Below are 56,500 nucleotides of genomic sequence, written 5' to 3'. Positions count from 1 at the left end.
AAACAATATTTTGAAGGTTAAAATTTGTTATCATTTTTATAACGACTTTTGGTTTTTTATATAAAAAAAAATTGTTACAAAATATTACCTTGAATTGTAATAGTTCTATTTTTTGTTATACATACGGCTCCTTTTGTTGTTACAAAATCTTTTTGTTTTAAAATTTCGATTTTTTATAACAATTTTTTTTATTATAAATATTGTTTTTTCTTGTAGATCTATAGATCTCAAAAAAAAAAAAATCTAAAATAATAAACGAAACCAATTAATTAAGTTTTGTAGGGTATAACGAAATATCAACGATCACGAGTGATGTATGCACCTAACATTAATACATGTGAAAGTGAAGTATCAAAGCCACGTTTTCCACCACAACCACCGTTTATTTTACCTACCCGATCTTCTCACAAGGAATGCCCCTACTTCACCATTTTTTTTTTCCAGTTTTTCTCTGTTAATAATAGAATCATCAACTTATTATACGTACCAACGTAAGTTTATTCAACCTATATTTTCTGTCACTAAACTTTTCCTTTTGTTATAAGATTATATATATGCACACATTATTATTATTATTATTATTATTATTATTATTATTATTATTATTATTATTATTATTTTAAGTTCATGTTATAAAAATGTGGGGTTGAAGGTAAAAATGGATACCAAAGTAGTACATATTATCTATAAGAGTAAAATATATTTTTTATCTTTGAAGTTTGATAAAAATTTTAAAAATATCTTTAAATTTTATTTTATTTCAATTTTATTTCAAAAAGTTCGATTTATATTAAATATATCTTCGATAGTTAAATTTTTAAAAATTTAAGACCAATTCAATAATAATGCATAATTTGTTCTTATATAATTGTTGTTGAATTTGTTCTAAATTTTATAAAAAAAAATTAATTTTGAGACAAAATTAAAATAAAATAAAATTTAAGAATATTTTTGATACTTTTACTAAAGTTCAAGAATAAAAAATATACTTTACCCTAAATATAAAATTAATCAAAGCAGTACATATTTTATATTTTAGTTAAAAGATCTTAAATTTAAATATTAGGAATAACAATATATATACTGTGTTATTATTGTTATTATTATTTTAAAAGAAAAATTATAACAAGATTATAACGTGTCTACTTGTCACCTCCACTCACCAGCTGAAAATATTTTTTATCCACCAAAATTTCTTTTGTCAATAAGATTGGAAGAAAAACCGATTAGCTAGCCTTAACTAACCTCCCTTCTCTTTTGGGACTTTATCCCCTAATTTTTTTCCTCACTTATTCTAATATTCTTTATTGTGATTAACTCGATCGTTACGAATGGCTCTTGTGGCATGTCACTCCCACTCCACCACTTTTTAATTTTTATTGCATGAGATTTCATCTATTTATAAAATAATTCTGGAAATAACTAAGATCCATTGAATAAAATAATTCTGGAAATAAATTCGTTTTAGTGAAAAATTACCTCTTTTTTTTTAATTCAATTTATAATTTAAAAAAATATAACTAAGAAAAAATCAGTTACTTATATCGAATCAATCATATTCTACGTCCACAAAATATTAATGATCAAACCAATACTTATTAATATTAAATACATATTAAAATATAAAAATATATAAAAATAAATTATATACTATATATATTTATATATAAATATATAGTAAATAATTTTTTAGTTAATGTTTTGTGTATATATAGTATTTTAATATAAAATATATTTTAAAACATAAAATACACATTAAAATAAGTTAAATAATACTTATATTTATATATAAATATATAATAGTTAATTTAGTATAAAAATATTGTTTGGACATACACTAAAATCGATCACTAATAAAAATATATGTATAATTTAATTTATTTTTAATATGTTTTTATATTTTAATATATATTTTATACTTGTAACTGACTTTAATGACTGATTTTGATGTACATATAGCATAATCGAATTTTGTAACTACTTTTTTAGGTACGTCTTTGACAAGATCAAGTTAAGTCTACGTCTAACATTAATCATAGATGTCAAGAAATTTTAAAAGGAATAAAAAGGAAAATGGAAGTTTCCCTATATATATCACCAAGGGTGAGACATTTTGAGAAACAAATCATCATCTTCTTGATCCAAACCCAAAACCATGGTGTCTTCATGGAGTATTGGCTTTGCCACAATCGCTTTGGCAATCCTCATATACCGTATCGTCAAGTTTGTTACCCGGCCGTCGTTACCACTACCCCCGGGCCCAAAGCCCTGGCCAGTAATAGGAAACTTACCACACTTGGGCCCGGTGCCCCACCACGCTATTGCAGCCCTAGCCAAAGTGCATGGTCCTCTCATGCATCTTAGACTAGGGATGGTAGACGTGGTGGTGGCCGCATCCGCGAAAGTAGCGGAGCAGTTCTTGAAGGTGCACGACGCCAATTTCAGTAGCAGGCCCCCAAATGCAGGGGCAAAGTACATAGCATATAACTATCAAGATCTTGTGTTTGCACCGTACGGACCAAGGTGGAGGATGCTCAGGAAAATTAGCTCTCTTCATCTTTTCTCTGCCAAGGCTTTGGATGATTTCAAACACTTGCGTCAGGTTAATTAACCACCTTTTCTTGCTGCACATATGTCATAATTGTTACAATGAAACCAAATAATATTGCAATATTGATTATTTTTAAACTAAAAAATATATATTAGGATCAAATGATATTGAATTAAAAGCTTAGACATTATAAAAAATATGTTTATGAAATTTTATGGCAGTTCAAAATGATTTGATATAATTTTTATCAAAGTAATTAACGTACAGTATGTAAAGTTTAAAATGAACCCGAGAATGAGGTTGCTAGATTATGCCTCTATTGATGTTCAATTTTCAGAAACTTGGTATAAATAATCCTTATGATAGATGCTTTTAATTTGATTGTTAGAATCGAAAAAAAAATATTTTTATAAAATATATATGACATACTTGACGACTAATAAAAGTATAAAACAATTATTTTACGTGTTTAACATGCATGTAATTAGCTTTACAAAAATATTTTTTTTATAAAATTAACCATTAAAATTAATTACTAATATATTTATATTATATATAAATATATATAGTTTAATTTATTTTTAATATATATTTTATATTGATAGTTAATTTACATAGTATGATAGTTAGATTTATTATGTACTATTAATATATATAAATAATTTATTCTTGAATGATTAAAACAATTTTATTGTAAAAACTGAGAATAACAAATTTAAATCTAACTATTTAATTTAGGAAAAAATATAAGTATTATAGATCGTATTTCAGAAAAATAAATATCCTGTGTGCTTATGTGGGATTGGAATGAATTAATCATACAAAGAAGCTAGCTGTGGCACTGTCTAGAAATTTCGTACATTGAATTCGAAACTTCTGTAATAAGGGAGAAGTGGACAACTGCCGTAGGCCACACATTGAATTCTTTACTAATTCTACTTTTTTTTTCTGAAATAAAAATAATTTGCCTAATATATTTTTGTTGAATTATCATATTCACGTGATATATTTGGATACTCATCGAGTATTTTCTTCAAATTGTATTTAACACACTTAAATATAATTACATATATTGATATATTTAATTTTATTTTGTTGTTTATTTTAAAAATAAATTTGAAATAATATTATTATTAATTATTAATAAAAAATTATCTAAAATATTTATATAATTAAAAACACTAAAATTAATAAAAAATTAATTTATATTTTAATATTAATAAAATATTCAAATATTACTATAACATAACTAATTTTTTTTATATTATTGTTCATGATTTATATTAGACACTTTTACCATTGGTTATATCTAGAGCAAAATAGAAGTTAAAGATTTCGCCACAGGTGAACCCAATCATGACCTTATATTGAGAAATATTATTGTATGCCTTTGTAAAAAGGTAAAAACTGGAAATATAATTTATTTGCTTTTAATCTTTTTATATACAAACTTCTAAAAAGGAAATTATACTTGTGAAAGAGAAGGTTATATATAAAACCGAAACAAGAATAAAAAAAATTAACTATTAAATTAATCATACACATATAATATTAAGAAATTTAATTTTAATTTTATCAGTTAAATTTTAATAATTATAAGAGTAAAAAAAATTAACTATTAAATTAATCATATATATATAATATTAAGAAATTTAATTTTAATTTTATCAGTTAGATTTTAATAATTATAAAAATAGGTAGGGTACCCACAAAAACGGGTTAAAGTTTAACCTTTTACTATTTATGAGTAAAAATATAACGGATTCTATGCAAATTATTGTAAGACTAGACGAGATCAGGTAAGACAAAAATCTATCCCTACTCGTCCCATTGTCACCCCTATATATACATATTGAAATACAAAATATATATTAAAAATAAATAAACAGTACATGTGAATGACTTTTTTCGTAATTAATTTATGATTACTTCTATAAATACTCCTTGAATTATTTGAAAGCTTACTCTAATTTTTGTAGACTACAAAATAATCAAATATCTAACCTGTCTAAACTTTTGAAAATCTACAAAAAAAAAAAAAAAAAATTGGGACATGTCTACTTGGTGGACATAGAGTACAATCCACCTAAAGAACATGTCATTTTTTTTTTTAATCAAAGTCATATATCTATAAATAAACTGGCTCTGATCTACCTATGTAATAATGCATAGCATACTCTTGAGCCATAAAGTTAGGTTTGGCTTTGCAACTTGCAAGACATTAGTCCTTGTACACAATAAATGTAGCAAAAAATTCAAAACTACTAATTAATAATATTGTTACGTGGAGCATTAATATTATACTGAAATAAGAGAATTACTAATATATATATATATAATTAAAAAAATTATTTAGCAGGTTTCCGTAATATATATTTCATTCTCAAACAATGGCATTAATTAAAAATAATGTTATATGACCAATAAATATTATCAATTTTTGTCAATACTTAATCAACAATAATTTACATTTATATTGGTAGAAATTTTATATATAAAAAGTATATATTTTGAACTTATATTTATTAGAATTCACAGACATAAATCAATACAATTTACACTTATATTTTTCAGAATTTAAATACATAAATTAATAAAATTTATTTACTAAAAATAATTTAATATTTGTACTGATCAAATGATAGCCAAAAACACTAAAAATTACTACCCAATAATTTCTCATTCATTAATGCTAATGAACCTCATAATAAATTTGTAGGGAGAGGTTGCAAGATTGACCAAGAACATAGCAAGTAGCACAAACACATCAAAAGCTGTGAACTTAGGACAACTGTTAAACGTATGCACCACAAATGCATTGGCCAGGGTAATGATAGGAAGGAGAGTGTTCAATGATGGAAATGGTGGGTGTGATCCAAGAGCTGATGAGTTCAAATCAATGGTGGTGGAGGTTATGGTTTTGGCTGGAGTCTTCAACATTGGTGACTTTATTCCTTGTTTGGAGTGGCTAGACCTTCAAGGGGTCCAAGCCAAGATGAAGAGATTGCATAAGAGGTTTGATTCATTCTTAACAAGCATTGTTGAGGAGCACAAGAAGAATCCCAACAAAAGTGAGAACCATAAGGATATGTTGAGTACTTTGTTGTCACTTCAAGAGGCTTCCGACGATAATGATGGCACCAAACTCACAGACACCGAGATCAAAGCTTTGCTTCTGGTATTTACTCTCTTCATTTTTTCAACATAAATATTTTTATCATAAATGGAAATTATTTTCATATACTTGTAAAGAAAAGAATTTTAAATATATTACTTAGAAATATGATTGTAATATTAGTGTACTAAAAATTAACTCATAATAAATTGGTACGTTGAAAGGTTAGCTCATTATGAATTTATTGAAATTTCTTGAAAGCAACCTGGTCGACATTTGCAGGCACTTAGATTGCCCACATTTATTGAAAAATCAATGATGTTTCTAGCTTAAGTGATGATTATTGACACCTTTGAAAGGAACCACAAACAACCAACCTAATTTATTAGGAGCTTGAATTTTTCCACGTAATCGGTTTATGAATTTCTTAGCCAAGATGTACATTGGACTTGTGTTATTGTTTGTTGTCAACCTTATCAATAAGTAAAACAATTTTTAAAAAAAATATTTGCTAATAAATATCTCTAGAACACTTATTTTTATTTATTTATTTGTTTATCTACAGTATCCTCTAAACCGATAGATCAAAAACTAATTCATTGCAAATGTGAAGTTCATTTTTTTTTATTTATTTTGCAGAATATGTTTACTGCGGGAACAGACACATCATCAAGCACTACAGAATGGGCCATTGCAGAACTAATAAGGAACCCAAGAATCATGGGCCAAGTCCAGAAAGAATTAGACAGTGTTGTAGGAAGGGAAAGGCACGTGACAGAAGAGGACTTGCCCAATTTGCCATACCTTCAAGCAGTGATCAAAGAAACCTTCCGTTTGCACCCATCAACCCCACTTTCCCTCCCAAGAGTGGCAGCAAAGAGCTGTGAGATCTTCGGGTACCACATCCCAGAGGGTGCAACGCTCTTGGTCAATGTTTGGGCCATAGCCCGTGATCCAAAGGAATGGGCTGAACCATTGGAGTTCAGGCCCGAGAGGTTCCTAAAGGGTGGTGAGAAGGCTGATGTTGATGTTAGGGGGAATGACTTTGAGGTCATTCCCTTTGGTGCTGGCAGAAGGATATGTGCTGGGATGACTCTTGGGCTTAGAATGGTTCAACTCTTGACAGCAACCTTGGCCCACTCGTTTGATTGGGAGCTTGAGGGTGGGCTTAAACAGGAGGACCTCAACATGGATGAAGCATATGGGCTTACCCTTCAAAGAGCTTTGCCTCTTTCGGTTCATCCAAAGCCCAGGCTTTCTTCACATGTGTACTCATCATCTGAATAATTCATTAAGATTCAAAGACGTTCAGGCCCAAAATATTCACAAAATAAAGCTTTTGAGTATAATAGTTTGGAAATTCTATGGTAAAGATTATAAAAACTATACCGTAGAATTAAGAGAGTGGAAATTAAGGTTCACACATAACTATAAGGAGAGAAATAGTGTGTTGATTGTTTAGTAGTAAAGGAGAGATACATTGTGAATAATGATTATAGAGGGATAGTTTTACCCTGTACTGTTATTGATGATGTGTAATTTTGGGCGTATAAATATAGTGTGGTTATGTTTCCTCTCCAACGCATCACGCATGGCAATTTGTTTAGAATCATTTAGGTGGAAAAATACAGAAACGAGAGAATATTAAACAATGTAAAAAATTGAATAAAAAAAATTAAAATTAAAATTATAAATTAGATTATTAATTAATTATTTTTAATTTTAGATTCTGAAATTTAAAAAAAAATAAAGATTTATTATTAAACCAAATTATAATTGACATAGTTATTCTTAATATCACATTAGCCTTTCATTCTCCATTTGTAATCTTCGGTCTACAGAGTTATCTCGGTGTCGTTGCACTTTTTCATTGTCTGGTCTGACACCACCTAGCCGACGCCCATCCTCTCGCCGACACCGTCCAATCTCCCGCCGACGACGCCCAGCCTCTTCACGTTTCACTTGCGCACCGTAGCAACGGGAGATCATACCGCAGCAGCCCCGTACGTCCTTGTTACCACTGCCCACCCGCCACCGGCCGTGCAGGCCTCCGCCTTCTGTCGCGCCATTTGAGACGCACGTTATCCTTGTCATCTGTCCTCTCCCTCGCGCTGTTGTTGCTGTTGTGCCGCACTTCATCGACATCGCCCTTCCTCCCACCGATTTGACTCCTTCTCCTCTTCTATCTCTGGTTGCTGCGCGTTCGGGTTGGAAGCCCACAGAGTAGATTCGCAATCTCACCTAGTCGAAGTTGTCATTGCGTGGCTACTCTATCGCCGGATCTCCTCTCCTGCCTCCATGCGTCGCCGTCGAATCTCTCCACCTCGCAAAAGTGCTGGATGTTCAATTCATTAGTAATGTAGATTGTTATTAATTCTTAATTGGATGGCTATTTTGTTCGATTCAGTTTGAGTATATACAATTAACAATGTTGGATGGTCATTTCACTGGGTAGCCGAATGATTATTTTAATAATTACATGGTTGTTTGATGACGATCCCGCAATGGTGATAGAGGAGGAGTCTACAGGAATAGACAATAATGACCGATAAAGAATTGTTTAGATTCTTCGTTATTTGATTTCTCATTGTCTCTCTAACAGAATTATTTTCATATATAACAAGAAGGGCATCGAGGCATGTAGAAAATTTCAATGCTTCTACAGCTTTTATCTCCTTTAAATTAGATTAGTGGCCATGATTAGTATTGATAAAGGTTTTTTTTTTGTTTGTCAGAGATATAATTGCCAAATTTTTGGATTGGACTGAATGGCATACCTTTTATATTAGTTTAAATTTTCGTTAATAATGAACTTTTTTGAGTTTTTAATGTTTAAAAATTATTATTTAAAATAAAAATTTTTATAAATAATTTTTATTCAAATAAAAATTTATTATATATTTTTTTTCTATTTTTCATATAATATTTATAGAATATTTAAAAATACAATCACACTCACACTTAAAGAATTCTCGGAACAAAAATTCCTAATAATTATATAAAATTAATAAAATTAGAATCATTTGTTATTGACAATTTTTTATCAATTTGAAATAATAGAATTTCATATTCATAATTTATTAAATTTTATTAATTAGAAATTTTTGTATATGCTAAATAATTAGTGGAACAACCATACAAGTTTGATTTCCTTTGTTCTTTTTAAAACTAATACGAAAGCTTTTTCACAAAATACAAACTGGACAAAGTAATTTTATAATATAAAAACTAATTTCTGTGCTTTCACAAAATACAACGATGATGGTTGTTTCAAAAGCTTTTTTACAAATGTCAAATAAGCGCCACATAAACAATTTTTGTTACGTTTCAGGAAACACTTTATACGAGAAGACCCACCCATCATGCGTTTTGAATAGTGAGGGACGATTTTATATTTTCTAATTCTAAGAAATGAAATTGTCCACAAAATAAAAGTTCAGCGACTAATTTATCTTTTTCTCTTATTATTATTATTATTTCTGAATAACTAAATTTGTTCAAGCAGTAAATTAAATAAAATTAAAACAGCAAGTACTATTCTTCACTAAATTCTGTTACAATTAGAACCACACAAAGTAATATAATGTTTCTAGTCTCAACCAGGAGTCTTCGGCAATGATCTTGTACAGCTCCCAAGTGATAAGAAAAAAAGGAAGAAAGTAACTCTAAATATTCTAGTATAAAATGCACTCAAGGCTATTTAGCGAGAGTATTTTAATGAATCGTAGAGATAGTTACAAACGCCGGAAAACCTTCAAATTTTTACTATTTTAAAATTGTATCTCTTAAAAGATATTTAAATCTCAAAGTGATTTCTGAACTTGCAGTCGAGTCTCGATTTCGTCTATAAACTTAAAATTGCTCCAAATTTATTCCTAAACTTAACAACAGTCGTCCCTAGAGTATTTTCCAACGATAAATTGATAACATAGTTGGACAAAAGCCACACAAACTTGTAAATGTCATCACTTTCTTTTTAGCGCCTAAATACAACTGAAGGTTTTAGATCTATACGAAAACTCATAATACGCCTCCTCTCATCCTCCCCCAACAATGACAGCTCTATCACCACCAACTCCAAGCCAACCTTAACTCTCCTCACTTCATCAACTCCTTCTGCTATGCCCAATGCATCCTTTGCAACCGGCTCACCCCCTCTGTCGCCCCTGACGCTGCTGCATCGCTGACGCGTGCCGCCTCGCCTACCACGGAAGCTCCTCTCTCGCTCTCTCCTTTGCCAAGTTCTCCTCCAAGACGGGCTTGGCAGCATCAACAACAAGTGGACGGTCATCTACCTTATCAAGATCATCTCCAAAGATCACAAAGGTGCAAAATTTCAGAATCTTTCTAACCTCTTGTCCAATTTGTTCCTCTAAGACAATGCCAATTTCGACAAGGGTAAAAGCCTATGGGGGATAATAACAAAAATGATTAGGTTAATGAGGTTCTATTAGTTTCAAAGGATTCCGAGAATAAGCGCAAGCTTGCATTTAGACATTTTGTCAATTTGGTTAGGGAAGAGAATGATGTTTTCAAAGAGGTTTTGGTTAGGGATGTGTTGTATGCTTGCCAAGGGGTTAATGGGAAGTATGTTAAATGTAACACCTTCACTATCAGAATATTACGCTTCCGGTTGCGTTACTCTGATAGTTAGAGTATTACGACGACTTTTATACTTATTAACAATAAAATATGAGCCTTTAACTCGAATACCGGATCACTATTTCTTTGAGAAATCGAAAATTCTTTTTTTTATATATGTCCTTAGCTGTATTGTTTCTGTTTGTATATGTATTCGTCATAGTTTTTCCTCGCCTTTGTCATTATAATTTTGTAAGAGCGGTTGTATGATATGTATGTATCTAACATTTGTAAGTTACTTGTATAAAAAATTTTGTGTATATGTATATGCATATCTGTTATCAAATAAAAAGAATTTTCGATTTCTCAAAGAAATAGCAATCCGGTATTCGAGTTAAAGGCTCATGTTTTATTGTTAATAAGTATAGAAGTCGTCGTAATATCCTAACTATCATAGTGGCGCAGCTGGAAGCGTGACATTCTGATAATGAGAGTATTACATTAAATTCGATGGTGGTAGTGATAGAGGTGGATATGTGTTGTTAGATTCGATTAGGATACCTGAAACTACTAGGATTATGGTACAAAAGCTTTGTGAATTGGGGAGGAAGAAAAGACTTCATGAGAGACAGAGGCACAATAATACTAACACATTAAATCTCTCTCAATACTCAAAACGACATCGTTTTAGTTATATTTAGAGACTAAAAAGAAAACGAACTACGTTTACAAGTTCAGCGTGGTCTCCATCCAATCACTAAGACCATTAAATTTAAGGACAAATTTAAGTTCGAGAACAATTTTGAGGCTCAATTGCAAGTTTAAGGACCAGTTTGAGATTTAACTCCTTAAAAGAATTTGCCCAAACTCAAAATAAAATATCAATAGGTTGTTAGTTGTTACCCTTTTTTTAATTAGTTGTTAGTTGTTACCCTTGTAGTCTTGTACTCATGGTAATGTGAGTTAAACCCCCAAAATGGTCCCTGAAATTCCAATTGCACTAATTACGTTCTTGAGATTGACAAAAGTGCACCACGTTAGGCCCTGTCTATTTCCATTAACGACGTGATGATGTGGGCTGTTAGTGACACGTCTCACTCCATGATTTGGCCACGTGTAATGGTATGATGATATGGTGACCAGTGACACGTGGCATGCTAATGTGGATGGTTGTGTCATGCGTCACAATGCTATTTGGTCACGTGTCCGTTTGTGCCACGTGTCGCAACAATATTTGTCCACATGTTGTATTATGTCATCATTGTATTTGTCCACCAAATTAGTCTCTCGCTTTGTATTAAATGACTCATTTTAGTCCCTGAAATTAAATGTCGTGCAGACGTGCACCAAACTAGTCCCTTCACCATTTTTTTCTCATTTTTTTTATAATTCAAAATTCTCAATATCTTTGAATGCATTAATTTCAATTCTATTTTTTCACGTTATTCAAATACAAGTGCTTTTATAAAATATTTTTTCTCTTACAGATATCCTTAACTGTCATCTTAGAGTTGACGTGAAAGCATTTCAAGCAATGTCACTATCATCCCCCACCCCTTTCGTCTAGACTGAAGAGGTCGAAGATGATAGTGAGAGTGTTTGAAGTGCCTTCAGTCTGACCCATTTACACACAATAAAAATGTATATTTCACAAAAACAAAAAAATATTTATTTTAATTATTAATTTCTTGTTAAAAATATTTTTTGATAAAAAAATATATCTAATCAATCATATAATTCTTTTTTTATAATAACATACTTATATGTTACAAAATTTAACAATGTTAAATTATTATAGAAAAAAATTATAAAATTAAAACTAAAATTTTAAAATTTTTTATGAAAGTACTTGTATTTAAACAATGTATGAAAAAATAAAATTGAAATTAATGCATCCAAAATATTGAAAATTTTAAATTTTAAAAAAATGAGAAAAAAATTGGTGAAAAAACTAGTTTGCTGCACGACATGCAATTTCAAAGACTAAAATGAGTTACTTAATACAAAGCAAGGGACTAATTTGATACATCTACAATGATAACATAATAAACAACACGTGGACAAATACTATTGCAACACGTGACCAAATAGCATTGTGACACATGGTACAACCAGCTACATCAACATGCTACGTTACTAGTTACCACATCATTATACCATTACACATGGCTAAACTATAGATTGACACGTGTCACTAACATCCCACGTCATCAAACTATGTTATTACGTCGTCAATGGAAAATGGGTCAGGAACTAACATGGTACACTTTTGACAATCTCACGAACATAATTAGTACAATTGGAATCTCATGGACGATTTTAGTACACGATGCCAATCTCAAGAACCATTTTAGAGTTTAATTCAACAAAATCAATCATTGAAAAAAAAAAAGGAGGACTGCAAACAGAATAAGCATTAAGCAAAGTTACTCCATCATGCTATTATTGAAGGTAATGAAACTGCAAAAACCTTCTGCTATGGATATTGCAGATTGATTAGCAGGATGCGAAAAATAGAATAATTCTATGTTGAAGTTTTTGTTTTTGTGTTACGAGAATGGAGTATATAAATTTACTTCAAAAAATTAATTAAAATAAAATGGCACATTCTCATAGATAAGTATCTATCTATCTATCAAAATAAATCTGTATCTACTATTTTTCCTCTTCACCATAGCTGCACCAAAAAAATATCCCATTATCGTAACAAAAACATTTACCTTTTACAATTACCTAACTACCCTCACCCCTACAACAAGGACACTGTATATTTGAACAATAACATATACCATAATTCAAAGCTAGTGGACAGTGATGACTCAACTACTAATGTTTTGCTAATGCCGGCCTCCAATAAGTCCTTCAATGGAGTGTTCTTGTTCAAATCCAATGTAACAATCTGAGACTAATATGAGTTTCATACCCTGCAAGACAGTGTGTATCTAGGAATAAATACCACTATAAAGGTATTGACTGCAATGAAATAGAGTAATAGTAAGTCAATAAATTTACTATAACAAATGTTTACTTTTATCTATGATACACGGACACTGACACTGACACGGACACAGGATATGACACGGGGACACCCATACATATAAAATATAAAGTATTTTTTTAGATAAACCATAATGATATTTTCATATTTTATTGATATTAAAATATAAATTAATTTTTTAAATTATTTTTAATGTCTTATTTTAATTATATCAAGTATTTAAAATATTTTTTGTTTTAATAAATAATACTATATACTATATCTAAAATTATTTTAAGAATATATATTAAAAATAAGGCCGGACACGCTGACATGTGATGGTATTTAGGTGTGTCCAAATGTGTCTGGAGAAGAATTTTTTATTTTTTATTGAGACACGGTTTGGACACAGCAAACACGCATGTCGGACGAGTGTCGGTGAGTGTCGTGTCCGAAATGTGTCCGACACGCAGACATGGCAACTCAACAAAGTGTCCGTGTTTCATAGACTTTTATACATTATCACATCATTACTCCATGTTGCATACCTGATAGTCTCTTCAAAGTGAAATAAATTCATAAAATGATCTACAAATTTGCTAACTTTTGTAAATATTTAAAGGCTAAACATCCAATGCAATAAGCATTAAGGCGTAGATCTCTTTCAATAGTTTAACCTGAGGATTTTTCACGTCTATTTCTTAGGAGTTAATTACAAGTATAAGGAATATAAATAACGAGAGAAGGGGTTTAGTTAGGGTGCATTGCCATTAGTTGAGGAGTTCAAAGCTTTCCTTAGATGAGTATTCTTTACAGGGTTCATGGCACTTCTCCAATAATCCTACAATAATAGTTAAGATTCTTTCTCTTCTAATTCCAGTTCTAACAGTCTCTATCTACCCTTAGCTTCGACTACCTTCTATGATCTACTCTTCTTTCCAGGACTTCTCAACTCATGTTCAAACGCTTAATACAAGATTTTACCATCTTTATTCATATCAGACAGTAGCCTAATTTTTTCTTTCATGCATTCATTTCTAATCCTATCTTAACAAGTGTATTCACCCATTCACTAGGGACATACCCCCGCAATCTGATACTACAAGAAATTATCAGGTAGAAGGAGAAGGGCCAAGATGGCACAAAGCAAGGATAGCAATAGCATGCAGCAAAGCTCACCACCTTGATTGCTGGTATTTCACTATCTTTTTTTGCATGGTACACTTGGTAAGTGGTGGAAAATGAACAGGGTGAAAAAATAAGAGTACAAAGGTATTCATATTAAGTTATTAGAGTATGGTAGAAAATGGAGATGGAGGAAACTTTTTCCTTAACTTCTTATATTATCCCTTTTCCCATTTCCATCAACATTCGGTCTAATATATTGGAAGGAGCCAAGGACGAAGAATAACTGGTGGGGACTGCACCATGTCCATCTTATGTATATTATTGAGTGCATCCATCGCATACAAGAGCAGATGGTGGAATCACAGTTTGAATGAAGGAAAAACGTTTTACCTTAAGGTTGGATGGTGTATGAGGCAGCTTCATCAAGGTAACCAACTGATCAGAAAAAGACACTCGCTTCAATGCATATAACTCAGCAGATGTAGAGGTATTACCAAGAACCAACCACCACTGCTCTTCTTTTATCTGCAACCAAGGAAGTAGAAGATTATATTTACAGAAGACTGACTACAAAACATCATAGAAAATTAAATGGATGACAGACCTTTGGAAATCGAGGTACAAAGGCTTGAGAGGAGTGTCGTCTAGAATTCGACTTCTCCAATCTGATGTACAATGCATCGGAGCTCTCACCATTAGTTTCCTTCTTCTGAAGCTTTAACTTCATTTTAACACGAGGGAAGTGCTGTAGGTCCTGATTGTAAAAAATAAATAAATAAATAAATAAAATGGAAGCAAAAAAAGGTATGACATGCCTGCCAAACAAAATAAAGTATGATTACAGGAAAGAACAACTCTATCAGGCGTAGTTATGACACAATGTAAAATCCAAAACATGGACTTCGAAATGTGGGCATACATAACTCGCTCCAGCATCAAACACCCTTGTGCCACTAATAGGATAGTTGCATGATAGCAGGATTAACAATCATCAAAGCCAAAGCCCAGTTTTAAAAGGTTTTGTGCTTACGCTGGGTAAACTCCATCGGTCATGCAAGCTACAAGTTGTAACAACTTCTATTTGGAAATGGATAACGCTATTAGCAAAACAAAATCATTGAAACGTATCCCAAAAAAGAAAAAAAAAACACTCATTGACAATGATAACATCTCAATCACACATTTTATCCCAAAAGTAAAAGCAACTCAATCACACATAACACCCACATTTTTTTTTCCACAAGATTATACATGTGCAAAATTGACAAGTTTTCATTCATCTTTCTTCAAAATTCCCTCTCCAAAAGAACAAAGTTATACATCAGTACATATTACAATATAGATAAAGCACAAAAATAAAACTCATTCAGACTTTTCACCTGGTACAATCTTGAAGCCGGGAAACTTCCTGTTACATTTTGCAAGGATGCCTTGGGAATATCTAGTAATTCCTGTACACTGGAAATTCCACTTCTGCTAAGGGATTGCATTAGATCAGCATTCATGCATGGCAGCATCCATAAAGAAGAGTCCTTTTCAAACCACAGCCCCTAAAAAAAGGTCCCAAAGTATGAGAAAAGTGCTATTTTTTCTGTCTTGATAAGCGACAGGGCATAACCATCGAAGGAACCACTCTAGGAAAGCAAGTACCAATGAGAAAAGTGCAATTATAAAGCATATTCTGGATAGGGAGAAAAATTATACTCCGCCCCAAAACACACACACAAACACAAAAAGAGGAAAAAAAAAAGGGGGGGGGGGGGGACAGAGAGAGAGAGAAACAAAGACCCATTGTGAAAACTATAGAGTAGGTCTAAGTTATATATGCACAATTTTATTAAAAACATAATGTATGCCCTGAGATGATGTTCAATGTTATGATTGAAATATATGTAGCTGCACCATGAAAGGATGACAAGCATTTGAAGATACAATGGACTGAATGGAGAGTACCATATGATGCATGTAAAGTAATCTCTCTTTGATACAAACAAATATCAATGGAATTCTTATAAAGGTTATGTTGCTTGCAGCAAAAATCTTTCTCCCCTCACAATTAGGAAAAGGGACCACAAAAATATGCAGAAAATAATGTTATAAAACCAAAGAACATTTCTATCGATTCTAACATAAAATCAAATATTCATCAGTCTCTTCACTGATTAAGCAAAGTATCATGCTCTATTGCTGTAAACTTGTATGATTTTTTAGTACAATACAACTTTCAATGTAAATGATGGAAAGGGGAATGCTGCATGCAATACTTTTCTCATTCCTCAACCCCACTTAATCAGGATGAGAGTAGAAAATTAAACAGCATTAGCAATAACATTAACACCAGAACATTCTACTTTCACTTCAAATTTAAAGTTAATCACCCATTATTCTCTTCCATTAACCACAGAAAGCAATATGAAAATAATCTGAAGCTTTACAATTGTATAATTTGTGGATGATGGACCTCATTTTTCCAGTGGATAGTAAAATGATTCATGAACTCATACCATCTGTAATAAACATATATCATGAAAGTTAAGTAGCAGTTATTGCTTGGTGTGCCTACAATCGTAAGTGAGGATGTACACTACCACATTGTTTGCTTTTAGAGATGTTTATGATCAAAATATTCTAGAAAAAGCTGGAGTAGGAAGTATACGCAGACATGCGTTTAGCTAGTTGAATTCAATTTATCCAACTGAAGAGGAAAAATAAAGGTCAATCTGAAGAACGAAATAGAATGAACACCTGCATGACCATTTGCAGAAGATGCATGCAAGTGAGTGAGCTTGAAAGCCAACCACTGTTTGCACATATATCAATCATGGCCTGAATTATGCGTATACTCTGATCTAATACTGACTTCAAGTCCGTGACATAATCACTAATTGGTAAGTCCAACTGAGAGAAATGAGCCTGTGTCACAGACCAAAAGGATATGATGAGTGCCAAAACAAGAAGGCTAAAAAATTATCAAGATAAAATTTGAATGACATGACTAACCTGAAATAGAAGATTTGCTTTGACATGGGGGTCATCCAAACGGTTGTTATCCACTGGATATTTAACTTTCTGAGACAGTCCTTCATTGTATTTTTCCTATGACATAATTTGATTGAATGACTTTGATTTACGAGCAAGATCAATTTTGGCTTAACATGAAATGGATCAAGTTATATAAGAGGAAAGGCAATAGTTCAGTCTACAGAGATATTCAAATCTCTAAAGTGCAAGGCATAGTGAATGTATGCTTCAGCATTTATTATTTTGGAATATGTTGACTTTGAGTGTAATACGAAGGGTAAAGCAATTACCTCATTATGACGCACAGGGAGTTCATCAAATTCGGAAGCAGCAGATAAGACGTGCAAAAACACCTACAAAATAAAAAAAATTATTTGACTTACAATGATACAGTTGATACCATATGTGATAGGAATTGGACATAAATTACTCAATTCTACAAATATCAATACCAATCCCTAAAATTGAGGAATTTGTTCTTGTAGTATTCAATATCAGGTTGAGAAACTGTTCTTTGTACACACAAATTAGTCTCAGATTAAAGGTTATTTCAAATAACAAAAAAAGGATAATTCAAATGATGAAGACATAAAAAAGACAAGAGAAACTAAAGAAAAATTAATTCTTACTTCAAGTGATGTATCAGGACCTATGTTTGAACCAAACATTGATACTGTCATGTAGCTTAGGTAATACTGAGATGCTATTGAACCCAACATCATTGATTCTACAGTGTCTTCATTCATTTTTATGCATCCACTGTCTTCCAAGTCCTCAAATGTACTCTGTACTAGACTGCCAAAATGACACCACTGGTCAAAATTGCTACAAACAGCAACATCATTCTTTAAAAAATTCAGAAATGTTTGGCATTCCAGGACATTACCTAGACAGATATGAACTAATAAATTCAGGGTCGGCATTCTCCAATCCATAGTAAGCAGGATTAACCATCTGTTAACAATGGTTACTAAGATTAGTCATAGTTGAGATCAATGTATTCTTTGTAATATTTATACACGGAGAACCAAAAGTGTTCTAGACAAATTGGCTGCAAAACGGAAAATCTATGACATGAATGTCATGAACTATCTTTGCTAAAAGTTTCAACTGTTAGGTAGAAGCACATGAATGGTTCTATATCTAACACATCCCTTGACACAAAGGGCCCCCTTTTGGACTTGAAGCATTTGCACAGGTTCATTTCTGTGCCTCGTGCTGAAATTTTACTCTCTTCTTTATTTATTTATTTATTTATTATTATTTAGTGAAATGGTAGAACGTTTAAGCTTGTTATATAGAGGCATATGAATAGTTCTGGATCTAAAAATCAAACACTCAGCCATGAAATAGTGACTTAGACCAACGACCATGGCAGCCCAAAGTTAAGGAAATAATCGATGTGTACACATGATTAAGCTATCAGGTACGAGCCATACAAATGGTTTTATATCTAATATAATAATATAAAAGTCTCCACAGTGGACTTTCTATAGATGACCACCACATAACCAAACCACCTACCAGCTTTTCCACATCTGGTGCCTTCCCAACTTTCTATTTAATGCATTCATTTCTAATCCTATCTTACCTAAACAACATTCTCGCCTCCACAACATGTAACAATTCTTTTGCTGGATTTGCTCAAATATAAAGTGTTGCAATTGTGATTCGTGAAATAAAACAAAATAATGACATATATGACACACGATTAATAATTAAATCAAATATGCAAACACATCACACGTTGTTCACTGGCCATTCTCTTTTCCAGTAAGCTTCTTTACCACTCAGTTTCCGTGCCGGTTCAGATGAGACATAATTTTCATTTTCTCATGATATGCAGAACTTTTAATAATAATAAGGAAACAAATTTTATTTTCATGATGGATGATGGCTGTGCAAGATGCTTATATATTTAAGAATCAAGTATCCATAATGGAAGCTGAAAAAAACACTATTTTATGCTTTTCCCTATTTTCTATTTTACTATTACTGATGCATTAAAAACACTAACCAGTCTACGGAATAAGTAAGTCCAGGTAAGGTAGTGCACTGCATCTTGTTTATTGCAAATGGTTCCAGAAATAATTTCAGCATTGAGGTGATCATGCAGGTGCTCCCTCAGACTACTTTCAACTGGAAAAGGTTCATACAAGAACTGCAACAATGAAGAGAAAACAACATAATTCTCAGCATAGTAGGCTCAGGCTATTCAGTTATAAGACAATCGTAATCATCAATCACGATTTTGACCTTTTTATAGAAGCTCTTCTTTGGTTCATGAACAAGAATCACTGCTTTCCCATGCTGATCAAACTGAGGCCTTCCAGCACGACCCATCATTTGCAAGATATCAGTGATTGGAAAATCTACATACCTCTTTGATTTTCCATCATAGTATTCTGTACCCTGTGAAAGAAATAAAGTACTAATAAATTAACAAATAAATATTTGACGATAATGTCTGTTTGATTCACCTTTTGTTCCATTTACTAGTCTGCCCCAAATAAGAAAGATGGATATTTTCTCAGCCTTTTAAAGGAAAAAAGAAGGGACCAAAATTTTATTCCTTCTTGTTGACCCAACACACAGAGAGCAGATATCAAATGTATTGAACTTGGCTATTAAATTCACCAAGGTATAAAAGGACAGCAGAGATAATGCAAGATATGGTCAAAACAAGAAAGGAAGTTCCTTTCTACTTGCTATGTTCCTGCTCTTGAAATAAATGACTGCCACCAAAATGTAACAGACTCGAACTACATCACCTTGATAATCACTAGATGAGCTGGAAGATTCACACCCCAAGCCAATGTGCTGGTACAAACCAGTATCTGCATTGACGTTATACAACTAATCAGTTAGGGGATAATTTTTACTTTTCATTTTTTATCTTATTTTTTTCCATTAAGATCAAGAAAGTGCCAAATTCAAGTCATAAAGTAAGAAATAAGTGCCTGAATCTTGTTGTTTGCAAAAAGTTCCTCAACCAATGATCTGTCTTTGTCATTCAGGCCTGCATGGTGTAACCCAATACCAAATTGTAAAGTATGCCTCAGGTTTTGGTCAGAGACTTGAGACAGAACCATCTGCAGTGCATCTTCTGGCATATCAAGGAACTGCCTTGGATGCTCGTCTGAGGCAGCAAACTTTATCCATGGAGAGGACAGATCAGTAACAGAAAACCATAATGTAATAAATACAATTTCCTGAAAAAAGATTCAATCTGAACCTGAATTAGGTCCAGTGCAGTCAGCCTTGTCTGGCGTCGTGAAGAGACAAATATAAGAACAGGTTTAGCAGGTGAATGTGTGCATATTGCTGCATACGCTGGTTTATTCATACTGTTCATCCTTGGGCAATAATACTTTCCAGGATAGCCCTACAATGAGAACACCAAAAATTTTATTGCAAGGATATCATGGTATGGCAGCTAGAAAAAAACAGGTAGGATTGATTTGCATTCTTCCTTCAGTGCCAAATCTTCTACTACCAGCCACACCCTTAATATAATGGAAACAACTAAAAACAAACAGACACAGAAGTGGACATGAAAAGCCACCATCATCATGAAAAACCTATCCACTTGCCTGGATATGAACCTCCAGAGGTACAGGTCTCACACTTGGCTTGAAATTGAAGAGGCCAGTCTCCTCAACGCCTAACCAATCAGCTAGATCACTACATACAGAGGGAAAAGGGATTATAAATTGATTGAACAAACGGATGTAGTTTTTCAAAATATGGAGAAGCATAATGAACTTAAAAAAACTAACCATTTCTACGGAAGGTTAACGTACATTTATGGTTTAATAAATCACTTGTGTATATAAGTAATGGTTCAGTTCATCCATGCTTGCCGTGAAGCTCTCAAGAAGTAAAGGGACCAAATAAAAAACATGTAACATGGATTGGGACCAAAAGTACATCTAGAAAATGTTTGTACAACTGAAAAGTAAAATGAAAACCATTTTTCTAAATAGTATAAATTTAAAAATAAATTTTCAAGTAACATGGGGATAAAGCTTCATACATCTATACGCCCCAAATCTTGCGAGGTTGGGGTCTCATACTTAGCCAAATAATTTCTTTTTATGGAGGGGAAATTCATAAATGTGGAGAAAAATGCAAGTAAACTTACCCAGCATTTGCTAGAGCTGTAGAGAGGCCAACAAATCTTATTGCTCGCTCTGTTTGTGATGATATGTATCTCATCCTAGAAACAATAACCTAGAAACAGAAATAACAAAGGTGAGCTACAATATGGGGGAATTAGCTATAATATTAATATTCAGGGAAAGTCAATAATAGTAAAATGTAAGTTGTTGTGCGGGTATAGCAAATGATAAAATATCCAGGTAAATGAGATCAAAACTTGTCAATCCCGACGCTTAACAAGGCAATCATCAGCAGAACACCATATAACTCATTCTGCATTCCGTATACAACTCCAAGCATATGCATTAAATAATAGCATTGATTGCACACTTGAAGAGTTTAAAACTTGACAATTCAAGGTATGCAAAAAAAAAAAAATGATAGTAGACATATCTCCTTTCTCCATCACTCCACATATGACATCAAACTAGTTGCTATTCTCCGTTATCCTTTGCTAACTTTTTACCCATTCCTTTGTTCTAAAAATTTGAGTGACACATCTTAAGAAAAAATAATGATCTCGCACTATCTTTTAGCAGAAAATCCAGCATGCAAGGACTTCTACATCAATATTGAATATAAATTTAACAAGCAAGTGAAACATGACAAGAAACATGAAAGCTGAAGAAAGTTTATAACTCTTATTCAAAATAGAATACAGAAAATGCTTTACGTATCATATACTTAAAAGTGCATGATTACAGCAACAAGTTACAATATGAATGCAATAAATTAATTTCTCCAAGATAGTGCAATTTATGGATATTCGTAATCAATGGTTATGGCTGTCAAAGTATCAGCCAACCGTTTGAGCCTCAAGGGAGCTACATCAGCACCCTACAGGAGTTCTATCTAGAAACCAAATGAACAAGTGAGGCACAGTCAGTAGGATATCCTAGTTTATAAGAAAATACCTCAAGTATGGGTCCACGATCAGCTCCCAATAAGTGAATCTCATCCAATATCATGAGTCCAACCTATTGATCAGTGCACTCAGATTCAACAATGAAGTAGAAAACCTCACTATTTGACTGGTAAAAACATATAATATTAAACACACCCATGCATACACTGACATTATGAATGTACCTTTGTGACATAGCTGCGTGTATGCCAATTACGACTGATACCATCCCATTTTTCAGGGGTAGATATGATGATATCTGCAGACAAAAGGGCCATCAAATCTGGTGTATAGTCTCCCGTCATTTCAACCTGAGAACAAGTTTGACATCATTACCACCAACCCATACATTAAGCTTTATATCTAATTAAATCAACAAATAATACCATCTTTTTCCCTAGCTGAGAGACAAGACGCCTTTGCCAATCACCCATTCTTTCCCTGACAATAGCCTTCAAAGGTGCTATATAAATAACCTGAAATAAGTTCAAAGCATGCTTTAGCATATTGTTACCAAGAGAGGACAGAAAGAAGAATGACGGAAAAATAATTTAGTTAGAGAAAAGATGGGCGAAACAACTCCTTTCCCCTTTATTTACTGTAGAAGGATGAAAAAAAAAAACGATAGTTGAAATGAAAAGAAAGTGGGACCAGCTGATGCAACAAATATGACAGCCAGAAAAGTTAGCGGGGAGGGCATGAGTGAGGGATGAATTCTGTTATAGGAGAGAGAATTGAGAATGAATTAAAGGGGGTGAAGGGAATCAATAGGAGGAGGAAGGTTTTAGGCAGGACAGGACCTTAGGAGAGTGGTAGCGTCTCTAATGCTACCTTGTTCTCTACTTTTCAGTATTTGGCTCTTCCATTAATACATCAGAGACCGGAGAGTATCACCCTGATACCTTCCAGCCCCTCTGTTTCTTATCATTCACTCTTTTACTCTCTTCGACTCTCTCTTCCAAAATTCTATATTTCCATTCTTACACACACAGTTTATTATGCTGTTGTGACTACCTAATCCTAATATTGGTGGTCCCTAGCTCTTACACACACACTTCATAAAATATTTCCGGGTGGGCAAAAGATTAAGATATAGTTACGTATGTAAGAAATAATGCAAGAGAAAAGGGGGGGGGGGGGGGGGGGAGAGTAGCCCCATGCATACAGAGAGTTACATCATTTATCCACATAAGTAAAGAATGTGAATTTATTCTATTTTAACACAGTTCATCAGCATAATTAAGTACTACCTCTGACTTTGCATAACTGCCCACTTGACAAAATCTTTATATCCTCAAATTAAAGTACCTTATATCCAAATACATTTTTTTTTTAGTTAATAATGTAACCCATTTGTCAAGTAGAAAATTATATATATACAGAATCCAAGAGGTAAAATCTAGGTTCCCAGCCTGTATAAGAGCTAGCATTACTAACTTCAAATAAAATGCAAAATATACATCTTATTTTCCTTCCATAATTTTTGTTCCCTAGGCATACTATATTGCACACTGCATTAGCAAATTCATGTACAAACCTTCATATCAGGCTGCGTGTTGAAAAGATGAAGCATAGCAAGCTCAGCAGATATAGTTTTACCACTTCCAGTTGGAGCTCCTAACAGAACATTATTGTCCGTGTGATACAAGACATGAAAAATCTGCACAAGGCCAGTAAAGTCACTATAAAATTATTCATAACTTGCTTACACTTTAAACATATAAACCCACAGTCAGTCACCCAAAAAAAATTATAAACCCACAGTGCAAAAGCTAAAAAGAATTGTAGGAAAGCAGATGAACCAACCTGTGTCTGTATAGGATTAAAATGTGAAAATCTATATAACGCTTCATAAGCAACATTGCCTAGGGAAGACACGGGAAGAGGTTTTAAATCAAGGAGTTCAGTGTGAGAAGTCCTAGCCTGAGAAAAATATAAGATTAATTGTGAGATACAGCTTGACCAATGGCCAGGAGCCAGATGCCATACAATAGCAATTGAAATCTAAAAGAAAAAAAGGGTGAAGCATCATACCTCTGGCAATGGTAAATTATGAAAAGTAATAGTGTAGAATGTTTCTGCTTGAAGCCAAGAATCAGAAATAGCATGAATGTAATACTGTGGCGGGTGTGGTTCAAATATGGGCACAGTGAAGGAAAGTTTATAAGGTTCCCCTTTAGCCATCCGCTTTGTCAGAGTAAAGAGTTCTGAGTGGTAAATGTGATCATTCTCAGAGTCCTGTACAAAATAGTTGATGATATGCATCCAACTGGGAGTTCTCATCATCAAGTAATCACAAATAAAACATCTAGTTCTGTATAATGATATCCAGGAATTTTTTTTATATTCTTTTGGTTTTTTTTTTTTTTTTGTGGGGGGGGGGGGGGGAGAAGAAATAAAAGGGGGCTACTTGGCATGCTACAACATGTGGGGCAGACACACATTTCACATCTCCTATACCATAATCTAAATGCTTATGCTATCAATCTAGTTAGAATAAAAACCAATGAGAGATGGCTCAAATATGTGGCTTTTGGGCAACTCCAGGATTTAAAATAAATAATTCTAACCGTTCTAAAAATCTGATAAAAAGCTGAATGCATACTAATATATAAAAAATTACAAAAAACAGCTAACCCTTATTCTGCTAGGAAGAGTGGACTATACAGAACAACCAATGCAATTAAGACACTATCAAAAGCAAAAATTCCAGTAGGAGTATTTGCAGGAACTCAATAAATACCTAGCCTAGTTAATGGACACCATTTTGACATGGCATAACCATGTTTGCAACTTGTGCAGTTTCTTAGTCTCTGAACAAAGATAAAAATAACACTATGCATTGGCTTACATATGGCATAAAAAATGCGGTCATTATATCAAGATTCTGGGATGAGAAATTTTTGCAATTATGCCCCATTAATATCTTCTCTTTCCCACTTTTTGTTATCATTATTAAATAACTGGGATCTTTATCCTCTAGAAGTCCAATTTCCTTGTACTTATTTCTATTTACTTCAATAAATTTACCCTTGACATGATATGTGAAGTCTTTCATAGCACAAACGAGTCACATTTATGCACTTAAACAACTCATTTATGTACTTTTACAAATCAAGATGAATTCCACAAAGAATCATGCAATTAAAAGTGGTCAGATTATAACAAAAACCAAGCAATTTGTAAAATGATTTATTCATATGAAAATTAATTCACCTCTACCAAAATCCACCAGCGTTGAGCAGTACCATGAAAACGATCTTTCCAAATGAAAACAGGCATTATCACCAAATCAACCTGTGTATAATGAGATATCAAAGCTATATCATGTAATGAAGAAATTTGCAATCTGAATAGCCTGGAAAATTGAGTTCATTCTGTAAATACCTTCAGAACAGTTCTAGTTATCGGACTGACTGTCGCTGATAACTGAATTGATGGAAAATACCCCAGGTATTGCTTGACCAACTAAAATGGACAGGGTTACAAAAAAAATAATCGACATTTATTGAACATCTTAACCCACATTTAAAAGAAATACTCAGAACGCAATCCATATTGAAAGTTACATACTTTTCCTCCAGGTGCATAACGAATTAACGCCCCAATGTCTTTTTCCTCCATCTCCAACAGGCGATCTAGGTCAGCCCCACGTTCTTCGAGCTTCCGCAATATCTAGAGAAAAAAAAGAAAGAAAGAAAGAAAAGAATACCCTGCATCACACACCAGTATGAAATACAGCTAACAGATATGGTGAAGATAATAATTAATAATAATCAAGGGAAAAAACCTCTCCAGAAATGTCCTTATCAAACTGTCTAAGAGGATGTTGGTGTGGCCAAACTTGGCGATCCACAGCTTTGCAATATTCCAACATAAACAAAGACATTTCACACCAGCCCCTTCGCAGACAAATCTCAAATAAAGCCCGCATTATACGAGCTAAGCTTGCACTTATGTATGCAGCATCAGATACCAAAGAAAAAGAATCTATAGACCCTCGAGATATATACAACTGCAAAAAAAAAATGGGGGTGAGAAAAAAACATATAATATTCAAGCAATCACTGGGTTTATCCCAACAGAATTACGAAGGCAAAAGCTTAAGACCAACCTGAATCAAAATGGATATCTTTCCATGTTTATTGGAAGGACCACCCCTAACTTCTAATGGACATTGTGAGCGAACCAACATCTCTAGCTCATTCTGTTCTTCTTCTCGAACAACAATATTCTCAAATTCAGATGAATGTGCAACCATGTTAATCACCTAGAGTGAGAATAGGTCAAAAGAACATGAGAAGACAAAATCACATAACTATTTGAAGAGAATAAAAAGAGAAAAGAAGGGGGGAATGCTATTTGGACCCGAAATGTCTAGACAGGCTTGAAAGAAAGCATCGAAAATTAAACCAAAAAAATATTAGAATTTTATCAAAACTAAGAATGCAGCAAGGCTGCCAAATTTCTCCACATATGGAAGCTGTTGGAACAGCCATGGGCAGAACACAGAAAAAACTAAAATCATAGCACTTTCAAAAGCAAAATTAAGGGCAAAGAAAACCCTTCAAAATAGGATATAAAAAAAATGAGCAGAAATCTTTAACAGAGACTAAGACTTTGTGTGAAACTGGATCAAAATCAATAAAACTAACCTCACTGTCACTCATGTGGCGTCTCAACATTTCGTTATATGTTTCAACACTGGAATATTGTATGTAAAAATGGCTTGCAATGCGACCAAGCTCAGTACAGTAAAAATTGCCACTTTTCTCATCAAACCGCATCATTTTAGCTTTATCGAGTGCACGTGCAGCATCAATTACAAAAGATCTTTGCTTAGACGTTAAGCCAGGATCTGCCATCACCTAAAGCATAGAAGACCAAGAAACCGAATGAGTTATAGACAACATATACAGATTATCACAAAAAATAAAGAAAGAAACCCTCTGAATGTATGGAGACAATCAACAAAATATTTTCTCAGAATGGTAAGCGAGAGAGCACAAATGAAATACTTGGGAAAATGTAGAACACAATTTAACCCTCATCTACCTCTTAATGTTATATCTACCCTATCTGATCTATAATCAAACATACTGTAGAAAAGTGGTTCAATAAAAGGTAAGTTTGTGGTTAGGTACCTCATCCCATCCTATACCATATGCCAAAGGATTCATCCTCATCCGTATGAAGAGATAGGTATAGCCAAGCCATGCACAGGCTTCTTTGACATTAGTTACAGTACCCAATGCCACCTCTGCATTCAAATTATCTTTCAAGGAGCTAATGAACTGCAAATGATCAAACAAGTCACTCAACAGTCAACACGATCCCAAATATATTAATATTGTGCTGATCCTGAATATAACTTCCCCATCGTTTTCCTTATTATTACCTGGCTTTCTATAGGGAGTTGACTTGTCAGCAGTCGCAGATAATAAGCTAGTTTATCATGAGATGTAATTATGATACCTTCACCACTTTTGTCAAACTGAGGTCTGCCAGCTCGGCCAAATATCTAAAAGCAACATGTCATGAAAATATAACTTTATCTAATTATAAAGCAAAAGTCGTGAAAAAAGCACCTATATGTCCTTAAAACTGACAGGTCCATGTCCTACCTGCATAACATCAAGCATACCCAGATCTCGCCACCCACCAGCTTTTGGATCATACAATTGGGTACCCTGGAGAACATTATTCAAATCATTTACAAGACCATAATAACATCAGACCACCGATACCCTTGTAGAACATGCTAATTTGATACTGAAGCCCTTGAATATAAAGAAGGTAAAAAAAGGGGGGAAAAACTAAGCTTTGGGTGCACAGTACAGTGGGTACGGTCCATATCTAACCACAAACTTGTTAGCAAAATAAAATTATTTAATATGATATATCAGCACTAAGATTTTGTCCCAAAACCTCATCCTAGGGCAAAGGCATACTAAAAATAGAAATAATGCTACCGGATATATTTATTATTAAAAAAAAAAAAAAAACTATAGATTGAAACTGAAAACACTTTATTGGAAATTAGTATAGTTGGAAAACAAAGATAGTATCAAGGTATTGGATCCATAGTTGGAGGGATAAGAGTGATAGGAAAGAATTTAATTATCCTTGTAATATTTATATAAACAAAACAAATAAGAGACATGGTAATCAGCACGGCAAACCTTAATGACAACTGTGTGAGCAGGAAGATTGACACCCCATGCCAATGTTGCTGTACAGACAAGTACCTAAAGCAGCATATTGCATACTTAACATTAAAATACATGCAACTTATAAAAGACTAATCAGGAGAGAGAGAGAGAGAGAGAGAGAGAGAGAGAGAGAGGGGAATAATATATACCTTCAGGAGACCCTCAGAGAAAAGCCGTTCAGTAAGCCCTCTATCTGCACGTAACATCCCAGCATGATGAACACCCATGCCATATTCAAAAAGTTCAACAAGATTTCTGTTTCTGGATTTAATTACTTCCTTCTGAAATGCATAAGAAGAAAAAACTATCAGCTTAGAAGAAGCATAGAATTCACTGAAAATAGAGATATATTCATTCTTATCACCTTCATTAAGTTAAACTGTGGATGAGTATCATTTCCAAAGAGTTCCAAATCCTCACTCCTCCGAGCAAGCTCAACCTGCCAAAGATATGATGAAACCAGAAGCAAAGCATGGGACAGATAAAAATACAATAATAAGTACAAAAGTAAATAGCCATAAGCATTCACAAAGTCCAAATGGAAGTAATGAAGAGAACCACAAAAGATATGCTCATACTCAAATAATAAGAAATAACTAGTCCACTTTCTCGAGTAATATGTTTTTTTTCATAGTAGAGACAAACTATAATCCGATAGTTATCTCTATTCTCTATCATATTTAGTTGTACATTCTGAAAAAACTAAAAGAAAGGTGTGTAAAAGAAGACACCATCAGAATCAGAATCTAAATCTTCTAACAAAATTGGGTTGGAAAAGAAGTCTTGAAGATAACCGAAAAGGATTGCAGATCACCAGCTTCACACACACACACACACACACACACACACATAAAAGTAAAAGATAAAACACCAAACTGAGGACTACCAAAGGAACATAAAAGTAAAAGATAAAACACCAAACTGAGGACTACCAAAGGATCTCTATCTCTTTATAAGAGCCAAAACCTAGTAATGTGGTGAGAAATAAAAGATGGTTACACAAGGGTAACCTTTAACCATTTCTCAGCTCATCTCAACAACTTATATCAAACCCCAATTTATGAGTGACCAGTTCCTGACAAATAATAAATCAGCGAATTTCGTCGAATAACAACGTTCTCAACAAACACTACAATACTAGGACAGGACATCAAATATAGAAGCATAAATATATAAACTTCCAAAATGACAAACCAGCTTCTCAGCAGTCTTTGTAGTGTCTTTCCGTGAATGGACAAATACCATTGCCTGATGACCTTGCCTGATAGAATCAACAACCTTTAGCAAAGAACAGAGCCAGAACTAGGAAATTAGTATCAATGAAAGATTTATTACATTATGAAAATAACAGAAATGGAAAGATACCTTCTTATAACATATATCATTCAACAATTCATTTCGAGCTGTGAAATTTGGCTCACTAATTCCAATATACTGTTGTGCAAGAGGCACTGGACGATAACTAGAATCAAAGAAGAAAAGACCTGTATCTGCATTTACTCTAAGAAATTGAGCAACCTGCCAAGAATGAGTAGTCAAGACATGCAGGTAAGGTTGCAAATACTTTAATATGCAGAATGTAAAGGTCAATGGAGGTAATAAAAACAACTATATAACTATATATTGTTTGGACCTCCAGGTAATTGGGAAGAGTGGCAGAAAGGCCCACAATGCGTATCATTGTTTGAGTTGACTCCACCTGATATCACAAGGATAGAAGAAAGTATACAGTTAGAACATAAATTATCATCAGGACAAAACAAAAAAACAGATTTATCTTAAAAACATAGCTTCCAAATCTCTCAACATATCTGAGAAGGGAAGTTCCCTATAAAGATAATGAGCTTTACACTAAACAGATGCTAGCCTTCGAATCCTATCACATAAAACATGCTTGTCAGAAAATCTATCATTGAAAGTGTGTGCACTACGATCCAACCAAATAGTGGTAAGAACTGCATAGTGCCACAAAAACTTTGCCTCTTTTCTACTACCAAACCCAACAAACCTAGTCATAAAATTTGGTCTAGAGTTGCAAGGCACATCCAACAATCATCAAAGACGCCAAAAATATATATATATATATATATATATATATATATATATAGAGAGAGAGAGAGAGAGAGAGAGAGAGAGAGACATATAACAGTTACAGTGGCAGCACCAAGTAATGCAAATAGCACCACACACAGATTGGCATATCATATAAATACACAGCTTCCCTCATTTTTCTGCCCTTCAGCTTGCATACTCAATTACATTTTTCCCTTAACCAGCACAACAAAGGGAGGGGGGAAATCTTTGATCAAAACTTGATAAAAAATTTAAATTAGGGCCATAAAAATCCAAGTGGATGCAGTGAGAGACGTCAACGTATTTGTTCAATGTCCGCTTAACCAAAACCAATACTTAAATGTCTAATCATAAAAGATTTACCTGCCGTAGGGTCCTAGCAACTAGGGCCTCTATTACAGGACCTCTATCATCATTGAGTAGGTGCACTTCATCGATGATCAAGAGCTTTGCCAGCATAGAGAGTGACATGTCACTACTCTTGCGAGTAATGACATCCCATTTCTCAGGGGTTGTCACTATCATCTGAATCAAACAACGCAGAAAACTTTAGTTTGCAAGCTAGAAAGAAAATGCTAATTTTGTAATTTTCATATAAAGAAACCTGAGTTTCTTCAAGTTCATTCTTAGAAAGCTGCATATCTCCAGTTAGCTCCCTGACAACCATATTCAAAGGAGATAGACGTTGGCTAAATGCTGATGTGACTTCCGCAGCCAAAGCCTAGAAGGACAATAATATGAACTTAGAAACCTTACAAAAGGCAGGGAATAAAAGAAAAAAAATATTTATAAGAAAAACAGAAAAGCAGAGGAACACAAACATCAAAATACCTTCATTGGAGCCACATAAACTATCTTAAATTCATCTTTGTGCAAGTAACCATCCCTAAAATGCTGTCCGATCTGCATACAAGTCATTCATAATGGAAAATGGTTCTTAGTAAATAAGTTCTTATTTTAGATAGAAAATGAAGACTATTTTTAGTCCTAACATTCTAAAGTTGTCATTAATTTTTTGTCTTTCTATTTTTTACATTAATAAAGGTCCTAATACCTTGAATTTTGACATCTATTCCATCCTTAAGCAAAATTATTAGTAGTAACTTCTATTATAATTAATCTTAATTAGCATGTTAGTTCACTGTTATATTGCTTATCTGAATGTGACCTATTTTCAAAGCCAAATTGATGTCAACTTCAAAATGTTAAAATATAAATCTTCTCAAAAAGAAAAAGCACAATCAATCATAGATGAGCACTCAGTTTAAATGAAAAAAAAAAAAAAAAAAGACTTTTGTATCTAACATCTACCCCAGAAAAAATTACTAGAAAGGTGTATCATAATAGAAAAATAAACTACATCTATACAAGTTTAGGACAAAGAAAGTTGGAATCTACAAATTAACAGCTAGTACATCCACATCATTCTTTGTCTCATGAAGCAATAGAGGGGGAGAAATAAATATAAAACATCAATTTCATATGAAATGAATAAATCATATTCAGCAAAAGAGCAAATAAAAATATGCTTATTCACCTCATGTAGAATGGAAATCATGGCTATGTTAGTTTTCCCAGCTCCTGTGGGAGCACACACCTGCAAGTACATGAAAATCACTTCATTATATAAGTGACAGTTTTTCTTTAGTATTAATGAAACCCCTCTCCAATCAATATCAATTATGTCTGAAAACCAGAATAGAAATAACCCACCAGTATATTCTCATTAGTGCCATAAACAGTTTGAAATATTCTGCTCTGGATACGGTTTAGCGTTTTGTAACCACGGAATGCAGCTTGAGCAAAGTCATCTAACTCCCTTATCTCAATCTGGAAAACGCATAATTATAAAAGATAGGTTTAAACATAACCCCTATTCAAAAAACCATTACTTACTATCTTAGGGGATGGCAGAGACAATAGTCATGCATTTTGCCAATATTTCAGTTAGAGACTTATAGAAGATAGATGATGTGCAAAGGATATAAAATATGCAAACTATATGTTTTAATGTTCAAAATGTGGCATGGTATCAATTTCCAGTATCCAAACCTAAAAAAGTGGCAACACGTCAATCATGTCACCCATTTCAAATATCAATTAAGCACCAATGCTCTCATCCTCTAATGCCCATATCATCATCTCACATTAAATGATGGTATCCACAGGTAATAATTTAAGAGAATTACCAGCTTTTCTCCAGGTTTCATTGGCGCTGTTGGTTTAGGAGGAATGGTAACCTCTTCATACCCTTTAAAATGCTTTCTCGCAGTTCCTTCAGGAAGAGCAGTTACGGCTATTGACTGGGACTTATCCCCAGAACCAATCAAATCATCAAATAAATTCTTCCTCTCAGTTGCTTGTAGTAAAGACGAGAAGTCAGATGCAGACAAGTCACCATCACCGCCATATTCTATTCCCCTTCTGTTTCGCTTTTCCTCCTTGCGCCGAAGCTTGTCAATTTGCTTTTCTGACTCTGTTTGAACGATAACCTAGAAAACAGGCAGTAGCTTATATATTGACAGCATATATGTGCGCATTTCGTAATATGAAAGTGAAAAGTATAGATCAATCATAGAGAATACAGAAATACCTGTGTCCCATAACTAGGCATACGAGACTGAGAATTTGGAGCATTTTTATCAGACTTCAATACTGACAAGCCATGATTAATTGAATCAACAATCTCCTTTCGATGCTGCAAATTGTTGGATGAATGACACATGATTAAAATAAAAATCCATTAAAATAGATATATAAATCTCAAAGTGAAATAAATATAAAATAAAAAAGTAGCTAGACTGTCATGAGGTAGCCAATCGTGAAATAAATCATAAAGTGAAGCTCAACAACCAACACAAAAGTGTAACTCAAAACAACAACAAAAAAAAGGGATGTAGAATATTCAAAGCCAAACTTGGCACATAATATAAATCAATAATTCTTTGACAATAAGCAGAGAAGGCAAAGTTCACAAAAAGTTACTATTAACTTTTTATGGAATAAGAGGGGTGGATAGGAAATCCTCACCAATAGAAGATTTTGCACAGTTTCAAATGCACTATCACCAACCAGATCTAACAGATCTCCTGCTATCTGCAAAGCACGGAAAAAGAGTAAATTTCAAAGTTGCAGCGAACTTTTTTGTTGGAATTATATACCTATTAAAGAACATTGAAAACAAGAAATACCTCTTCACCAGGCTTTTCTGAATTAAGAACCCTACAGATGGCCATTGCTAATTCATCTCGGGATATCTGAGAATTAGAATTCCTAGCTATTTTATCACATGCTTCTCTTAACCAAGTCAAGTTGAACTTTTCTGCATCAACAGACTGATCTGTTGGAATAGTAAGAGCATATTGTTCTTCATGAAATGATACAGGAAGTGTGCTCCTGAAATCCATCATATCTACATTGTCAAATGATACATCAACCAAAAAACGCGTTGGTGCTTGGAAAACAAAATCAGCCCCGAATTCCAAATCCTCATTATCATCCAGATTTCTTTCCGAAGACAAGGCAGGGCATTTATTGCTAGGCTGCAAGTTCAGAAGATTCTGTGCTAGAGACGCAACATGCCTCAACTTTGTATCGGCAATAGCATGACCAACAAGCTTTTGCAATTCTAACCTGCCAAAAAGGCAAAAACAAATGCCACGCACCGACAATTTAAAGTTCTTGCACAAATGCTCCATGTTCTCCACATTCAAAACTTAACTAATAATCAATCAAATACATAGAAGTCAGACTAATATGTGGCCTCTGCATTCTATAATATCATTCAAACCTTCAAAAGGCAATCGATACTCACTTCTTATAGGTTACTAAAACAAATACTCACTTCTTATCCGCAATAATTCTATCAAGATAATCCTCATCCTCCATCGGCCTGCCGAAATGGCGGTACACAGTCAGCGCCACTTCCTGGAACTCCTCGGAGCGCATTTCGCCATCAGTCAGCTCCACCACTGCTCCTATAAACTGCTTGTACGCCTGCCTCACTTCCCACGAAGCTGCTTCACCAATTCACCAAAACGAGAAACATGTTAACACTAACTACACAATTTTATTTTATTTTTCCTACAATTGGATTACAACCATTCATTACCTTCTTCCCATCCAACCACGATCTTCCGTGCAAGTACCGATTCATCAAGCGAGTTCGCAGAACTACATGAGAACAAAACAAACGGAAAAAATAAAAGTAATCAAAATCACAGAAATGCACTACAGTTTTTAATTTTCTCTTTATTGTGCTTACTTTCTCAGCAACCAAACACAAAGTAGGAAAAAAATTGAAAATAAAAATAAAAAAATGATGGATGATGATGATGATGATGATTACTTGCGAGGATTTTGATTGTGGAGTAGGGTTTTGCGATGGAGGTAGGCTTGGTCGACATCGAAGGGGTTTCTGAGGGAGTTTGTGAAGCGAGGAATCTGAATCAACATCTTAATTGTTATTGTTATTTGCAGCGATAGCGGTTGACGAGAGCGAAGATTAAAATACTTTTATATAGTGTGAATAAAAAGATTCCTCTTGCTTGCTATGAGGAAGAACGAAGGAGGAGGAAGAAACCAGTTTGTAAGAGCTACTGTCTTGCAGCTTCGCTTTTTCCCACTCCCGCTGCTGCTTCTCGGTTTATTTTATTTTACTTTTTATGCAAGTAATACCCAAAATCATTCTCGAATATAATTTTCATACATGAAAAGTATAAGTAGACAATAAGAATACTAAACAATCTGAACAATAAATATGTTAGATATTTAATTTAATAGATATGTAGATGATTATATTCATTATTTTTAATTAGATGGTTATTTCTTTTGATTCGATTTACTCACGAATAGTTAACAATGGCTGGATGTTCAATTCACTGGATGTGTACAGATAGTTATCCTAATGTTAAGGTTTAGAAGGTAATTTAGGACTAAATCCCCGTTTTGGTCCCTGACGTGATTACTCATTTTGGTTTTTAAAATTCAAAATTACCTATATTGGTCCTCCAGATTCTAGTCCGGACACCAATATGGTCCCTCAATTCTTTCCGACGATGACTAGGCAAACGAAGTGCTGAGATTGCACCTTCCCTGCCACGCTGGATGATGAGTAAATGACATCGTTTATCTTTGGTGTCCAAATAAGTTAGAAATGAAGAATAGTAGAGGTAGAAAAGAAGACGAATACTTTATTTTGGGTCTCAATCGTTTCTTCCCCCTTTATATACAAAACGACGATATTTCTAACTTGTTTGGGTGCCAAGGATAAACGACGTCGTTTACCCGATCATCCAACGTGGCCATTCTGAGCACTCTGTTTGCCTCGTCATTACCGGAAAGAGTCGAGGGACCACATTGGTGCCTAAACTTGAATCTGAAAGACCAGTATAGGTAATTTTAAATTTTAAGAACCAAAATGAGGATTTAGTCGTAATTTAGAGGTGGAGTATTTTTTTACTTTTTTAGATCAATTATAGAGTCCATTATTTACATTGTTTAAAAAAGCCGTCTACCTAACAAAATCGTTTCAGAAAATAGGAGTAGTGAGAAATTGTTTTAATTTTATATACAACTAGCATATTTTTTAACTAATTGATTATATTCCAAATTAGTTCTCTAGAAAAATTCTTTTTCATAAATATCAGTATAATTACAGTTTTATATGTACACTTAATTAAGTAAGACTAAGTTAGTAAAAATAATTGTCAATGAGTTATAATTCAAATAGTATAATCTCTCATTTCTCAAATAAAAATCTCATATTCGAGTCTCACTTTTAACTTTAAAAAAAATTAGTAAAAATAATTAGGGTTAAGTACGAAAATCATCCCTAAGGTCTGGGGCAAAAATCAAATTCGTCCCCGACTTTTTTTGTTATTAAAATCATCCCGAACGCTCAAAAACACTTTAAAATCATCCTCCCCTCCTTAAAACAAAATTTTTGGACACTTTTGTCCTTTTAGCTGTTACTATCTGTTTGAGCTTTTAATGAATAAAGTTAATTTATTTATTTATTTATTTATTTTTATAAATTATTGGTTTGGGGAGGGTTGGGATTAAATCAGAGCACTCATCCCTAACTAACGAAGCAGAGCAGGAGCTAGGACTTGCGAAGGTGAGTGGAGCTATGGCTGCCGAGAGCTCACGTTCGTGTCGGAGTCGGTCGTCTACACAAAAGAGGGAGCTTCTGTGTGGACATGGAGAGAGACCCGTACTTAGAATTTCGGGAATGAGGAACAACCCTGGGCGACGATTTTGGGAGTGTGTCTACTATAAGATTAGTGTTTTAAGTTTTTGTAGGTGGGTGATGGCAATGTATTGTTTGTTTTGGGCACTGACTCTGGTGGATTGCTGCAGATCAAAGAGGAGTGTGATTTCTTCCGATGGACAGACCTAGAAGCAGAGAATGAGGATCCTCATGTTGCAAGGATGAAGAGGAAAGTTGCGGCCCTGAAAGCAAAATTGATGGACATTGAGTGGAAGTTCAAGGTTGCTGCAGTGCTGGGGACGGTTGGATGGGTTGTTTTGCTTCTGGTCGCAAATTTGGTTCAATCAGAGGCAGAGGATAGGATGTGTGATGCCGTTGAAGTATGGTTGATGAAATTAGGGGAGAATTTAGGGTTCAGTTTGGATTTGTTTGAGTGTGTCTGAGTTTTGTAAATTGAGTTGTACTGGGTCTTGAGTGAACATGTGGGTTTGGTTTAGGGTTTTGGTGATTAATTATGTGAGTGAGATGCTGTCCTTGTAATTTGACAATTAATTGGAAAGGAAAATTTATCTGTTAGCCTGGAAATTGTGAATGAAGAGTTGTGTTAATCAACTTTACAGCATATCAACTAAAAGATGGAAATTCATTAAACAGAACCAGAATAATATTAGGCAGAACACAACTATGTGTAATTCATTAATAAGCATAGAAAAATAACACCAAAAGGTGGAAACTTCAGTCATCATCAATTCCATTACATGGACACAGAACAAAATATAGTCTTTAGGCTTAGGAAAACAACAACAAAAGCTAGATACCTAGGACATCCAGAAACCTAGAGCAACTCTGTTGCTCACCAAGAAAGATGAATCATAAACCATGTTGTGTAAGTTTCAAACAAACCAAAAACAATGTCACAAACATTGTGTCTACTCAAGTCAACAGTACATTAATAACAGCACAAAACTCAAATTTTTACAATAGTCTAAAGTTTTCCCCAAAGTCTTGGTGGAAGTTTTGCCATGAGTCTCAGCTTTCTTGGAGATACATGAAGTGGAATTCTGTGACTGAAGGAGACAGTCCTGGCTGGTTGGCTCGAGTTGGATGCACCCTTCTCCTTTGGTGCTGGTGGTTGTTGTGTGGTGTTTCTGATGGGCTTTCTCTTGGCCCTTCCGTGGAGAGTACCTGCTGGTAGACTGTTGGGCCTAGTTGAGGGTGATGTAGGCTTGGACCTGGAATAGGTTGAAATGGGTTTAGATGAGGTGGTGGCTGATTGGGGCTGAGATGATGCTTTAGACCTGGTGGACCTCCTCCTACCTCCACTTGCAGATTGTATAGCAGGTTGTGATGAAGTCTTAGAACTGGTTATGAGTCTGCTAGATGAAGGCTTCCTCCCTCTTTTGGTTCTCTTGATAGCAGCTTGCCTAGGTTGTTGGGCCTGAAACACATTAAAGAATGCAGTTGATGAAAAAATCAAATTGTAACCCTAACATACATGATGTACACACACTTACATCCAGGGATGGCTTCTTGCATCCTCCCCTCTTGTGTCTGGATTCACCACAGTTTGAGCACCTCTGGATTTGTCCCCTCCTAGACAAGTGGGACTGGCTGGATTCCGGAGCTTTATCTGGTCCTCTCTTCCTCTTTTTGACTGGTCTGTGGCTAGGCTTTCGATAAGGAGGGGGCATGACATCATCAAAGTTGGTCTTCTCCCACAAATCTGGGCAATTTAGAGAATTGATCACTGAATCATAGCACTTGACATATGCAGGCTTCTTGTAGCAGTCATCAACAAATGCATCTATGTCAAGGCCCTTAAAATTGATGCAGCTTATGGCATGTGTGCAGGGAATACCACTAAGCTGCCACTTCCTACAAGAACACTCATGAGCAGAAAGATCAACAGTAAATTTATTCAATCCATTAACAACCTCATATGTTTGTACAGTAGACCAGTAAGGCCTCCACTCACCAGCCAATCTACCTCTCCTCTCTAGCTTTATTCTAATGCGAGGTAAAACTGTACCATTAAAATTTTTAATTCTTTCTCTATTAACAGCCCATCTACTCATCAAATAAACCCTGATGTCCTCTAACATTTGTAACTATAGGCTTCTTCCTATACTTTACTATTGCACCATTATAGCTCTCACACGTGTTGTTTACAAGAGTGTCACATTTAAAATGAAAATAAAACCTGGACCTGCTCCAAAACCTTGGAAGAATAGCATTCAGAAGTCTATGCGCCTCCACATTGATCTGCCTGATGATTTGCATCTCTTTCTCCCATTCCTTCCAGTGTGTAGCCTTTGCACACCTCCACATTAGTTGCTTCAAGTGTAGTCCAAAAAATTTCTTCCTGAAGTTGCTGTAAAAATGGCGGACACAGAACCTATGGTCTACTCCTGGGATGACTTCATCGAAAGCAGGCAGGAGACCCTAATAGAGCAGGTAAAATTATGTGACATAACAATAATTGTTTCAATAAAGGATAAAAGCTTCAACATCCAGAAATTAAATTTATCAACAAATAGATTTTAATTGATTGGATAACCATTTACCTTCTGCTGATCAGACATGAAGGTTGATTTCCCAATTATCTTAGCTCCAAAATCATCAATTAGCAACCGAAGAAACCACTTCCAGGTGTCTTTAGTCTCTACCTCCACAACAACATACGTGATTGAAAGCATTTGATCATTAGGATCCCACCCTATCGGTGTCAACAACTGCCCTCCTTGAGATGTCTTTAGAAAACACCCATCCAACCCAACAAACTTTCTACACTGCAAAAAGCTCTTCTTGCAATCAGTTAGACACACATATACCCCTTTGAAATATGCAATAATTGTTTAAGCCCTGGTGCTGGTCCTCAACCTCAAAATCAGGGGACCTCTGTACCTTGAGCGTAACTGATGACCATGGATTAGCCCGTAGCAGCTCTGAGCAGTAGTCAGCAATCCTCTTGTACTGCTTCTAGTAAGTTCCCTGAATCTCATCCAATGCAGCTTGTCTAGACCTAGCTGCCATTGATGTTGTCAATGTCAAATTCCATTTCCTCTGTGCCTTGTTGACCAGGTCCTTTATCTTCACCTTTAGGTTACCTTCCACTTTCTTCCTAAATGCTCTACTCAGCCAACCAGTATGCAGTATTCCAACCATATGTGACTGGTCACAAGTATGCTTAAGGTTCATTGACCTAAGCTACCAAGTCTCTTCCTCGCTCATTTTTGCTGCGTGTAACCAAAACGGACAACCCTCTTGACAAAGAGCCCTCACTCTAACCAAGTCAAGCTTGGCATACCTTAGTCCCCTTCTTGTTTGCACTGCATAAGCTGTTACAGTGTCCTTGAATTCCTCCCTTGAAGCATATACAGTTCCAGCTTCTCATTTGAAACTTGTCATGTCTTTCACATCTTTATGTATCGGATATCGACTAGCTTCATTGTTATCATCATCCTCGCTGTCCTCTTTCTCTGAACCACCACACATTTCATAATCCACATCCACTTTATCACTATTGAACCCTTCCTCATCACTGAAATCACCTCCTGTAACCCCTTTTCCTTTATCAACCCGATCACCATCCGTCCCACCTCTTACTTCATCAAATCCGCTCTCATCATCGTACTCCTCTTCACTATTTGTAAACATCACATCATCTGCACTATCAACCTCACCATCAGATGGAATGAAATCCTCATCATCGCTATCATCGTCACTATTTGATTTAACCTGCTCCTCCGAGTTCAATTTATCTCACTCGTTAGCCTTCTCCGCATTGTCCCTTTCCACCTCCTGACCCTGTTCACCCTAAAAAATCACCAACCGATTCTGATTATGTAACTCTTCAGCATTGCCCCTCTCCGCCTCCTGACCCTGTTCACCTTGTCCTCCAACATCAAGAAATCCTACTTCGGAAAATTCTTCAGCATCCTCAACCTTACGGACCACATAAAGCTCAACATGACCCCTCTTCTCCGCTATTTTACACATCTCAATGGCATCTCTGTCTCCTTCAAATAACTTCAGATCCTTCTCTTACCATTCAGAACTTGGGTGCTTATACCAGAAAGCTGAAATCTTTTTCTTTGTGTACCCAAACTATCCCATCTCAACATATGCCTCAAAAACAGACCAGCAATCCATATTAACATCTTCAATCACTGTCCGTTGTCCCTCTATATACTCCAATGTACCATTGTCATATCCAAATCTACCACCATGGTAGACAGTCAGGTTAAAGGTTCCCATCACCTAAAACGTACAAACAAAAATCACACCCAACTCCCATTTGTAAACCAACAAATACCCATGACACATTATTAAGTTCAAGCTCCAAAAAAACCGAAACAAATGCTGCAGACGTACCTGATTCGAGATGACTGCCACGAGAACGAGCTCCTCTCCCACTTTTTTTCACGCAATGCAAACGCAGTGACGCTACTTCTCGGGCCAACCCTCACTCTGTTAGGGCATCATTGAAGGTGAAGGATCAATTTTTCCTTGTGTAACGTTACTCAGAGAATGAAACCCTTTCGCGAGAATAAAACACGAAGCGTCAAAGGGTTCAGGGGTAAAATTGTAATTAAAATTTTTTTAATGCACTTGAGGATGATTTTAAAGTGTTTCTGAGCGTTCGGGATGATTTTAATGGCAAAAAAAGGTCGGGACGAATTTGATTTTCGCCCCTTACGTTAGAGACGATTTTCGTACTTAACCCAAATAATTATTTTTATAGTAATTACATGAATTATTATTTAAAAATTAGAAGCAATTAAATATTTATATAAAATATTTTGTATTATCAATGTATTAAAATTAAATTTATTATTTTTCAAAAAACTTTTAATAAATTTTAATTATTAAATCAATTATCAAAATTTAATAACTAAAATTTATAAAAAATTAAAATGTACAATTAAAAATTATTTGAAAACTTATTAGTGTATTACTCTTTTTTATTTTTTCAACTTTTGAGTAATAGGACAATTAACGGCTTAATAAACTAAGTCAAATTGTAATGGTAAATATGTGTTTTTGTCAGAATAATAATAAGAGATTAAAAAAAAAGCTGTTTAGCATGACAATTTTTTAACTAAAAAAAAAATGAACAAATCACCATTTTTTGGGTTTTTTACATGAATAAACTAAAAAATAAGGGTTAACTACAAAAAATGCTCTCGATTTATTCAAACGCTGACAAAAATACACCCAAATTTTATTATCGACAAAAATTACTTCAAATAATTTAAAAACACAACAACAATACCCAACAGTAAATATATATTTTCAAAAAATATCTTAGAGATTGAATTTTAATGCAGTTTTTTGCAAGAATGATTATAAAAATAATATATTATTATACATAAAAATTGGTAATTTTTTGTTAAGTATATAATTCTTTTATAATTATTTTTGTTAACAACCAATAATACTTTTAAAAAATTACAAAATAATATATGCTTAACAAAAATAATAATATCTCATTTTTCTGATTATGCTTGCAAAAAATTGCATCAAAATTCAATCTCTAATGTATTTTTTGAAAAATACATATTTAATGTTAGTTTTTTTACAAGATTATCTAACATGAAATATGTATTTCTCAAAAATATATTAGAGATTGAATTTTGATACAATTTTTTGCAAGCATAATTAAAAAAATGAGATATTAGTATCCTTAAAATTTGATTATTTTTCGTTGAGTATATATTTTTCTTGTAATTTTTTTGTTAACAAGTAATAATACTTTTAAAAAATCACAAAAAAATATATACTTAGAAAAAAATTATCAAATTTTAAGAATAATAATATCTCATATTTTTAATTATTCTTGTAAAAAATCACATCAAAATTCATTCTCTAAGACATTTTTTAAAAATATATATTTATTGTTGGGTATTGTTGTTATGTTTTTAAATTATTTAAAAGTATTTTTGTCGATAGTAAAATTCGGGTGCATTTCTGTCAGCGTTTGAATAATTCGGGGGCATTTTTGGTAGTTAACCCAAAAAATAATTAATGTCTTTTCCCTTATACAACATTATTTACGTGTACGTCATTTCTTTTAACAGAAACTCTAGGAGACCAACAGTTAATAATTTAATTATATTTGATCAACACAAATAATAAAGATATCTTTGACAAATAAATTTTATTAATTTATGTGTACAAATTTTAAAAAATTATGGATATAAATTATAATGACTTATATGTACAAATTCTAATAAATATAGTGCAAATTATATATTTTTATGTATAAATATCTACAAATATAAATACAAACTATTACTTATCAATACCAAATAATCAAATACTGACACAAAATAATATTTATTTGTCATTTATCATTGTTTTTTTTAAGAAATAAGTATGATTTTGGTCCTTAGCGTAGATGCCAAAAATTTATTTCGTCCTCTGTCCTTTTTTCGCTATAAAATGGTCTCCAAGATTTCAGTTTGTTTTAAAATCGTCTTTTTTACCAATTTTATTTTTTTATTACCAATTTACTCCCTCATTAAAATAATTTTAAAATAAAACAAATATAAAATAAATATAAAATAAAAAAAGAAAGAAAGGGATACAGAGAAGAGAGAAAGAAAGAAGGGGGACGCCATGCCACCACACCGCCGCCCGCCGCCGCCCGCTGCTTCTTCTTCTTCTTCTTCTTCTTACCGCCGCACTGCCGCACTACGTACCGCCGCTCTGCCACCCTGCCGTCCTGCCGCCTGCCGTACTGCACCCCACCACCAGCTTCTTCTTCTTCGTTTTCTTTTTCTTCTTCTTCGCCGCTCTGCCGCCTTGTCGTCCTGCCGCACCGCACCGTTCTTATGTGAATTGGATTTTTTGTGAAATTTTGGATTTTTTGTGTGAAATTTGTTGTGGAATATTGTTGTTGCTAAAATTTGAATTTAGAATATTGTTTGTGCTGAACTTGTTGATTATTGTTCAAAGTGCATGTTGTTTGAATTTTATGATGATAATGCCCTGTCGTCCTGCCACCCTGCACCACCGCACCACCACCATTTCTTCTTCTTCTTCTGAACTGGACTTTTTGTGAAATTTCTGGTTGTTGATTATTGTTTAAAGTGCATGTTGTTTGATTTTTCTGATGATGATGATGATGACCATGATGATATTGGTGATGGTGGTGGTGGTTCTGGTTGGGTGTAAGTTTCTATTCTAGTGGTGGTGGTGGTTGATTTTGAGATGAAGGGAGAAGGAAGGGTATTTTCGTGGACGATTTTAAAACAAAGTAAAACTTTGGGGATCATTTTGAAGTGAAAAAAATGTCGAAGACGAAATAAATTTTCAACCTTTATGTTGGGGACTAAAATCATACTTATCCAATTTTTTAATGGGTAAATCACAGTAGCAACGAGTTATTTAGGAATAAACAAGTAAAAATCACAATAAAAAATAATAAGTATTGATCTATTTTAGTAAGTGCATAAATCACACCAAAGACAACAAATTTAATAGAATACCAAAAGCACCCATCATCGTTGCAATTGATAACAAAATGTGAATTGAATATGGAATTAAATCGATGTGGCTGTAAGTCATAAATCTCCCTAATGAGTTGAAGACTAAATATATGAATAAACTATCAAAATACAACTAGAAACAACATCAACAATCTCACTAAGTGAGATCGGCTACATGAATCAAATGACGCTATTGAATTCTGTCATGTATTATGTTTACAAAGAGAAACCGTTTACATGTAGGTCTTGTTTGACCATCTCATGATAGAAAATAGTACTAGAAAATTTATATTGCTAACAAAAATAATTCCCAAAAAATACTAACTACAAATAAACTCCTAAAAAATTTAAAATGCAAAAAAAAAAACAGACTAAATATTAAATATATATTCTAAAAAAAATTTTGAAATAAAATTTTGATATAAACTTTGGTAAACATTATTAGAAATGCAATTCATCTTTGCGATTTATGAAGAGAATGAGTAACAAAACACTGGTGGGTGACAAAGACAAAATGGTAAAAGCTTGGTGAATTTGCAAACGCTTTCATAGGTGGATATCGATCCACGGGAGGCTTGTGTGATAAAAATGACAGCTTCCTCAACTTGAAAGAATTGGGTTTGCGTTACAGAGAAAGAACATTTTCTCAGATGTTATCCATGCGTCTATTCATCACATATCAGCACGGTCAATGCCATGCAAAAATTCAATTAATTACAACTTCAGCATTTGGAGTTTTGGACAAACACTCATCTATCGCTGTATTTGCCTAGAAGTAAAATATAAATAACATTTAACAAATAACAATATTCAAGTTATGGACCAAAATTGGCGGTAGCAGTAACACAATGTGGAGCCACCTGCCTGCCACCCTAGGGACTAATAATATATCCTTCAAAATGGTAATAAAAGAAAACTGATATTAAAAATTAGAAAAAAAATTATAGTAATTTTGCCTTCAACATGTTGAATTATATTTTGCATTTTTGCTACTCTAATGGAAAATGATACTGTTCTAAGTAGATCCAGTGAATTTCCATGTGTCAAAACCTCAAAGCAAAACTTTCAATATAATATACCACCCACTGACTCAAGATGACTGCAAGTCCAAACTCTTGTTCTCTCCAAAAAACAAAAAACAGCAATGACCTGCGATGGAAAACTAGTATTTCAAGGCTTAAAAATCTAAATTAAATATCTAAATAAATAAAAGGTAAAGATTCAAAATTGTACAAAGCTAAACGCCTAAACCAACACATACATTCACCAAAAGTTTTGGAAGGTAAATAAATAACCTATTTAATCCAGAACTCAATGCTGATATGATATATAAAAAAAAAAAAAAAAAAAAAAAAACTACACACACTAGGCAGTATTTACTATTTAGTAATGACTAAACCAACAATTTATGCTATGGAAGTTTAAATTCTAAAATATTATTGTCATATCAAATATTTATTCAATCAACCAACAAATTATCCTCATTCACTACAGAGAATCCAAACTCCTGTTACACTAGTGTCGTATAAAATATTTATTCAATCAACCAACAATTAATCAACACAACTTCACAAAAAGATGAATCAGTAACAACTAACAACAGCATTGAAACTTGAAACAAATTACTAATATAACACAATCTAAAGATTGTACCAGATCCATACAACAACTAATTAGTCCTCCTCCATTGGAACCTCTGGAATATCAAAACGATCTTCTTGGATGGGCTTGATAATCACAGACATCGGCGAAGGTACTGGGTGTGTCAAGGAAATAACATGTACGGCGGGAGGTATAAAAGGACAAACAAAATCATAATTAGGTGGTTCCATAATATTTAGAGCTAGACATGTTACGCTTAAAACATGATCTTTTATTTCTCAATATTGAAAATTGCTTAAAAACTGTCCATGCAATAGCCAGAGTGCAAAGTTAATTAGCTTGTCTTGCAAAAGTTTATGCTCATCTTTTCCCACTATAAATTATTCATATAACAGAATTATTTTTTTTTTTTTTTTGCAACCTCAACATTTAGAGACTCTTAACAAAAGGATATAGATTGACATGACATCTTCCTCCTTTTCACCTCGGTTTCGGCTGTGGTTCAGCTCTCTAATAATTTCAGGTGTAATCTGTAGCAAGGGAAAGTAAATTATAAGCAGAAACCAAAAACGCAGGGAAAGCAGCCCAATCAGGGTTACAGAACTCACTAATCTGTGCTTTTGCTTTTCAAGTAGAATCCTTAAGTTATCCTTGTCTTCCTTTAGCAGCTCATTTTTGTACCTGAAAGAGACATCGATGTAGAATATTAGATTAGAAGGCCTGCTGGACAGAGTAGATTATTAAGGCATAGACAACAAATTAGTGTGTGAGCACATGGGAAGCATACAAGGCAACAAATTGATGGACATCAAGACTCTAAGAACATTTAATAACACAAAAAAGTATTTTCTAAAACATTAACCAAGTGGGAAGAAACATTGATATCAAATAATCAAGGAAAATGACAAATCACTTACCTCTGCACAAATGCAAGAAGTGACTGGTGCCATATAACAGGCATTATTCTAATGTCGTCAAGAAATCTCATAAAGTGAGCCACTGCTGCATCAACAACCCGATATGGCAAGGCATATTTCTTCTCCAATAAAATCTTTATGAAATAGCTGCAATGATTACCACAATTAATTGCCATGACATATTAAGGAAGAAATGCTATTTTGATCAGACGATTTATAGTGCTATATCATTTAAGACATGAACAGAGCACATAATTAAATCGGAATGCATTAAGGCTGACCCACATATTTTGAATCCAATGTTTTGGGAGAAGAGCATTGGTTCACTAGGCCCTATTATGGAGAATCCAATTAATCCAGCTCAATCTGTAGAGGTCCCAAAGGAAGGGTGGCTCTGTCCCTCCCAACAAGAACTTCACTCCATTTCCAATATTCGAACCTCCTACTCCTAGTTATAACCCCAAACTTTGATGTTACATGTAACATTTTCTAGTGAATTATATTATATTATTTATTAATTATTAATATTAATATCAATTCATTAATTATTAAAGACTACCTTTATTTCATTTTTTTAATATAACAATTCACAATTGATGTTATTGTCGTTATGTATGCATCTTATGAACATGTATATGGGCATAGGAGAAAGAGCAAGAGATAAAACCTTTGGAAATATATGCATATATATCTAAACAAATTATGCTCTATCTGAGATAGAACAAGGCATCTAGTATCTATTTAGTGTAAAGCACATAGTCTTCAGAGGACTTTCACTCAAACATGTTGAGACTAGAAAGATATAACCCACTTACCCACTGATGTAATTTTTTTCATGGTTTTTTTTTTTTATTTGGGTGGATCTATTTTCCTTTCTTTCTTTCTATTTGCTCTTTTATGTCCTAATAAAATCTTTTGTCATCAAAATAAATAAATGGTTACAAAAGTAAATACCTTGTGGTGCCACAATATTCCATCCTTAGCAGCCTCAATAGCACAGCACTGTAAATAGATTGAGAGTTTTAGGTGAGTCTTGCATTCAAACAAATCAATTTATACTCATTCAAACTTCTGGCATATTCTACATGAAAATTTTTGCACCAGGTATCCAATATTAACAGTAAATTCTCAAACTTTGACTAGCAGCAAACGCAAGGCTATCCTGCCACTATAATATTGTATAACAAGATCGATTTCCTTTTGTTGTTACCGCTCAAAGCTGACATCAAACTGTTTTGCAATAATAATATTTATGTCAACCCACATCATGGTTTAAATTTGGGCAATGTCCACCATGCATCTTGCTAAGGTGCATCATGCCTTGAAGAGCACATATACACAAACCAATTATTGAACATTATAAACTTCTCCCTAAAACTTCACCCCTCATTCCACTACTGATTTTTGAATAATGGCCAACACCGCTAAATAGCACCACCACTCTTTTAATTAGATGCCTCTGGAAATCCAAACATCCATCAAACAATCAACAGCATCGAATATCAAAGGGAATGTAAATAATTACACTATCCTTTCTCCAATAATGCTGTTTTCCTCCAACTAAAAAAAACCACTATACAACAAATTTTAGTGAACTATAGAAACTTCACAAGGAATAATTGACAAAGTTCACATACCTAGAATGGAATGAAGGAATAGAAACCTTTTCCATGACACTTCCAATAATGACTGCTTCCCTAACCGTGCATGTGCAAGACTGTAGGAGAAAAATGTAAATTTTCACAAGAAAAATGAATTAACATATTGAGTTGTAGATTGCATTGGTAGTATAGTTCATGCAAACTTGTATTATGAATCTTATTTGACTCCAATAACTAAATAACAAATTATGATCATTAACAAACGTAAATGTTTTTGTTCATTATATAAAACCTAAATGTTTTTTGTTCATTATACAGAAGTTCCACCCAAATTAATCCTGATATAAATTGCTCTTTTAAACTGCTTGAAATTTAGAAACAAAAAAGTCTTCAAATGTGCCAAAAGCTTAAAGAATATTTACTATATGTTCAAATCAATTTTGCATTGCATATCACAAAAAGGTCAATGCAATGCAAAGTATAAATAACTGCATACCTCACACAGTGGTAACAAAATTCCCTTAAAGAATGCACCAGGTTTGTAAAATGCCTTTTTGAGAGTATGATATACACTTTCATGCAGCTTTCTATTTTTCCTTATATCTTCTCTCACTCTTGGCAGCAAGACAAGTTTGTAGAACCGTTCTGCCTTTTTCGCATTTAAATTAGAAGCAAAAATCCTAGTTACTTGATAGAAAGCATGTGGTGACCAATTCTCAGGTTCGGTCAGATACAATATCTCCTCCCATTGTGGCATGGAAGGGATGGGTTTGATTGCCTTGGGTATTTTTCCAGACGTATATGTGCTAAGTATTGTCCCCACTCTGCAAAGAGAAAATTAGACAAAATCAGTTGGGCATGATATCAAAAGCACAAAACAAGGAGCTAACAATCTCAATACAAAGGAAGTTGTCCATTTGAACTCTATATCAACATAGAAAATTGAATTGGATTTGCAATTACCCCTTGTATAAGTCAATTACGGACTGGTCCAATTTAGTTACCGATTGATTTTCTGGACAAAGAACAAAATCATAAATAATGTGAAAGAATAAAAATCAAACCTCAAAAGAAAAGGAGATAACAAAAGTCAAAAAGGAAAAGTGGATGAATTTTAATGATACCCAAAGCAACAGAACCATCCTTTTCTTTTATCCTTTCAACAATGAGATCCGCAAGTGTTTTCTGCTGACCCGGCTGCTTTGACAAGAAAGTATCTATTATTCTCTCGTCCTCCTCATTAATATTCTCCTGAATTTCAATATTGTGAACAAGGAACAATCAAACACACTGTTAGGGCACATTCAACACAGGCTGGATACTCCTAAATTCCTAATTTTGTCCAAAATAGTTCACCAATATAAATAGGCATATAACAATTTGCACTTCAAGATGCAGGGCATTCAAAGTTCCTAATTTCTCAAAAGTGCTACAAATGAGGAATTTGCATCAATGAGAGCGTCCACTCACTTCATATCCAGCAAAGTGGCTCTGCGTCTCATCAAATCCTTCAAAGTTATCGATATCGCCATCCTCATCTTCAATGACCACGGGCGGCTCTTCAATTCTATGGAACGAACTCTTGGCATTCTGCTCCTCCTCCTCCTCCTCATCAACCTCCTTCTGCTGAATCAAAGCTTCCTTCATGATCTTTGAGGTGATGTTCGAAGCAATCAACTTGGCTTCCTTCTGGTGCTGTTTGGGAGCTTTCGTTCGCTTTTTCGACTTCACAGACTCAGTGCCATCAGGGACAAACGGCTCCGGATTGTGAATCCTTTCCTTCCTCTTACCCATTGATGAAGCCTCTTCTTATCCACCAAAACTGAAAACTATTGGTTTTTCTTTCTGCAAGAAGCAATGGGAAAGAAAAAAGTGGTTATAAATCTTGACAAAGTGATTAACAATGTTGAGGCATATCAGCATATGGTCATTAGTTCAACCAGTGGATGATACAATAATTAGGAAAATACAAAATTTTACATAAAAAATGCATTAAAACTCAAACTAATTGTCACTAAGACATTTTTTCCTATGATCAATGAAAAAGCAATGTGCATGCATAAGGAAACACAAATAAATCCATAACAAACAGCAACGATATTCCTATTTGTTTAAGAGCTTCCCCCGAACAGCAACAATGGTGATAATTTTTTTCCTCTTCTAATACTGATTTATATTATTGTATCTTGCAGCTAAACTGTTGGATTGTTGAATGTTTCAGTCAAAAAGGACGCAATCTCAAAATCTTTTGGCTTCTAAGCTTAGATGAACAAACTCAAATAAATTGGATAAGAAGGTTTTGCAAAATCAGTTAAATGGAAACACAAACGGCAAAGGATAATAAACAATATTTACATAAAAATTAACAAGGTCAGAAGAATCATTGTCCTGGAAATGAATATTTTTAGTGAATAACATTAAATTTCTTGAATCAATGGTCAATAGGAGAGTTCTTAGTTTAAACAAATTTAAAAAAAAAACTTCAATAATTTTTAATTTGAAATAAATGTAATTAAATCTTACATTTAGTATTAAAAAAATCTTTTGATTTCCTGATGCACGTAGGAGGGGCTGGAGGGAAAACGGAGGAGCAGACGTTGTCGGAGGAAGAGCAGACGCGTGCTGGGTTGCTGGGGCGACGATGGTGCTAGAGGCGCAGACGGCGTGCTGGTGAGTGGCACTGGCGACGGAGCTGGAGGAGGGCGGAGACAAGGAGTGGAGTATGGAGGAGAGCGCCGTTCTCCCGCTGAAAGCCTGAGAGTGAGGAGTGAGCTGAGAATGACAATAGGGTTTAGGGTTTGTGTCCTACTGTTCTTAGAAGGGATATTCTACACACGTAACTCACCCTAGGTGGAATCAACCTAATTCGAACTAGCCCACTATTTATTACACATAGTAATTTAAAACAGGTTGTTTTGAATTACACACGGCTTAAACGTTCGATTTTTTGAGAGAGAATGAGAAACTATGGAACCTCCGACCTTCGACATTCGATTTCTTGAGATCTATAACTCCAATAAAAAATCTAATATGATAAAAGTATTAATATCTTTCTCCTCTACATGTTGGTGCCATTTTTGTTCGGAAGAAGTTGACAGTCACTTAGCTTCCATTCCTCTTAAATTCGACCAATTGGAGTTCTAAGATGCACAGACGATTTTTGACGTTGTCTTCTTTAGCAGCTCGATCAAAAGGCTTCTTCGGAGTTTCTGTGGTTTTGATTTCGTACGGAGGTAGGGTTTAGTAACTTTATAATAATTAAATGTGAATTCGATAAGTGAATGTTGATTTGGTTGATTATTGTTTGAGTTTGAATGAGTTTATTTTAAATTCTTGTTGTTTGTGATTTGTTGGTTCGACTATGAGGAACAGCTCAGCTGTGGTTGTTTTAATGGTTTTGGGACTGTTCCGATATGATATTTTGAGAAAATTGATGAGATTTGGTGGTTAAAATATTAAATTAAAATCTGAGGAAAATTGGTAGGCGAAAAACTAAAAAAAAAACGGATTAAAATACAAGTAATATTTTAAAAGGAAAGGGCTCAGGGTTTCGGTTTTAGTATAAGAGAAAGATTAATATTTAAACTTTATTTTTGAAGGGTAACATTGTATTTGTATATAAAAACCGAAGTACAATTTGTAATTATATAAGTTTGCGGATATTTTGGGTAATAAATAAAGTACGAGGTAAAAATGGGTATTTTATATATATATATTATTTACCATTTAAACTAAGATTTATATTATTGTTGTCATTTTATTAAAAATATTTAAGTTAGAGAAGAACAAATAGAAGAACTCTTAAAAGCTTTAAAGAACGTAGTTGATTTAAGAATTTTATGATTCTTTTTCATAAGATATTAGAAAAAAGTGAACGAAGAGTGTGAAGTTGAATTATGATAAAGAATTAAAAGATTGAAAGAAAAGAAGAGAGAAAGAAAAGAAGTAAGAAAATAAAAGAGAAATATGAGAAAGAAAAGAAAAGAAAAAGAACAAGAACAAGAAGAGAATGATATATTAAGTAAAAGGATATCTGCCACAGAAGAGCAGAGAGCAGTGACTGAAAAAATTTTAATGAATGTCTGCCACAGTAGAGCAGATAGAAAATAAAATATTAATTAAAGGAATCTTTGACATAGGAGAGCAGAGAACAAAAATTAAAAGAATTTGATGAACGTCTACCACAGTAGAGCGGATAGAAAAAAATGTATTAATTAAAGAGGTCTCTGTTGTAGTAGAGTAGAGAGCAAAGATTAAAAAGAAATTGAGTGCTGTTTGGGCCTTAGGGCTAAGTGTCTAGTGGGAACAGCGATGCGTAACGCTCACTATAGACGAAAAAGAAGGTTTCCCAATGAGGACGGCAATACGTAACACTCATAGAGGAGATGTTGGCTGAGATAAAGACAGCGGTACGAAACACTTATCTCATGACCAGTTTTGAAAATCGGGCAATAAACCGACACATGAGCTCATGGCCTGTATAAGACTAGGCATGCATCATACTTGTTTGCGCATATTTTTTTGTGAGTGTGTTTCTTGTAATTGTGAGTGTGCTAAATGGCTGTTTGAATTCTGTGTTCTATAATTGTTGAATTGGATTGTCCCTTGTTGACTGTTATTCCTGACCAAGTATATATAAAATGAACTAAACTTCCAACCCCAATCCTACTAAGAACTCCTCAGTTCTTACCCCCTATTTCCACCCCCCCTTTTAGCTACAGGTGCGAAAGTTTAATGCGGAGCTACAGGAGCATAGCAGATTATATTTATATTCACGAGTTGAGTTGTTAGAATTCATTTCCCCCTCATCATTTATTGTTTTTAGTTTTTAGAGGTGTATGATTTGTAATTGAGGTTCTTTGACATAAGTCTATGTATATAAAACTATGTGAATATATACTTTTTATGGTTAAGTGATTTAAATAAACTCTCCTTTCGAGTTCTTAATTAAATTATCAGTTCGTATTTGCGAAGGCTCAATATTAAATAAAGATAGTATATAATAAAAAGGTTTAGAGGTAAGTAACGTCTGAAATTTTGGTACGATCATGATGTGCTAAAAGTTAAAATGTTACACTTTTCCTTTTAAAATAGGATTTAATGTGTTGTTTTTATATTTTTGTCTTTTGGTTTGTTATAATGGTAGTCATTATTTACCGTTGTTAAGTTTGATAGAGTTGTTATATTAGTGGTTTATTAGTGATTACAAATAAATAGAAAATTAAAGTATGAGTAGTAAGGATAGCGGAGGGTGAAACTTATTTAGAGTAAGATTTTTTTTGTTAACATGAATAGTAATCATTGAAGTAAATTTTTTATGTTCATATTATACTATTTTTAAGAAAATATTTTTTTATTAGGCCCAGTTTGATGTATATATGATGTTATTTTCCATCTTAACGCGTAACATTATTTAGTAGAGTACAAGTTGTATTATTTGAATTAAGATATGCATTGGTGAATGATGTTGTATAAATATGTTCCGAGTTGAGAGACAATGTGATATGTTCTTTATGCAGTCCACCGATGTATCACGAGCATGCGATGGCAGCAGGGTATGCGCCTAGACGACAGGTACATTCCATACTTGCAGATGGCCGATTTATACCATCTTGCGAGGCTAAGCGAGAGCTGGTTTAGGCTGGATGAGCCCCTAGTTAGTGCACTCGTGCAACGCTGGCATCTGGAGACGCACATGTTTCATATGCCGTTCGGGGAGTGCACGATTATACTACAGGACGTGGCGTACCAGTTAGGGTTGCCGATCAATGGACGTTATGTTAGTGGTTGCCTGACAGATTTTCAGACGTACATCGACGGTGGTCGCCCAGCTTGGGCATGGTTCGAGGAGCTACTGGGTGTATTGCCTCCTACAAATTGCATCTAGAAGTTTGTAGTGAACTGCAGTTGGTTCCAGGAGACATTTTGGAGAGATTTCTGATGGAGCCGATGAGCCCACTGTTAGGAGGTATGTCTGGGCCTATATCATGATGTTGTTGGAGACTCAGCTATTTGGTGATAAGTCTGGTACTCGCATTCACATTAGGTGGCTGCCATACATAGTCAGGCTTGAGGACATGGGTAGGTACAGCTGGGAATCGGCTGCTCTCTCGTGGTTATATCATTGCATGTGCCGCGTGGGGAACATACACATGGTGAAGTTACCCGAACCGTTACAGCTACTTCAGTCAAGGATCTTCTGGCAGTTTCCTAAATTCAGACCCGCTGGATATGATACATTCGGTCCTCGAGATACTATTATATTCAAATGCTTTATTTGTCACAATTATTAGGTTTTAGGTTCATTATATGCTATTATTTTATCCTATTCACAATTTTTCTATTCTATTATTTGGTGTTAGCTTCATTTAGTGATAACTTGGGTGTGGGTTGCAGGTGGTCAGGTCACAACCGTACAGCGAGCGAGAAGGGACCTCAAGTTGCGAGTTATAGGCTCAGTATAGATCTCTTACAAGCTGGGAATGTGAGTATTTCAACCATTCCTTATAATTAAAATATCTCTTAGATTAGCAACGCTGTATAATCAACGATGACGTTTCTTAACTTTTTCTATTCATAGTTCATTTGGATGCCATATAGCTCTCATGACATAGCTCAAGTTGTGCATTGGAGATATTGGAGTCTCGGCATATGGCGTTATGGAGGTCTGTGACAGTGTTGATATATTTTGCTGTCATAAAATGGTACCAGATAGATCGGGTAATACTGCAGTTTGGTGGAGTACAGCCTTGACCCCGAGCCGCACTAGACATCGACTTCTTGATGTCGAAGGATGGCAAAGGTGGTGATCGTTGGTTCCCACACAGCTTGCAGTTTTGGCACCTAAATTGGGACAACCGGGCGAATCATATGCTTTGGTTTGATAGACCCAAGTCGTCGCATGAGTTTATGGATTGGTGGAGCCAGCATGGCAGGAGATTCCTTTCACCTGAGCTCTTTCTCGGTGGCTCGAGCATGCGATGTCGGGCGGAGAAGGCAGAGGGAGAGGTGGTAGACGATGTAGGGGCCGTGTTGCACAGGCTAGGGGAGGTGCTCGTCGAGTTAGAGTTGGATATAGGGGGAGAGGTGGACATGATGATAGCACAGTGTTGACGAGGATGATGATGGTGGGGATCATGATGGGGATGATGGTGGAGATGATGGCGGGCATGATGGCGGAGGTGACAGTGGGATAGGGAGTGGACTTGGAGGAGGTGCGCATGGCGGCGGTGCGCATGGCGGCGGTGGTAGAGGATCCCATGGTGGAAACTGGTATGGTTCTGGTGTGGGTGATGATTTGGGCGAGGTTGGCGGGGGAGATAGAGGAGGGCCGTTCGGCGATTACTTTGTTAGTGTCCCCAGTGATGACTAGGCTGTTTATGAGAGCGAGACATGGGTTAGTCCAAGTCAGCTTCTGTCAAACCTGCTAACCAGTGACGGTCTTGAGGTGGACTTTAGAGGATCGCACTTTCTAGAGGAGATCAGTTTCATAATGCAGGAGGATGAGGTAGCACGTCAGAGATCACATGCCAACGGGACCCATTCACACCTAGATGTGGACCTGAACGAGCCTCCGTCGAGTCCGATTCAGAAGTATTTTGCTCTGGGTGGTACTCCTCCATCCGCCTACATTGTTGCCCCAGAGGCTAGCGCAGAACCATCTAGGCCGCCCCCACATCTCTTAGGTCTGTTTGGGTCAACCTCATCCATGTTAGTCTGAATCATGGTGGTCTTGGGATGCCCATTAGTCGCACACCTTTTGGAGGGATCCGGTATGACTGTGGGTCCATCATATGGTAGCCAAAAACCCTCAGGGACTGGAGGGGTGAATCCGATCCGATACATGCTGAACACCAAGCTAAGGCAAAACCCTTGATGCATATAGGGTTGCCAACTAAGCCGTGAATACGCACAACTTGCTAAGGCATGACAGCAATGATAATGAAGTGTCTG

At 34.4% G+C, this 56,500-nt stretch overlaps 3 protein-coding genes across 4 annotated transcripts; 1 reads left to right on the top strand and 2 right to left on the bottom strand.

Moving 5' to 3' along the window:
• The first annotated feature begins 2,072 nt into the window (after positions 1-2,072).
• LOC112716295 (flavonoid 3'-monooxygenase) lies at positions 2,073-7,247 on the top strand. Its single transcript, XM_025768171.2, has 3 exons — positions 2,073-2,602; positions 5,271-5,729; positions 6,306-7,247. Exons 1-3 carry the CDS (start codon positions 2,156-2,158, stop codon positions 6,951-6,953), a joined length of 1,554 nt encoding a protein of 517 aa, XP_025623956.1. The 5' UTR covers positions 2,073-2,155; the 3' UTR covers positions 6,954-7,247.
• Positions 7,248-12,818: 5,571 nt separating this feature from the next.
• On the bottom strand, positions 12,819-35,414 carry LOC112716293 (DExH-box ATP-dependent RNA helicase DExH14). Of its 2 annotated transcripts, none has more exons than XR_003812089.2 (49): positions 35,072-35,391; positions 34,835-34,896; positions 34,568-34,739; positions 33,915-34,356; positions 33,754-33,819; positions 33,317-33,421; positions 32,913-33,215; positions 32,437-32,553; positions 32,261-32,320; positions 31,555-31,626; positions 31,328-31,444; positions 31,087-31,248; positions 30,284-30,349; positions 30,016-30,168; positions 29,845-29,928; positions 29,015-29,089; positions 28,800-28,931; positions 28,621-28,686; positions 28,063-28,128; positions 27,837-27,959; positions 27,583-27,732; positions 27,094-27,306; positions 26,553-26,708; positions 26,229-26,453; positions 26,012-26,113; positions 25,826-25,906; positions 25,655-25,735; positions 24,473-24,676; positions 24,245-24,361; positions 23,976-24,098; positions 22,825-22,914; positions 22,624-22,749; positions 22,449-22,511; positions 21,518-21,606; positions 20,967-21,057; positions 20,609-20,758; positions 20,334-20,525; positions 20,145-20,210; positions 19,630-19,785; positions 19,391-19,534; positions 18,260-18,327; positions 18,003-18,168; positions 17,664-17,726; positions 17,353-17,501; positions 17,098-17,265; positions 15,732-15,902; positions 14,957-15,106; positions 14,743-14,877; positions 12,819-13,171 (listed from the first exon to the last, which is right to left on the bottom strand). XR_003812089.2 is itself a non-coding variant. In XM_025768170.3 (49 exons), exons 1-49 carry the CDS (start codon positions 35,176-35,178, stop codon positions 13,085-13,087), a joined length of 6,273 nt encoding a protein of 2,090 aa, XP_025623955.1. In that variant the 5' UTR covers positions 35,179-35,414; the 3' UTR covers positions 12,819-13,084. The 2 variants fall into 2 exon arrangements, 1 of the variants encoding a protein (XP_025623955.1); XM_025768170.3 differs by having other exon boundaries at positions 17,353-17,448; positions 35,072-35,414.
• A 9,654-nt stretch (positions 35,415-45,068) lies between these two features.
• LOC112716292 (bystin) lies at positions 45,069-51,405 on the bottom strand. Its single transcript, XM_025768168.3, has 12 exons — positions 51,071-51,405; positions 50,018-50,392; positions 49,672-49,798; positions 49,511-49,562; positions 49,044-49,371; positions 48,584-48,663; positions 47,901-47,948; positions 46,947-47,093; positions 46,638-46,710; positions 46,484-46,559; positions 46,081-46,180; positions 45,069-45,576 (listed from the first exon to the last, which is right to left on the bottom strand). The coding sequence occupies exons 2-11, from the start codon at positions 50,339-50,341 to the stop codon at positions 46,101-46,103; spliced, it is 1,335 nt and encodes a 444-aa protein (XP_025623953.1). The 5' UTR covers positions 50,342-50,392; positions 51,071-51,405; the 3' UTR covers positions 45,069-45,576; positions 46,081-46,100.
• Positions 51,406-56,500: the final 5,095 nt, after the last annotated feature.

This window comes from Arachis hypogaea, chromosome 10 (genome assembly GCF_003086295.3).
Source record: "Arachis hypogaea cultivar Tifrunner chromosome 10, arahy.Tifrunner.gnm2.J5K5, whole genome shotgun sequence".
Lineage (NCBI taxonomy): Eukaryota > Viridiplantae > Streptophyta > Magnoliopsida > Fabales > Fabaceae > Arachis > Arachis hypogaea.
The sequence above is the reverse complement of the archived record's forward strand: the minus strand, read 5'-3'. Positions and strand labels throughout refer to the sequence as shown.

What these genes read in the sequence shown, in the direction of transcription:
- LOC112716292 (XM_025768168.3), bottom strand. Translation starts at nt 50,341, where the DNA reads ATGGGTAAGAGGAAGGAAAGGATTCACAATCCGGAGCCGTTTGTCCCT. An exon ending in TTTTGTTACCACTGTGTGAG is followed by an intron (nt 48,664 to 49,043) that starts GTATGCAGTTAT and finishes TTTCTCCTACAG; the next exon opens with TCTTGCACATGCACGGTTAG. An exon ending in ATTCCTTCATTCCATTCTAG is followed by an intron (nt 47,949 to 48,583) that starts GTATGTGAACTT and finishes ATCTATTTACAG; the next exon opens with TGCTGTGCTATTGAGGCTGC.
- LOC112716295 (XM_025768171.2), top strand. Translation starts at nt 2,156, where the DNA reads ATGGTGTCTTCATGGAGTATTGGCTTTGCCACAATCGCTTTGGCAATC. An exon ending in ATTTCAAACACTTGCGTCAG is followed by an intron (nt 2,603 to 5,270) that starts GTTAATTAACCA and finishes ATAAATTTGTAG; the next exon opens with GGAGAGGTTGCAAGATTGAC. An exon ending in AGATCAAAGCTTTGCTTCTG is followed by an intron (nt 5,730 to 6,305) that starts GTATTTACTCTC and finishes TTTATTTTGCAG; the next exon opens with AATATGTTTACTGCGGGAAC.
- LOC112716293 (XM_025768170.3), bottom strand. Translation starts at nt 35,178, where the DNA reads ATGTTGATTCAGATTCCTCGCTTCACAAACTCCCTCAGAAACCCCTTC. An exon ending in TTGCTAGGACCCTACGGCAG is followed by an intron (nt 30,350 to 31,086) that starts GTAAATCTTTTA and finishes TTGTGATATCAG; the next exon opens with GTGGAGTCAACTCAAACAAT. An exon ending in GCCACATGAGTGACAGTGAG is followed by an intron (nt 26,709 to 27,093) that starts GTTAGTTTTATT and finishes TTCTCACTCTAG; the next exon opens with GTGATTAACATGGTTGCACA.